The following is a 72,089-nucleotide window of genomic DNA, read 5'->3' as shown; positions in this document are numbered from 1 at the left end:
TTTGTTCCTGGTACAAACAAACGTCAAAGGCACAAATCAATAGGGTTAAATTAATAAGGGCCTGAGTAAATCCCAATCTCATTTTTAAAGACTTTGTTGAATCCTACAAGCCTCCAAGCGTACTTGGTAGGAATGATTGAAGGCAGTTACTCTGTGTGGAAACTACTGATAGGTGTTTCTCAGTTTTCAGGAATCATCAAGTAATCTTTGAATAGTTGCAGTTTTAATTTTATTTCTATATGGTACTATTTCGTGACATCATAGGGACTTTTTGTTACTTTTCCTGCTCTTACATCTGCCTCTCCTCTATTCTCTTAGTGGAGGGTTTGTAGAGTAGTCATGAAGGCTCGGTGAAAAGTGGAGTCAGTAAAGGACATGCCATGCCTGAAATCATTTATATTAATTTTCAATTTATATTAATTTTCAAGCATTTTGGAGGACTTCCTAAACAAAAGAAAACAAACAAAAAATGAAAACAAACAAAAAACCTTGCCCTAGCTTCTTGAAGCTTTATGGACTATCTCTATAAGCTGAAAGTACATTTTCATAACACTGGGAACATAAAAGTCTCAGGAAGACAAGAAACTTGAATGAGGTTTTGAGTATACCCAGAGTCCTAATTCTTTCCATGCTTCAATTTATTGGATTCACCCAACAGTATAATATTTTTCTTTCCTTCCAAATGACTTGTCTACCTACTGTTAAGAATTGGACAAGATTTACTGATTTGGTTGCCTACTGGTGTGGTGTCTTTAAGTGGTGAATATAAATCTTTAATCACACTGCTCAGAGTGACTTCACTTCCTCCTAGTATCTCATCAGTGAATAGGAAGAAAAATCTACTGAGACTATATTATTGATGTTTGCAATACCACTTTTTTCCTATTTAAATTTATTTTCAACAATTTTGGAGAACCTTTTTTTTTTTCTTATTAGAGTGTAGCTAGTATTTTCTAGAAAAACAACCTTAGAAGGAAGAAATGATCTACTCTGCAAATAAAGGCAAATGTGCTGAAAGATGACAAGTTTGAGATGGGACATCTGGCCACCACATATTCTCTTTTAATATCTGATAATGGACATACTTGAAATAAGTGTTATCTGTTTGTTTACCGAACTTCACTCTTCAGTTCATGATAATGTCAATGAGTCATCATTTGCTGTTGCTAAGCATTCTGGGACATTACTGGAATAACTGGACATCCTAAACACCAGCTCCTGGAAATACACCTAACTTTCCCCATTCCACATGTACCACTGCTCCACATTTCTCTTTGTACTCTTTCTACAACCCCACCTACTCTTTTTCTATTACTGTCTTTCTTTCTTTTTAGATATGGATTATTATAACAATTTAATTTGTGGTTGAACACATACCACCTTTGGCATATTGTTCAGTTTTTGTGTTAAGTTTTCAGACTCCAAGATTTCAAATATACTAAGGAACAATGGAAAGTATATTTCAAATATACTAAGGAACTGCCAATGTCCCTTTTGAGAGTGGAGTAATACTAGGTCCTACCAGTGGAGTGGAGTGCCAGAGATATTAAGGCACATGCACTTTGGAAGAAGAGTTTGGAAATCAAATTCTCTTTGTCCCTTGGACTAGCCTTGTTGTTTATGGAGTCAGTAATCATTTCTCTCAGAGTGTCAGGTTACCACCCATCTATATAAACAAAACAAACAAACATGGAAACCCCCAAAATAGATTCTAAGAATGATAAGAAAGAATGTAGGTGAAAAAGCCTAAAAATTAAAAGGTACTTAAGTAAGATCAACTCTTCCCCTTCTTTCTTAAAGACAGGAAAACCAGATGCTATTATTTTTATGCAAATGGCCTTTTTGAGAAGAAATCTTGCTTTTCAAAAAATATTATGATTATTATATTTTTAGTTAAAAACAACTTGTGTCCAATGTTAGAATAACTATTATTCTTGGGACATTTGGAAACTTGCTTTCTAGAAGAATTGTATTAGTTTAAAATGTCATCAGTAAGTAGAATACCAAATCATTTTTACTAAAATGCTTGCTATTACTTATTGTTATTTTGCTATTTGAAATGTAAAAGTTATAACTCTAAGAGAGAAGGACATATGGTGTTATCAGAACAAGCACTATATTCAGTTATTCCAGTTTTTTCTGCATACATATTCAAAGGTTATTTTTCCCTAAGATCCTCACCTGAAATCTAATAGAAACTGCAGGGCTCTTTTGGCTATTTTCAGGTAACAAATGTCCTTGGTAACTTCTAGTCTTGTTGAATAACTTGAATAGTGCAGTAAAATAGTTGCCTCTTTTCTGTTTTGGATCTCTAATGAGTTCATCAACTATACTACAAATTAAGATGTAGTTTATCTGTCCATCTTTCCCGATCTAGTGTGCTTTATTCCATCTTAATAACTATGGTTTCTAATATCTCCAGGGTTAGAAGTAGATATGAGAAGTGATTTGAGGACACCTGGGTGATTCAGTGGTTGGCTCAGGGCGTGATCCCGGGATCCCGGGATCCCGGGATAGAGTCCCACGTCAGGCTCTCTGCATGGAGCCTGCTTCTCCCTCTGCCTGTCTCTGCCTCTTCCTCTCTCTGTGTCTTGCATGAATAGATAAATAAAATCTTTAAAAAAAAATGATTTGAGGCAGGAAAATCCCACTGCAACTACTCATTTGCTCTAACGTCAGAGCATTCTGGTTGCCACAAACTCCTGTTCTTTGGCTCTCGGAATCATGAAATAGGCACCACCGCTTATTGTCTTCCAAGTTTCAGTGGTGATATATTAAACTCTGAGTGGTCCATCAGAGCCACTTTTCCTAGACTGTGTCCGTTTTATAGGAGTTGAGAGTGGGACTCCCATCTCAATGATAGCTTTTTCCAAAATACCTCCCTAATCTTGAACTGGTTTTATGACCTCCTGTTATAAGAGGATGGAAGTGAATGATCAAGGAGATGTTAACCAACTTTTTAAAATATATACTTTAATTTTTAGGGAAGTTTTATATTCATGGTAAAATTGAATGAAAAGGACATAGAATCTCCATATACCCCCTGCCGCTACACATGCACAGCCTGCCCCACTATCCATATTTGAACCAGAGTGGCACATCTCTTACAGTAGATAAAACATACCATGTTCATGAATTGGGAGACTCAAAATGGTAGATAGGTGGCCAAATTAAGTTTAACACAGTTCCTATAAAAATATTAACAAGGATCTTTGTAGATATTTTATAGATATAGACATGCATATTCTAAAATACTCTAAAATATGAGTGGAAAGAAATTATGACATCTGCAAGACCTCAAAAAGCTAAAAGGATATTGAAAAATATTAATTTTTTTCAATGTTAAGGAATACTAACTGTCACCTGTAATAACACAGTGAATACCAGATGAAGAGTAGAGATGGATAAATGGAACAGAGACAGACCCACACAAATATGTCCAATTGACTTTTATGATAGTGCAAAAATAATTAAATGGAAGAAAGGTGGCCTTTTAGTTGGACATCCAATGGCCAGAAAATGATCATAGTCTTAAACCTCAAAACTTACACAAAATTTAGCCCCCAAAATTTCACAAACTTAAATACAAACCATAAAGTATAAAACCTTTAGGAATAAATAAAAGCATTGGAGGAAATCTTTGGGACCTAGGACTAGGCCACTGAGACTTCACACCAAGAACACAATCCATAAAGAAAAAGAATTGATAAATACCATATCGGAATTAAACATATTTGTTCTGTGAACAACTCTATTAGGAAGATAAAAAGATGAGTTACAGACTGGGAGGAAATATTCATAAACTATATACCTAAAAACTTATATCTAGAATGTATAAGAAACTCTCAAAATTCAACAGTCTCAAACCCCTAAACGATCCAGTTAATAAATGGGTAAAAAACAGGAGCAGTCAAGTTACTGTAGAGGGTATCCAGATGGCAAATAAGCATGGAAAATAATTTTACTATCATTAATCATTAAAGAAGTACAAATTGACATTTTCACAATATTAATTCTTCCAATCCATGAGCATGGAATATTTTTCCATCTCTTTGTGTCATCCTCAATTTCTTTCAGAAGTGTTCTGTAGTTTTTAGGGTATAGATCCTTTACCTCTTTGGTTAGGTTTATTCCCAGGTATCTTGAGCTTTTGGGTGCAATTGTAAATGGGATTAACTCCTTAATTTCTCTCTCTTCAGTCTCATTGTTAGTGTATAGAAATGCCACTGACTTCTGGGCATTTATTTTGTATCCTGCCACACTGCCAAATTGCTGTATGAGTTCTAGAAATCTTGGGGTGGGGTCTTTTGGGTTTTCTATGCACAGTATCATGTCATCTGTGAAGAGGGAGAGTTTGACTTCTTCTTTGCCAATTTGAATGCCTTTTATTTATTTTTGTTGTCTAATTACTGAGGCTAGGACTTCTAGTACTATGTTGAATAGCAGTGGTAAGAGTGGAAATCCCTGTCTTGTTCCTGATCTTAGGGGAAAGGCTCCCAGTGTTTCCCCATTGAGAATGATATTTGCTGTGGGCTTTTCATAGATGGCTTTTAAGATGCTGAGGAATGTTCCCTCTATCCCTACACCCTGAAGAGTTTTGATCAGGAATGGATGCTGTATTTTGTCAAATGCTTTCTTTGCATCTATTGAGAAGATCATATGGTTCTTGTTTATTCTCTTATTGATATGGTCTATCACATTGATTGCTTTACGAGTGTGGAACCAGCCTTGCAATGCTACCCAGGGAAATTTACACATTCAATGCAATCCTTATCAAAATACCAAGGACTTTCTTCAGAAAGTTGGAACAAATTATCTTAAGATTTGTGTGGAATCAGAAAAGACCCTGAATAGCCAGGGGAATATTAAAAAAGAAAACCATAGCTGGGGGCATCACAATGCCAGATTTCAGGTTGTACTACAAAGCTGTGGTCATCAAGACATTGTGGTACTGGCACAAAAACAGACACAGAGATCAATGGAACAGAATAGAGAACCCAGAAGTGGACCCTCAACTTTATGGTCAACTAATATTCAACAAAGGAAGAAAGACTATCCACCGGAAGAAAGACAGTCTCTTCAATAAATGGTGCTGGGAAAATTGGACAGCCACATGCAGAAGAATGAAACTAGACCATTCTCCTACACCATACACAAAGATACACTCAAAATGGATGAAAGATCTAAATGTGAGACAAGATTCCACCAAAATCCTAGAGGAGAACATAGGCAACACCTTTTTTGAACTTGGCCACAGTAACTTCTTACAAGATACATCCATGAAGGCAAGAGAAGCAAAAGCAAAAATGAACTATTGGGACTTCATCAAGATAAGAAGCTTTTGCACAGCAAAAGAAACTGTCAACAAAACTAAAAGACAACCTACAGAATGGGAGAAGATATTTGCAAATGACCTATCAGATAAAGGGCTAGTTTCCAAGATCTATAAAGAACTTATTAAACTCAACAGCAGAGAAACAAACAATCCAACCATGAAATGGGCAAAGGATATGAACAGACATTTCACAGAGGAAGACATAGATAGACATGGCCAACAAGCACATGAGAAAATGTTCTGCATCACTGGCCAACAGGGAAATACAAATCAAAACCACAATGGGACACCACCTCACACCAGTGAGAATGGGGAAAATTAACAAGGCAGGAAACAACAAATGTTGGAGAGGATGTGGAAAAAGGGGAACCCTCTTGCACTGTTGGTGGGAATGTGACCTGGTGCAGCCACTCTGGAAAACTGTGTGGAGGTTCCTCAAAGAGTTAAAAATAGAGCTTCCCTATGACCTAGCAATTGCACTGCTGGGGATTTACCCCAAAGTTGTAGATGCAGGGAAACACCAGGACACCTGCACCCCGATGTTTAGAGCAGCAATGTCCACAATAGCCAAACTGTGGAAGGAGCCTCGGTGTCCATTGAAAGATGAATGGATAAAGAAGATGTGGTCTATGTATACAGTGGAATATTACTCAGCCATTAGAAACGACAAATACCCACCATTTGCTTCGATGTGGTTGGAACTGGAGGGTATTATACTGAGTGAAATAAGTCAATCAGAGAAGGACAAACATTATATGGTCTCATTCATTTGGGGAATATAAAAAATAGTGAAAGGGAATAAAGGGGAAAGGAGAAAAAATGAATGGGAAATATCAGAAAGGGAGACAGAACATGAGAGACACCTAACTCTGGGAAAAGTACAAGGGGTGGTGGAAAGGGAGGTGGGCGGGGAATGGGGGTGACTGGGTGATGGACACTGAGGGGGGCACTTGATCGGATGAGCACTGGGTGTTATGCTATATGTTGGCAAATTGAAATCCAATAAAAAAAATAAAACAAACTGGGGGAAAAAAAAGAAGTACAAATTAAGACTGCAGTGAGGTATGACTTCACATGTATCAGCCTGGCTAAAATAAAAATAATAACACCAAATGCTGGCAAAGATGTGGAGAAACTGTATCACTCACACATACTTTGTTGGTGGTAATTTAAAATGGTAGAAACAATCTGGAAAATAGTCATTTCCCTTTAAAACTAAACATATATTTACCATATGATCCAATAGGCATACTTTTGGCCATTTACCCCAGAGAAATACAAGTTTATGGTCACTCAAAAATCTATAAACAAATGTTTATACAGCCCTATTAGTAATAGACAAAAACTGGAAACATTAAAATGTCTTTCAACAGGTATATGATTAAGAAAATTTGGCACACTTACATCATGGAATATAGCTCAGTAATTTAAAAAAAGGATCAAACTATTGGTACACATAAAAACTTCAATGAGTATCAAGGGAATTATGTTGAGTGAAAGAAGCTAATCTCAACAGAGTACATACTTTTTTATTCTATTCATATAGCATTCTTGGCATAGCAAACTAAGAGTGTATTAGTAGTTGCTAATGGTTAGAAATTTAGGAATTGGTCGGGGATACGGATGTGGCTATAGATAGGTAGCAATGGAGAACCTTGTGGATTGATTGTCCTCACAATTACATGAAGCTACACATATGATAGAATTCTATAGAATTATACAATCACATAAGTATGTGTGGAGATGGCAAAATTCAAATAAATTCTAGGAGTTGTACTTATGTCAATAGCTTGCTTTTAATGTTATATACTTGATATAAAAGATGTTATTATTGAGAAACTGCTACCTGGTGGCTCAGTGGTTTAGCGCCGCCTTCAGTTCAGCGTGTGATCCTGGAGACCTGGGATCAAGTCCCACATTGGGGTCTCTGCATGGAGCCTGCTTCTCCCTCTGCCTGTTTCTCTGCCTCTCATGAATAAATGAATAAAATCTTTAAAAAAGAAAAACGAGAAGACTGCTTGAAGGGCACATAGGATCTCCCTGAACATTTTTTTTTTTGCAATTTTCTTCCAATCTCTTATTTCAAAATAATAAGTTTAAGAATGTGATTAATACTATCTTATGCATACAGTAACAAAGTAATTTGTTATCACATATGAAAATAATCCTTAGCTGCTTTCCTAATGTATTCTTCCTACTTATCTACCTTATTTTATTTTTAAGTATTACATGGCATTATAAGATTAGCTATGATCCCCAAAGTCCCAAAGGTCTAGTAGCTTCTTCTTAGTAGTAGACTCTGATAATACAGTTTTTACAGGTGGAAGTGTTGTGGTGCACCTCGATATAGCAAAATTACTAAAGTATTATTTAACATAGGTTTTCTGACTTCTGTTCTGGCGTTCTATTAGGCCTCAATGGTGGCCTTGATCTTAAGTCTCATAGAAAGACAAGCATGGTTTCTCTCCTAATTTAACTTACATACTTAATCTTGAGAAACTTTCACCCAAGGAATTTTCTTTTATCCACCTGAGGTCTTTACTATTGCTTAGCATAGCTTCACTGAAGTATTTCTCCCTTCAGTTTGCTCTTTTAAATGTTCTCAAACTTTTCCTTTAGTATCATCTTATTTTTTTTCTATAAGCTTAGAAATTTCTCTTTACTCAGTCTCAGAAAAAATGTGCCTTCGACCTTATTTTTAAATAAACTCTCATCTCTTGACTTAAATCATTCTAACATACGTGAAAAAAGATGTTTCTATCTTGCAAGAATAATGTAGTTGTTGAAAGTACCATGTTATAATATAATGCATTCATTCTGCTTTACTGAACTTGAAAATATTGTATTGTTAAATGACAAAAATGATGAAGGAACATGTAGGGAATCCATGCAGAAAATCATCTTTCCTGATCAAATAAACCTAAAACAAATCTAACATTCTAAGTAAATATCTAGCCCAGCGCCAGAAGTGGACATGACACCTCAGGTTAATTTCAGTGACTACGTGGACCAATGTGGACCAATGCTGGAATACAAGTCATTCTGTGGAAACCTGGGATTTTATCTGAGGCTGAATCTCCAGAGGAATTTTTAATTTTCTCTTTCTACTCCAGGAAAATGCTTTTCAAAATCCAGTCTCATAAAGTATTTGATTGATAGACAAGAATGAGTTTAATATAAAAAAATGAGAGAAAGTTGATAATTTTACAGTTAAGATATGGAAGTCAAGTATTCAGTCTTAGAAGCAATTTGAACTTGTGTGTCTTAAATATATGTAAATAGGATGAATGATAGTGTGATCATCAAAAAAAATGTAGATCTTTATTATCTCAGTGAAATTGCCCCATGATTTATATAGAGGGGTGTATTTAAAATTTTACCTTTTCTGTCTAATTTTTACTTCTTAAGATTCCGGGTTTTTTTTTTAATTGGATTGTATCCAAATAAATAATTTTACTCTATTTTTCAATTTACATAAAGCAGATTTTATCTATTTTGTCAATAGACAGATTTTGTCTATTTTGCCTTAATCTGATGTAGATGGTACATGAATTTATTGATCTCATCACCATTTCAGAGATGGTAAAAGCAAGACCCAGCAAAAGACACATGTCCTACATCACTTAGCTAATATAAGGCAGAGCTGAAATTCTAATTCCTGTCTATCTAAAATCATAGCTTTTTTTTTTCTGATCTGTTCCACTGTATTAATGAATTTTGTACTCACTGCACTTGAAATACTTTTGAGCACCCAGGGGAGAATGCATTCCCTATGTGGAGTCCTAAAGATCTGTTGAACAATCTTCTCCTTCTCTGATTAATCTAAGCGGTCTAGGAAGAAAGTGAAGTATAAAAAGAAGAATTGGAATTTCATTAAATATTTCAACATCAAAGCATGAAGTTTGTTTTCCTCCTCTGCCATGGGCCCCTATCTTACTAGTGTTGCTATGCCATTCTAAGTAGAAGTCTGGGGATTTCTGTCATGGGTTTTACATGGCATAAAATATCATAGCATTTGGAGGAGGATGGAAGCTTAAGACTCCTCTGGTTTGACTTCCTTCATAGTAAAGAATTTACTTGATGATATTGACTTCCTAAGAAGTTCATAGTATAGAGCTTTTACTTTATTCTCAATTTTTTTTTCTTGGAAGTATTATTATTTTAAGGTATTCTTACTTTAAGATAAGGACTCTAAAACTCACAGAGGTTGGCACATAACTTAACCAGTGGCATTGCTAGCATTGCTAGCAGTTGGCAGTGCTAAGACTTGTGTTCAGATCTGTAGGATCCAAACAAACAAACAAACAAACAAACAGAGGCTAAAATGCCAGTTTCCCTCTTGGAAGAGCAGTCAACTTTAAGTAGTTAAGATACAGAGGGCCCAGACTCTATGGGAGGAGCCAGGTTCCAGAAAGTGACACACAGCCCAAGGAGTGAGGGTGCACCAGGTTGAGGGACCAAGGCTATTACCCTGGTTTGCCAAAGGTAGGCCTACTACTCTGGTGAACACAGTTGTAAAGCATCTGGCCATAGTGGCTTATTCTCAAACTTTAAAATGTAATAGAATTTGCCCTGATAGGTTTTGGACTTGTTTGGAAACAGTGACCTCAGAATGTTATAATATTTGAAGGTAGAGTCTTTAAAGATATAATTAAATTAAAATGAGATCATATAGGTAGGCCTTAATCCAATAATACTGGTAATGCTTATAAGAAGAGGGAATTTGACGCAGATACCGAGAGAAAAATGTGAAGACACAGAGGTATGGCCATCTATAAACCAAGGAGAGAGCCCTGGAAGTTTTCCTTCATAGCCCTCAGAACAACCAGCCATGCTAACACATTGATCTGGACTTCTAGACTCCAAAATTATGAGAAAATACATTTCTGCTATTTAAGCCACCCAGTCTGTGAAATTTTGTTATGGTAGCCATAGCACACAATACGCCATGCAAAATGATGTCTTTTTTCTACACCTGCTTTCAGACAAGGCTTATGAAGTTAAAAGTAGTCCTGGCACACAAGACTGTCCATTTATGAGAGCATGAATTTATGTAAATGTTCTTTATTTGAAGCCAATTTAATGTCCAAGTGACCTTAGTTGTGTATTTTTTTTTCTTACAGTTTCTATGCAATTTTAGCAAAGTGATTATAAATTTGTGCATGATATGGATTGAGAAGAGTCGTGTCTGCCATTCAATCTGGTGAATCAGAGTAATAGTATTTTAGAGCTGGTAAAATATTTGAGAATTTTATTCCGACCTGATGTTACATAATGTTCTTGGCCCAAGCCTTTATTTAGGTAGTAAGTGTGTGTTAATTTTTCCTATTACTAAAGTAAAATATTATTTATAAGTTTGCATCACTTTTTCATTTTAACTAAATTTTTTCTTGGCAGGGAATACTTGTTTATCAATCAGACAGAAATAAATCTCTTTAAAAAAAAAAAAAGAAAAGACAAATTTTCACCCAAACATGACTGAGTCATGAAGTAGCATTTTTAGTAGAGGCATAGCCACAAAGGAGGTCTTAATTTCAGACTTTATGAACTCTTTTTTTCAACTTTAAGAATCCACTGAAACATTTTTAAGGACAGAACTACTTTATAGGAAAAAGAACTCTTTCAATATTATATTATTTAGTTAGCTTAAACATTATTTATGATAAGCTCAACTGACATATAAGGGACTTAGGCAAAAAATACAACTTTTCTCCACTAAGAAACTGATAAACATCTTGAAGATAGATAAGATAAGAGAATAATTTCTGAACGAAACAGACTGTGTTTGAAAACTGTACCTTTGTGCAGCATGTCCTCCAAGCTTAATCCTTGAGAGTGGAGTTTTTAAGCATTCCAGAAAATATTCACTCCACAGCCAGAGTCTTTGGTGATGTAAACAACCTTCCAGCTGCGGATAGTGGTCCTGTTTCTGTATTATTTCCAGATTCCTCTGCATTTTGAGATTTTCAAGATCTGTTTCCCTCCAAATCATACATCTTGTATTGGTCTTTTTCCATGCTAATTTTACATTTACATTAGTTATCACAGACCTGCCCTTTTTATGATTCTACCCTTGGTTACCATACATATATAATCTGTAACCCACTGGATATTTCTATTTGAGTGTTTAGTATATAGGTACTCCCATTGCCCTACAGGAAAAAAAAAATCTGCTTCTCCTTCAAGAATCTCTACACTGGAAACTATCACTGTATTCTATGCTAAAAAAAAAAAAAAATGCACATCATACCCTTCTCTTCATTTCAACATTCATTCAAATCATTCTTTATTCCCAAGGTGTTAGAAGAAATATACTTGTTTCGGCTTGTTTGTTTTTTAAATTTAAATTTTCGCCTCCAAAATAAGATAAAATAAAATAAAATAAAATAAAATAAAATAAAATAAAATAGAATAAAAATTCTCCTCAGTTTTTCTAACCATTATCCTTGATTTCTGGATTACCATTGTGTCTTTGAAAGTATGTTCCCAGCTTTCCGTCTGGCTTCCTTCAATCTGTTTTCTGTATTGAGTCCAGATTGATCTTTCCAAATAGAAAATCTGCTTTTTAAAAATTTCTTTGCTTCAAATCCTTGCACCTGTTGTCTTCAGGATGCCTTCCAGTATTTTCGGTGAACCCAACCCAGTCCCTCATGATTTGTCCCCAGCCTTTCTTTCGTTTATACTGCTTTCCTATCTAGTAGAATAAACTCAAAAATTAGACTCATGATCCACTCATAGATTCCCAAAGTCATGTTTCTTCCCTCTTCCCTCAACATCTCATCTGAACAGCCTCTTCACATCCTTTAGGGCTCAGATTTGAAGTGTTATTTATTACAAAGGAAATTTTCCAGGGCTGATTTTGCTATTCTTGCAAGATGCTTCACTAAGTATTTTGTCATTGCTTAAACCACAACATTTGTGGGATGTGTGCCCTTTTCTGTTTGCTTCACTAAGCACCTTGTTGGAAAGGAACATTATTTTGCTACACTTATAGAACCTAACATAGTTCTTAGTGCGTAGCAGACATGCAAAAACTATTTGTTAAAAGTTTGGCTAATAAATGCCTTCACTTTAGCTGAATCCCTTCTAGTTCACTTGGCCTTAATCTAGTCCTCAGGCTTTAGTTAATTTCCCATGTTGCTGGTCCTTACATGTACAGGACTTAGGTTGGGAGTGAACATACATGGTAACAGATAAATTAAGCTCTATTCTTGGGTATATATAGTCATCTCCATCTAGATTGCTAATGTTGATGGCTTCACAAATAAATATTTTTAAGTGTTTAGGATATTTGACTGACTTATATAAAATTGCTGGTATTTCATAGTTTTTTTGGCCTAAAACATAGCAATTTCAATTGCTACAACTTGAAGTTTGCCTATAAATTTGGGACATGTTATGAGATTTGCTTGATTTTATTATGTTCTATAAATAAATTTCAGCATATATATTCCTAGCATAAGACAAGTCAGAAGTCACCATTTCCCTTGGGTTATAATCACGTAATCACATGAATTCAAATAAATAACAGTTACCACCCCAAAATATACTTGTAACATGGATAAAATACATAACTATTGCCTGTAGACTCTAGTACTTATATCTATTTCGAGTTATAGTGGAAAATTTACAAACCCAAACAATGTACTCAGATTCATAATTTGTTTCATTCATTAACTATATTATTAACTATATTAACTAGATTATTTTGGATGGTAACCTTGAAAGCTTATTTCAGTTACTCAACACAGACATCCTTGGTATTTGTCATTATATACTTTTTGAATTACATATTCATCCCACTCTTTGCCCCAACGTAAGCCAAACTTTGTACCTAGGGGATTGAATATGTTCCTTAATCTATTTTTAAAAAATATTTTACTTATTTATTCATGAGAGACACAGAGAGAGAGGCAGAGACAGAGGCAGAGGGAGAAGCAGACTCTGTGCATGGAGCCCAATGCAGCACTCGATCCCGGGATCCTGGGATCACGAACTGAGCCACACAGGGGTCTCAGTATGTTCCTTAATCTAAATAAATATTAAGAAGATACCAAAGAAATGATTTTAAAAGTGAATTACTCCCCTAAAAATTACATTCTTTCATAAACTCAATTCTCATTTCTCAGATGCTCATTTGGTGGCAGCACATCTCAGGTGCTTCCTGCTGTCTGACTTTGAGGTAGTATCTGATTCCATCCTCCCCGTCTTTCTTGCTAGTAACTGGAAGAACAATTTTTACATAGGTTTAGATAAGCGAGTAATCAAAAGGCAGTCTTTCTATCCCAAAGGAACAATGAAGTTGATTCAAACAAAGAAGCCATTGGAGTTGTCATGACTATGGCTCTGGGTTTTGTCTCACTATCAGAACATATAGAAATAACAGACAGGGGCCTCTGATACCTCTGCCTCAATCCAAGTGGAAGAGTTTGGTGTGACCCAACAACCATGGCTTGGAGACGTCAATAACCTATCATCTGGTGCATGTGATTTATGAACTTCCTATTTTCACAATTGTCATTTAATTAAAAGTACTACAATTTATTTTTTAAGAAAATTAACTTAAAATTTTTTAAGTAGGTTTCATGCCCATTGTGGGGCTTGAACTCACAGCCCTGTGATTGAGAGTTGCATGCTCTACTGACTGAGGCAGCTAGATGCCCCAAAAGTACTAAAGTTTCTTTTGTAGAAATGAAAGATGGTTCAAATTTTCACTATCACCTGTACCAAGCTGTTAATGTATAATGTATAGGTAGTCTGAGGACAAAGAAGGACAATGGTATGTACCAAGTAGTGAGAAGTAGATGTAATATTGAAAAAGTGTTGAGCACAATGTCCCGATAATGGTAGATTGGTTTCCTATGACTGTTGGCTTCTTATGACTATTGGAGACAATTTCTTATAAATTAAAAAGGAGTGAATGAATAAAGATTCTCATCTATCTTTCTTTTTTAAGATTTTATTTATTAAAATAAATAGTGAGAGTGAGGCAGAGACATAGGCAGAGGGAGAAGCAGACTCCCTGCAGGGAGCCTGATGCAGGACTAGATTTTAGGATCCCAGGATTATGCCGCTAAGCCACCCAGGCACACCCCCTCTCCTCTGTCTAGCAAAGCCTATTTTAAGTAGCATTTTTCTCTCAGAAATCTCTATAATCCCTGAGAATTCTGACTCCCATCCCAGACTTCTCTTAGTGTTTTTTTTTTCATATGTATGAGAGTGAGACAGTATTTGCATTAATATTTACATTTAAAGAATTCCAAAGAAACTGCATGGACAATGCATATGGTTTGTGAAGATGTGGTATGTTTTGAAAAGGGCCTATAGTTGAGCACATATTGCATAAAACTAGGGGAAAGAGGTAGAGTTTGCAGTGGAAATTTAGGGAGAATGGGAGATTAGGTCACATAATTGAAGGTAGAGGTGTTTGGTGACTTTGGTCCTAGTCAGCAAGTTTAAATTATCTACAGTTTTCCATTGAACATCTATGCTCTCATTTCTATAAAGAAATGTCTAACCAGGACTAGGGTATACTCCAAAGCTGGAAAAAGAAAAGTGAAGGTAAGAGCTTAAAATTGTCACTGTGGTCTGACAGGATAAATGGACAGAAGTACGGCTCAGTGAAATATGAAGTGCATAAAATGAATCATGTAAAGGACACACTGAAGACTTTTCAGAGCTCAGAGAGGGAACAAGAAGAAAGGATGATTGGATTCTAGTCATTAATCTGCCAGATTATTTGTCATAGTGTCAGGAACATTATGGTTTCTAGGATAACACCTGATTTCATCAACCAAATGAGCCTATTTGCAGGATCCACCCCTCTCCCTGGGTTGAGTAAAAATTAAGATATTTTGAAAGCATCAGATGGAAAGAGAATTGTATCAATCCACTATTAACATACATCAGTGATTTGAGGCACATTTTCCCCTTAAATGTAAACTTCTTTTAAATTTTCTCAGTTGATAAATACGCTCTAAACCCAAGAGTTAACAATAGTAGTAAGAGAATCCATTTAAAAAGTGTCAGGACATGGTAGCTTCAAAGCACATGCAAATGCTGCAATATTATTGTCTATTATGTACCGAAAGATTGAAAGCTTTTAAAATCATTCAAGTACTCTGCTAATAGCTGGAGAGAAACATTAGAGTTTTCCCACATCAGGGAATAACGGGACCTATATAAGGGCTTTAAAATTTGAATTGCAGTAATGACCCTCTACTTTCACCCTGCAATTTACAATTCAGTTTTGGTTCTGAATCACTCTTCAGTAACACTTCTAATTTTTTTATTTATTTAATATTCATTGGTGATTTTCATTTTTAAATAAAAGAAACTGCTGAAATTTAGATAATTGATGTAGGGTTTTGTTTGTTTGTTTGTTTTGTTTTGTTTTGTTTTTTACCTAAGTCAAAGTGAGTGGCTTTGAGTGGCTTCTTCCAACAGGAAGAACTAAGGAAGTTTGCAAATCCTCTCTCCCCAAAAGAAAACTAGACAACACTATCAAAAACAGCCATTTCAGTGCTCTGAAAATTGATCAAGACGTGTAGCAAAATGAGAATTGTTTGTTCATGAGAAACGACCTTTTAGTAGGAAGAGTGGGAAACTGGTGTTTTTGCGTGGGACCAACACCATTCCTTCATTGTGCTGATCATTGCTCTTTATATACATTGAACTGTAATAAGAATTTCAAAAAAAAAAAAAGAATTTCCGTAAAAGAGACCACGTCCTTCAGTAGGTGAGACTCTGCTGTGGCACCTTTAAGTGGCATACAGCCTTTTCCCATCCAACACATTTTTACAAACCTTTGGCTCCAGTAATAATACCACCACAATTCTTGAAACTCAAACTTTGCTGTCATCACTCAGTTAAATTAGAGCTTTTGTTTCCATATAACCATGTATAATGTTATTTTAGCCATTAACATCCTCATTGAACTTCAAGGCTCAGCTTAAAAGGAACTCTTAAAGAGTTTAATGGATGTTAATCATTCAGGCTGAGGAAGTAATTTTCCCCTAAGTTTTCCTAGAAATGCATACATAAAGTATTATAATACGTCTTTCAATTTTTACCTATAGTTTCTCATCACATTTTTGTGTGCATCTGTGTTATTGTGTGTGTGTGTGATAATTTTAAGACTGACTCTCACATTAGTCTATACATTTCTTGAAGTAAAGAGACTTTCATACATCTGTACTTACTTTAGAGGTGAATTATTAGCTCGACATTTTTTTTCCTTAATTTAAGATTATAAGACTATAATGAAGTTTCTCAGCTATTTGTTCAAAAATTGAAGATGAAATTGTTTTAATAAGAATACAGAGATGAATATGAATACATGTAAGAATCGTTTTGTATCATAAATTAGACCACATTCCAGCATTTGCTCTAGTTCCACAATGGTATGGAAGCACACACAGATTGAGGTAAGCCGTGGGAGTGTCTTTTCCACATGAAATACAGCTCCCTCTGTAAAGGATGTTGAAAAACACCATTTTATGCCTCAGTATTACTGACTTCATGAAGTAGTTATTTGAGATCTGATTTTTAAAGTAGAGGTGCAATTCATATAACATAAATTAAGTATTTTAAATTATACACTCAAATGACATTTAATGTATTCACCATGTTGTACAGCCATACTTTTCTCTAGTTTCAAAATACTATCATCACCCCAGAACAACAACTCATATCTAATAAGTAATTATTCTCCATTTCCCCATCCCTGATGCCCTGCTAACCAATAATTTGTCTCCTATGTATTTGTTGAAGCTGGATAGAGCTTATAAAAAGAAACATAAAATATGTGACCTTTTGTGTTTGGCTTCTTTGACTCAGCATAAGTTTTTTATGGTTCATCATTTTTCTGCTGTGTATCAGTATTTAATATATATCACGGAATAGTATTCAATTGCATGTAAATACCACAAATTGTAATTTCCTTATCAGTCATTTATGAGACTTTCTATACATTATTGAAAGTGAAATATTGAAGCCTCCAAATATCATTTTAGTACTATTACTCTCTTTCATTTTGTCAATATTTTATTCATACATTTGGGACTCAGTTGTTTGATATTTAGTTATATCTTTTCTATGAATCAGCCCTTTTATCAATATGAAATGCCTTATCTTTCTCTTATAGTAACTTCTGCCTTAAAAACCTATTTTTGAGGGGATCCCTGGGTGGCTCAGTGGTTTACTGCCTGCCTTCAGCCCAGGATGTGATCCTGGAGTCCCTGGATTGAGTCCCATGTTGGGGTCCCTGCGTGGAGCCTGCTTCTCCCTCTGCCTGTGTCTCTGCCTCCCTCTGTCTCTCATGAATAAATAAAAATCTTTAAAAAAAAGAAAAAAATCTATTCTTGTTAGTGTAAACTCTTCAACTCTTTTATCGTTATTATTTGTATGAAATATATTTTTCCATCCTTTCACTTTTAATCCTATTAGAGGCTTAGGATGATACATAACTGGGTTTTGTTGTTTTCTTCAATCTGTCAATCTCCATAATTTATTTGGTGATCTTAATCCATTTACATGTAAAATGAACTGATGTTCAAGGACTTCTGACATTGTGGATTACTTTTCTTTTTGTTAAAGATTTATTTATTTTGGAGAGAGCAGTGCATACAAGTCGGAGGAGAGGCAGATGGTGAGGGAGAGAGAAAATCCTCAAGCTGACTCCCAGCTGAGCGTGGAGCCTGACACCAGGCTCAATCCCAGAACCCTGAGATCATGGCCTGAGCTGAAATCAAGAGTCAGCTGCTTAACTGAGCCACCCAGGTGCTTCAGTGGATTACTTTTCTTTATTCTCAGATACTGTCTTCCTCACTTCCTTTAGTACTATTTTATTTTGTGTTTTCTTAATTTTTTTCTTGTACTGCACCATTTTGATTCCCTCATCATTCCCTTTTCTGTATATTTTTTCAGTTATTTTTTTCGTGGTTACCCTGAGGATTATAGCTAATAAATTTATAGCAATGGGGTATAAATTGTTAACAACTCAGTTTCCATAGAATAATTGAACTCTGCTTTTACAAAGTCTTCCACACCTTTTATGTTCTTATTATAACAAATAGCATGTTTATTCATTCTATGCTTATCAACATAGGTTTATAATGATTATTTTATGTATTTATCTTTTAAATCATATATAGAAAACTAAATGAAGAAACTTAAGAACTAAATGTAATTTTGTAAACCAAAACTACAATAATAGTATTTATAGTTATCTAGATCGTTTCCCTTACAGTGATCTTTCTTTGTATGGTTGTATGGTTTTAAGTCATTCTACACTGTCTTTTTTTCAGCTCAAAAGACTCCCTTCAATATTTCTTATACTAGCAACATACACCCTTAGCATTTATCTGGGAATGTCTTACTATCTCCTTTATTCTTAAAAGATAAGCTTTCCAGATAGAGAATTCTTGGCTAACAGTTTTATTTTTTTTCTTAGCACTTAAAAATATCACTACCTGCTAATATACATGGTTTTAGATGAGAAATTGGCTGTTAATCCTATTGAGGATCACTTAATGTGACAAATCATTTTTCTCTTGATGCTTTTAAGATTTTCTCTTTATTTTTGGCTTTTGACAATTTGATTATAACATATCTCAGTGTGGATATTTTAAATATATCCTGCTTGGTATACATTGAGCTTCTAGCATGTATAGATTCATGTTTTGTGTCAAGCGATATTTTCATCATTTTTTATTCCAATTATTTTTTCTGCCCTTTTCTCTCTCTTCTTAGATTCCACTAATATTACTCTGCTTGATAATGTTTCACAGATTCTTTATACTCTCTTATTCAATCTTTCTTTTCTTTCTTTTTCTTTTTTTCTCTCTCTCTCTTTCTTCACTGAATGGGAAACTTTTATTGCCCTAATTTCAAGTGTGCTGATTCTTTATTTATTTATTTATTTTGCTTCCTCAAGTATTCTGTTGAATATCTCTATTGATTTTTTTTTTCAGTTCCTCTACTCTCAACTTCTGAATTTCTACTTGGTTCATTTTTATAATTTCTGTATGTTTTTTGATATTTCCTACTTGCTCAATACTGTTCTCCTGATTTGCTTTAGTTTTTTATTCATGACTTCCTTTATGTATTTGAGCATTTAAAATTAAAATTTTTTAATTAAAAAATTAATTCCAGTACAAATAACATGCAGTGTTTTATTAGTTTCAAGTGTACAGTATAGGGATTCAACAGTTTTCTGTGTCACCCAGTGCTCATCATTTACTTCACCCATGCTCCCACCTACCTGCCCTCTGTAATCATCAGCTAGTTTGTTCTCTATAGTTAAGAGTCTGTTTCCTGGCTTCTGTCTCTTTCTTTGAGAATATTTATGACAGATAATTTAAAGTCTTTGCCTAGTAGGTCCAATGACTATGCTTTCTTGGAAATGGTTTCTGTTGAATTTTGTTTGTTTTCCTCTTAATTAACTGTTACTTCCTATTTCAGTTTGCTTTGTCATTTTTTTGTTGAGAACTATACAGTTCAAATATTACAATGTGGTAAGTGGAAATCAGATTCTCTTCTTTCCCTAGGGATTGCTGTTGTTTCTTGAGGAGAACTGTAATCTATTTAATGACTTAACTATATATTTTTGCAAGGACTATATTTCTTATCACATATGGTTAATGAAGTTTTGTTTTCTTTTCTCTATAATCAGCAAGTGACCTGAAAAAGATTTATTGAAATGTCTGATCTAAATGAGGAAAAATAAAAGGCACTCTGTCTCTTTAAATCCTCTTCATCAACACTGTTAAGGAAGCCACTCTCAAAGGTGAGAATGGAAACAATGGTCAGCTTCTGGGTCATGCCCTCAGTGAAGCATCACCTACATCAAAACCCACAGCCCCATTTTTTTTTTTTATAGGATAATGTCTCTATTGTGTAATTTGGTGTAAATCTCACTGAGAATCTGGGCCACCATCTCTACAGCTACCAATGCAGGGTTAGGGGTTGGGAAATTGTACCTACTACTCAAAGTGCCAAAGTTGGCCAACATTTACAAGCTTTTTCCTGCATGAGGCACTTTTTTGGATGCTGTGCATGTTCAACTAGACTTCAGTTTCAATAGTTTAAATAGTTGATTAGCTCAATTCTTTAGCTACTCTAAACTCAATTCTTGAGCTAAATACTGTGCCTGCTAGAGTCATGGATTCCTGGAGCTCCGTCCTCTGCATCTTCTGTGAGATCAAGGGTGTGAATGTTCTTTTTTTTATTTATGATAGACAGAGAGAGAGAGAGGCAGAGACACAGGCAGAGGGAGAAGCAGGCTCCATGCCAGGAGCCCTACACGGGACTCGATCCCGGGACTCTAGGATTGCGCCCTGGGCCAAAGGCAGGCGCGAAACCGCTGAGCCACCAAGGGATCCCCTGTGAATGTTCTTCTAAAGATTTTATTTATTTATTTTACAGAGAGAGTATGAGTCGGAGGACAACGGCTGAGGGAGAAGCAGACTCCCTGCTGAGCATGAAACCTGATGTGGGGTGAGGCTGGATCCCAGGACCCCGAGATCATGACCTGAGTTGAAGGCAGACACTTAACTGACTGTGCCACTCATGGGGTCCCCAAAGATGTTAATGTTTTATGCTGCCTATTTTCATTAGTGCTCTGCTTGCTTGTTTCCTTCCTTCCTTCCTTCCTTCCTTCCTTCCTTCCTTCCTTCCTTCCTTCCTTTCTTTTTTCTTTCTTGCTTTCTTGCTTTCTTGCTTTTCTTGCTTTTCCTTCCTTCCTTCTTTCTTCCGTCTTTCTTTCTTTCTTTCTTTCTTTCTTTCTTTCTTTCTTTCTTTCTTTCTTTCTTCTTTCTTTCTTTCTTTCTTTCTTCCTTTCTTTTTCTTTTCTTGCTTTTCCTTCCTTCTTTCCTGCCTTCCTTCCTTTTCTTTCTTTAACCTTTAGTAGACCTTTTTGTATTTATTTATTTATTTATTTATTTATTTATTTATTCATTCATGAGAGACACAGAGAGAGAGGCAGAGACACAGGAGGAGGGAGAAGCAGGCTCCATGAAGGGAGCCCAACATGGGACTCAATCCCGGGTCTCCAGGATCAGGCCCTGGACCGAAGGCAGGCACTAAACCTCTGAGCCACACAGGGATCTCTGACCTTTTTGTTTAGAGTAGTTTTAACATCACAGCAAAAGTCAATGGAAAGCAGCAAAAGTTCCCATATACGCTTTCCCCTATACAAAGGATGATCTCCTGCACTATTGATATTCCACTCCACAGTGGTATATGTGTTACAACCATGATGCTTACGTTAGCACGTAGTTATCACCCATAGTTCACAATATACTTAGGGTTCTCTCAGTGTTGGACATCCTGTAGTTTTGGACAATGTATAATAATGTGTTTTTACCATTATATTGTCATACAGAATAAGTTCACTAACCTAAAAATCCTCTAGGCTCTGCTTGTTCATTCCTTCATTGCCCCTAAACCCTGGCAACTACTGATCTTTTGAGCCTCTCCATAGTTTTGCCCTTTCCAGAATGTTACTAGGTTGGAATCCTATACTCTGAAGCCTTTCAGATTGGCTTATTTCCCTTAGAAAAATGCATTGAACTGTCCCTCATGTCTTTTCATGGCTTGATAGCTTATTTCTTTTTGGCACTGAGTAATATTCCATTCTCTGGTATACCATGGTTTATTTATCCATTCGCCTACTGAAGAATATCTTGGTTGCTTCCGTGTTTGGGAATAACAAAAGAAAAATAAAGCTGTATAAACATAGGAACATCTTTTATGAAAAAAGGAATATAAAGAAACCTGTGGTAAACATTGGGGTGTATATTTTAATGGGCACATAGGTTTTTTAATTCATTTGATTAAATACCAAAGAGTGTGATGGCTGGATTGTATGGTGAGAGTCTATTTAGTTTTGTAATAAGCTACTAAACTGTTTTCCAGAGTGGGTGTACAATTTGGCTTTCCTGCCAGCAGTATTCACTGAGAAATAATTCTCTTTATTCAAAGAAACCCTGTTGCTTTACATCCTCCCAACATTTGATCTTGTACATATTTTGGATTTTGGTCATTCTAATGGCTTAATAGCGGTGTCTCATTATTTTAATTTACCTCTCTCCCTAATGACATATGATGTTGAAAATGTTGAATATCTTTTGATATTTGTCATCTGGATATCTTCTTTGCTCTAGTGTCTACTAGGTCTTTTGTTTACCTTTTAATTGGATTTTTAATTTTCCTGACATTTGGTTTTAATAGTTCATTGTATATTTTAGATAATAGTCCTTTATCATATAGTCTTTTGTAAATATCTTCTCCTAGTCAGTGGCTTGTCTTATTCTCTTGACAGTGTCTTTCACAGAGCAAAAGTTTTACATTTTAATGAAGTCCAGCTTATTAATTACATCTTTTATGGGCCATGCCTTTGGTGTATCTAAAAAGTTATCACCATTCATAATGTCAACTAGATATTCTCCTAAGTTACCATTCAGGAGCTTTATAGTTTCACATTTTACATTAAGGTCTATGCTCCATTTCGAGTTATTTTATTTTTTTTAGGGATATATGGTCTGTATCTATATTCAATTTTTTTTGTCCATGGATGTCCAGTTTCAGCAACGTTTGTTGAAGCAGTGGTCTTTACTTATTAATATTTACTTATTTACTTTTAATACTTACTGTATTGCCCTCCTTGTATCATCAGTGATTACTTACCTGTATTAATGTGGATCCATTTCTGGGCTCTGTTCAGTAATATATTTGTTCTTTCACCCATATTACAGTCTCTTGTTTATGATAGCTTTACAGTCAGTCTTGAAGTCAGGTGTTACCAGTCTACCCACATTGTCTTTTTCCTTCAGTATTATATTGACAACTCTGGGTCTTTTGCCTCTCCATATGAAGTTTGCAGTTAGTTTGTTGATAACCATGAAATAATTTGCTGGAACTTTGATTGATAATATATTGAATTTGTAGGTCAAATTGGGAAGAATTGACATCTTGATGAAACCAACAGTGTTATTCATTCCATTGCTGAATATGGAATATCCCTTTGTATTTAGTTCTTCTTTGGCTACTTTCTTGAAATGCCATACTCCTCTTTTTGCACTTATAAAAATTATTCTTCTGTGTCCATGGGTTTGCCATCTGAATCTCCCTCTGAATACCTTTCTGCAACTGTCCCATCAATAGTATTTAAGGACTGCATTTGATTTGTTTAAAATATGTATCATATGTTTAATGTTACTTTTATGTATGAAACCTTGGATCATAGAGATTATCACAGTATTTTGCACTGTCTTATATTTCATCATTCTTTATCCCTTTCTTGTATGAAGTGAGAGATATTTACTTTTCCTAACTTGTAATGATAAATAAATTATTAAAATGATATACATTTATAACATAATCTGGGAGAATTTCAAAAGTAAACAAAGGAGATTTTTAAAATATATTGTCTCCATAAATATATATGTAGATTTTATTTTTGTATTAATGAATTTACTGAAGTGTTTTTCTTTCTCTTGTGTGCTCTCTTATCATACATATGTAAACATTTATGAATTTATCCCAATAGAATCTAAATATTTGCTTATTGAATTTTATCTCATTATATCATGACCATTTAATTGTGTCTTTACACATTGTTTCAAAATATATTCTTTTCCTAAATGATCTCATTCACAGTCATGACTTTTTTGATTTGCTTTTATTTATTTGTTTATTTGTTTTTACAATTATAGTTTTGAGAATAACCTATGCAGATCATCCAGAAATGCATACCTCCATCTCATTCGGTCTCCACATCTATATATCAAACTGCCTATTCAAAATATTTTTTGATTCTCCAAGGTTTATCAAACTCAATAAGTAAAAATTCTAATCTTCTAAAACTCTATTTTATAATCTTCTATTCCAAATTTAGTTATATTCAAGCTTTCTATGTTTTCTATAGTTGATATGATCATTCACTCAGTTATAGGAGCCACAAATTTTGAAATAATCTTTACAAACTTTTCTTCCTACTATACTTTATAACATTTTAATTACACTATTTGAACTTAACAATAACAAAACACACATGTAGTTGTAATAGGCAAATTCAACGCTTCACTATTTATATTAGCATAGAGCTTTATTTGAAAGTTGATAGAATACCAGCATTTATCCAAACATCCTGACAGGGATCCCTGGGTGGTACAGCGGTTTGGAGCCTGCCTTTGGCCCAGGGCGTGATCCTGGAGACCTGGGATGGAATCCCACATCGGCCTCCCGGTGCATGGAGCCTGCTTCTCCCTGTGCCTGTGTCTCTGCCTCTCTCTGTCTCTCTCTCTCTCTTTCTGTGACTATCATTAAAAAAAAAAAAAAAAAAAATCCTGACAATAATCACATCATCCCAGGTTAATTCAAACCTGTAGTCATACTTTTAAATCTTTGATTTATCTTTGGAGCTTGTACATTATTCATCTTCTAACTGATGTCACTTTGCTTTATGATCCAAAACAAATTGATAAATAACCATCATTTTTGGAACTGTATTTTGTTCTTTAAAAAGACAGATTAAGGGGCCCCTGGGTGTCTCAGTTAGGTAAGTATCTGACTTTTGCTCAGGTCATGATCCTAGAGTTCTGGAATCGAGCCTCGCATCAGGTTCCCTGCTCAGCCTCTCCCTTTGCTCCTCCTCCCGCTAGCGCTCTCTCTTTCGTTCACTCTGTGTCTCAAATAAATTAATGAAATCTTCAAAAAAATGAAGGGATGCTGGGGTGGCTCAGCAGTTGAGCATCTGCCTTTGGTTCAGGGTGTGATCCGGGGGTCCAGGATCGAGTCTCACATCAAGCTTCCTGTAAGGAGCCTGCTTCTCTCTCTGCCTATCTCTCTGCCTCTCTCCGTGTGTCTCTCGTGAATAAATAAATAAAATCTTAAAAAAAAAGAAAAAAAGAAAAGACCAATTAAGTTAATACCAAACTATTACATAATTACATAAATCCTAATGGGCATTTTATAAAAGCTTTTATTTATTTATTTGAAGGAGAGAGACAGAGACAGAGATAGTGACAAGAGCAGGGAGGAGAGAGAGAAGCAGACTTCCAGGATCATCCTGACACGGGTTCAATCCCAGATCCTGGGATCATGACCCAAGCCAAAGACAGATGCTTAACCGACTGAGCCACCCAGGCACCCCCCCAATGGGCTTTGGCAAGGAACCAATATGAAATGCAGATATATGTGTACAAATATTATTCATAATGGTGAAAAAATTGTTAACTACATAGATACCCAGTAATAGGAAAATATTTAAGTAGAATAAAATTATAGGTTAGAAAAAAAATAATAAAAAAATAAAATAAAATAAAAATAAAAATAAATTATAGGTTAGATGATTTATTGCAACCTTTGCAAGGGCAAGAGATAACGAGGTACTGAATTCAAATGTTATAAATTAGAATGGAAAATAATGGTGTAAAGATGATCACAATGACAATCTATAAACTTTTCAGTAATAAGTTGAATATGTGCAATTTGAATGGGATAAAGTGGTATTTGAAGATGTGATGACCCCCCGCCCAATTTTTAAATTGATTATCTCTAATCAAGGATAGTATCAGTATGTAAGTATGCATAAACATTCACATGGGCATACAAATTAATAAATATTTAAGACAAAGTTGTTAAAGTAAGCTTTGGAAATCCTGAATCATACAGATTTGTCAGATATCCAGGAAGAAGTATACACTAGGTCATTGTCACTACACTTTAGTTCACAAATGAGAGATCATAGTATCTATAATATTATCTTTATAAAGATGTTTATAAGCATAATTGCTTATAAAAATAAGGTTAATACCTCAAAGACAAAAATCTAAAAGAAATCAATGAAGACTAATGAGACAGTGGCAATTTTAATGGGAAGATAACATTATGCCTAAAGTCTTTTGTTTCCCTGATTGTTTTCCAGACTTTTCTTAGTATTCAGAGCCTGGGAAGTAGGAACACATTTCTAAATGTAGAAAAGTCTCAGAAATGTGCTTCTCTTGGTTAATGTTAGAACTAAAAGTGATCTGATACCTTAGTTTTCTAAATTGTGCTCTTTACCATCCCAAGACCCATCACAGGGGCAAGAGCCAATTTGTCTGATTGAAGTCCCTTTTCTTCACTCCAGTGGCAATTTTTCTCTATCTATTCCGCCTATTGGGATCTTGCATGCATTTTCTTTTTCTGTATGAATAAAGAATTGAACTACTCATCATTTCCTGTTCTACTATTAAAACAGGATGGATTTTGACCAACCTATATCCCAAAATGAATATGAGTATAAGAAGTGCTTATTCAAGGAAAATATAAGGAATATCAACAAATCATTCTGTTGGGAAATTATATTGCTTAATTAATTGAGAATTTACTGTGTGCACTTACTAGGCGAACTTACTTCCCAATTCAATGCATTATGCAATTTATGCAATAACAACAACAACAAAGAGCCATAGCATAAACAAGAGAGTATACATTCAGTAAACTCATAATTTGGTGGTGGACCTAGGATTACTAAAGGAACTCCCACAGACAAAATATGAGTAATAGTAATCACTGTTTTAAAGGGTGTGGTTTATCCTAGGGACATTGGGCAATGTTAAAATATTAAGAGATACCTGCAGTATTTTAACCTTATACCCTCCCAGACAGATAAGCACCTACACACTTCTGTTTGCCAGCCCAGATTGGCCCCATTAGCAATATCTTCAGTAAAAGATTTAGAACCGGGTTTAAATGATGAATTGAAATAGTCCAGGGAATGAAAATAGATTGTGCAGCCAAACATAAAGATAAATTTTCTCATTATATGCTGCCCAATGTACATGTGCATGGATTCTTTTAAGTGTCTGAATGGCTTATAATTTAACATCTATGAACATTTATAAATGCTGTTAGACTATAATGACACATTTCACTCTGAATTATAGCCAATTTATGTATCTGAAATTAAAGAAGCTCAGTTTAAAAAGAAATAATCTCTTGAGCGTTGCAGACTATATAATAGCTTTTCCAAAGAAATGAAATAAAACAAAGCAGGCACATTCACTACAGAAAAATAAATCAAGACTCTTACATGGCATCCAGAATAAACATTCTATTGCAGTTGATAATTGGAAGGCCTAAGATGTAACCTTTTACAGGACAACCTAAATTAACCAATTTGTTTTCCAGAAAAATCACTGGCTATAATCCTCATCTTAAACACTTAATGGTATTGTTTGTTTATTTGTTTTGGTTTTGGCTCAGAAAAGATAGCCCTCAGGCCACCAGATGGTATTCCATTAAAATAATTTCTTAGCACTTATCTGCATTAATTTCAGTAAATATCATTGAGCACATTTCTAAATGCTCACCACACCCAGGAGATTCAAAGATGAATTTGAGTGTACTTTTCCCTTGATGATACCCAAGTCTAATGAGGGAGACAAAAATGTAATTAGAAAATTTCAATATAATATGTCAAGTGTCATGATAAATATATGCCCAATGAGTAAACTATAAGGAGGGGTTGCTTCACCAAATTAGGCACTTAGGGAAAAATTTGGGAAGAAGATACTTGGTTAAATTTTGAGGAATGACTAGGCTTTCTCCAAAAAGAGACTGGGAAAGTAGAGCATTTCAGACAAAGGGAACCAAACAAATGAAGGAACCGAAGCATGAAATCCCATAGCACTGAGAGGAACTGCTGAACGTTTTGATTTACTGGAGTATAAAGTTTAAGATGCAGAATCTTGATGAATGAAACTGTATAGAAAGGAGGAAGCCAGGCAATGGGAGCACTGCATGCCTTATAATAGTTTGGACTTTAACTCAAAGGTAAAGAGAGAGCATGGAAGAAATCAAATACAGAGTATGTTAGGAAGATCATCACCCTCACAAAAGGTAGTTCCGAGAGGAAGCAGCTGGGGACAAAGATTAAAAGTTAAGAGAATCCTACTTTCTGTCGGGGATCCCTGGTTGGCCAGCGGTTGAGTGCCTACCTTCGGCCCAAGGCGTGATCCTGGAGACCAGGGATCGAGTCCCACATTGGGCTGCCTGCATGGAGCCTGCTTATCCCTCTGCCTGTGTCTCTGCCTCTCTCTCTCTCTCTCTCTCTCATGAATAAATAAAATCTTAAAAAAAAAGAAAAAATAAAAGTTAAGAAAATCTGTCTCATTCAAGCACTATGGTTATAAAATATGTTAATTCTATAAATTGACCTATGCCCAAATGAAAAATTATTAAGAACTACAGTGGCCATATGGTCTCCTTTGATTTGTTACATAATGATGAATGTCCCCTTTGTGTCTCCCATTCATGGAGAATGGCACTGTGACTCTACTGGTCCAATTTGTTCATCAATAACAACTAACATTGAGCATAGAGAGACCCTACACGAAAAGGTATGTCATTATAATCTATATATTCTGCAGGCCAGATTGAGAAGCCTTTAAGAAAAAAATTATGGGTGGCTCATATATTTTAAGGAGTTAGTGTGTCTTGCTCAGCTTCATGACAGTCGGCTGTGGCTGAAACTCACATATCCTGGGCAGAAATACAGTTTTCTGAAAAGTTCAGGTTATTCGTGGGCTAGCTGTCTTCTTGCATGGAAGGAAATTATCAGGAAGGTTTCCCTTAATGGCAAGGTGTCACAGGTGTTTGAGTATTTTTGTAGTTCTTGTTGAAATCTAGAGGTTTTAAATGATCATATTAATTGAGTCATTGTTTCCTCAATTATCATTTATTCATTCATCCATTTATTCATTTGGCTAACAAATTCAGAAATTCCTCTGAGACACTTTTATAGGCCCTTATAATGCAGAGTAGAAAACTCTCAACTGCTTGCAAATATTCAATGGCCTAATAATAAGATACTGCTATTTCTTTGCCATTGTGGAAATTAAAGGCAGAAAACATTCTTGAAAAATTTCCAAATATACACAAGGCTTGCTCTGATTAAGCAAATCATTAAATCTATAATATCTCATTTATTTTGAGTGATCCCTTTTATTTATTTATTTTTTCTTCTATTTTCTTGACTCTGTCTTCCAGTCTTCCCAGCCCCTATACAGATGAGTCACCGTCCTAGGTTTTACCTCCTGGTTAGTATAAAATATACATTTTATTATATGGGATCTTGTCTTTCATTCATACTGCTGGGATAAGGAGATTGAAAATAATCTCAAGCAAAAGATATACTCAATATGTTACTGCTATATACTCAATATATTACAAGTTATTTTCAACTACAACATCATACTCACAGCAGTCTTGTGAATTAGAAATTACCACCCAATTTGATAGATGAAGAAAATGGAAATTATTTTAAGATTTGTCTAAGGCCACTTATGAAAAATGTCAGAGCTGGGAGTTAAATATGGATCTCTGTGTTCTGAAAATCTGCCTCTGATATCACTGACTACAGTTGTTCAGTCAAGTTCTTCTATTTTACAACTTTGCCTTATACACAAATTCCTGATGCCTGCTTTCTCATTTTGTTAATATTAACCTGTAAGTATTGGTAATGGACAATGACCTGAAGATTATGTTCAATGGTTTAACTGGAACCATGCAAACATAAGTGACCTGGACTTAATAGAACCTCTTCTCTGAACAACCATGACATAAAATATGAATTTTTAAGCAGCGGGTGGCAGAGTTAAAATGCAAACTCGCTCTTTCATTACATGCCCACATATAATGGATTAGTCTACAACAAAATCTATACATCTAAGAATATAAACGTCGAATCGTATTCTGTGGAGGGTCCTGAACAAATATAGTGGTGATTATGTATTTGTTTAATATTACCATCCCTCACTAACTGGATTCTCTTTTTAGGATGCTACTGCAACATACATATAGTTGTCCATATTTTATGTTTGCAAAAACTAAGAAAGAATTTAAAAGAATTTGCCACATATCACTTACACAAAGTATGTAATTCAGGAAATCAGGTTAGTTCGAGACTAAGTTTCCATACATTCCAAGGACATATAGAGTAGAAAGAAGGGCTACTATTGATGATGATGGATTTGATATGAGAAAGAAGCATAATCAGTACAGAAGAATATTGTTTTAAAATAGACTGAAGGACAGATGATTACCCTGACATATTTATAAATCTAAGTAAGGCATAAAGGCTTGAATATGAGTCTTTCTCCAAAAGTAGGTTTTGAATGTGTATCAAATGCTAAATGCAGGGGATCCCTGGGTGGCTCAGCAGTTTAGTGCTTGCCTTTGGCCCAGGGCATAATCCTGGAGTCCCGGGATCGAATCCCTCATCAGTGTCCCGGCATGGAGCCTGCTTCTCCCTCTGCCTCTCTCTCTCTCATGAATGAATAAATAAAATCTTAAAAAAAAAAAAAGTTGCAAGAGAGTCTTTAACAGATGCCCTTCCCCAGCATCTGTTTGTGCGCCCATCAATCTGAGTGCAACCCTGCAAAAAAGAGCTCTGAATTCATTCCTTCTCTTAAAAAAAAAAAATCTAAATGCTACAAAAATCGAGTCTACTGTTTTTAATTTTTTTCTTCATTATTGTTTAATTGGCTGTGTCATTTTTTTACACTCTGTAAGTTTTGAGATAATTGTACATTTAAATATAGTAGAAACAAATAATACAATAATCCCTTTTACCCTTTACCCAGTTTCCCAAAGATAACAACTTGCAAAACTAGAGTATAATATCACAAATAGAATATTGGAATTGGAATAGTTAAGGTCCTTAATATTTCCATCACCAAAAGGAACCCTTATGTTACCCTTTTATATCCACACACATTTCTCATCAAACCTTCATCCATCCTTCACCCCTGGCAACTTAATCTTTCCACTTTTATAATTTTGGCATTTCAACAATGTAACGTAAGTACAATTATAATGTGCTTAACTATTTTATTTTTTCCATAAATTATACTTATCTCAAGATTCATCCAAAAAAAAAAAAAGATTCATCTATCTGTTTTATCAATAGTTCTTCCCATTTTAGTTAGACTAGCATTTCGTGGTATGTACGTACCACAGTTCGTTTAACTCTTCACCCACTGGAGGCTATCCAAAGGGTTTCCAGATTGGTGTTATTATAAATAAAGCTGCTGTGAATATTAGTGTATAGATTCTTGAGTTTTCCTTTTTATGGGATAATTGCATATGTAGTTATATAGGAAACTCCCAAAGTGGTTTCTGTTGCATTTTCATTTTCATTCAGTTCAATGCATTTTTTATTTCCCTTGAGACTTCCTCCTTGACCCATGGATCATTTACATGTGATGTTTACTTTTTAAGTGTTTGGAGATTTTTTTTTCTGGTATTAACTTATAGTTAACTTCTTTTTTCTTTCCCCAGAGAAAACACTGTATATAATTTCAATGATCTTAATTTGATGATTTGTTTTTTTATGTTCCAGCAAATGGTCTATCTTGGTACATATCAGAGGGCACTCGAAATTAATGCATACTCAGCTGCTATTAGGTAGAGTGTGCTACAGATGCCTGTCTATTAGATCTTATTGGTGTTGAATTCTTCTATACCTGCTCTGATTTTCATTCTAGTTGCTCTATCAGTTATTTGTAAAATTGTTTATTTCTTTTTCAGTTCTGTCAGTTTCTGCCTCAGATATTTTGAGTTATATTGTATTCAGGCATACAGATTCATCATTGTTGTGTCTCCTTGCTGGATTGACCTTTTCTCATATAATGTCCCTTCCTAAAAAAAAAAAGTCCCTCTGTACTCTTCTTTGAACTAATGTGTACTTTAACTGATATTGATAAAGCCACTACTGCTTTCCTTTGAGTAAAGTTTGCATGATATATCTTTTGCATTCTTTTACATTTCTATTACCTTTGTCACTATATTTAAGGTGAATTCATTGTAGAATCTATAGTTTGGTCACACTTTTTAATCCACTTTGCCAATCTCTGTCTTCTCATTGATGTCTTTTGACAAGTTACATTTTGTGTCATTACTGATATGTTAGTGCTTCAGTCTGCCATTTTATTTTACTAGGGTTTCCTTTATTTTCTTATATTTTATTTTTCGTGCCTTCCTGTGGTTTACTTGAACAGTTTTTACAATTCTGTTTTGATTTATGAACAGTGTTTCTGGGTATATCTCCTTTTTATAGCTTTGTCAGGGGTCTTTCTGGGTATGACATTATATACACATAACATGTCATAGTCTACTTATGCCATTATTTTACCAGTGTTAGTGGTATAGAAACCTTGCCTCCCTGCACATACTATTATTATTTTCCATTTATAATTGCCCTCAATAATTTTTATGTTATTAATATTAATAATTAAAAGTTTTTCTACATACATTTAGAACCGTATCTGATAGTATTATAATTTTGCTTCACTTACAAATCATAATTTGAAAAGCTCAAGAGAAGATTCGGAAAGTCTATTATATATACCCTTATATTTCCTTCCTGTGCTCTTTTTTCCTAATCTTCTAAGGTTCTTTATTCTGTTGTCTTCTTTCTTTGGTAAAATTGATTTAGTCATTCTTTTAGGGTAGGTCTGCTGGTGGCAAATTCTCTTGGTTTTCCTTTATCAGAGTATTTTTTTATTTCCTTTTCATTTCTGAAGGATGTATCCTGTGAATCTAAGATTCCAGTTGACAGTTCTTTTCTCTCATCCTTTGAAAAATGTTGTGCCAGCATCATTTGGCTTCCATGGTTTTTGATGACAAATCCACTGTCATTCAAAGCATTTTCCCCTAAAGGTAAGGATAGTTATTCTTTCACTACATTCAAGATATTTTTCTTGCCTTTAATATTCAGAGATTTGACTACTGTGTCTTGGTCTGGATCTCTTGGGGATTCTAGTAGAGGTTTTCTCAGCTTCTTGAAGCTACAAGATTTTGTAATTTTTTTCCACATTTACAGAGTATTCAAAATTATTTTTCTAGTACTTATTTAGTTCTGCTGTCTTTTCATCTTTTTCTAGGACTCCAATATCACAAAATTTAGAAATTTTTAATAGTCCCACAGGTCACTGAGGATTATTCATAATTTACCCCCCAATTTTCATGCTATTTTTTAGGTTGGGTATTTCTACTAGTGTATCTTGCATTTGACTCACTGTAGTGAGTTCTCTGGATTTTCTTCTTACTTCATATATCCCAAACTTAAAGCTAAAGAAGCTAGACACCCCAAAACACCAACAGTATACATTGACAGATGATTAGATCAACAAAATTTGGTGGATGTATGCAACAGAATATTATTCAGACTTAAAAAGGAGAAAAAAACATATATGTTTGCAAAGTTAAATCTTTCTATCTTACACCAATCCTCTGCTTTAAGAACAATACTCATATTTCACGCTGGGGGAAATACCCTATTGTGGTCTTTTGGGACTATTAAACATGGTGTCCCAATTTGTAACCGAGAGTTAGAGCCAGTGTTCCAGGGGTCTCCATAACCACTCTCAGGTTGGATGATTTTTTAGAAAGACACAGAACTCAGTAAAGCTGTTATATTCACTTAAAAAAGGTTTACTACAGAGAAAGGCTATAGATTAAAATTAGCAAACTTTAACAGACATGTGTCCTGAAGTCTAGGCAAATCAAAGCAGAAGATCTCAGCTGACCTCAGTTTAGTCCTATAGACAGCACTTAAGAACCCAAGAATGATGTATGGCAAAATGTATGAAATATTACCAATCAGGGAATCTCACCCAAGCCTTGACGTTTAGGGTTTTTATTAGAGGTCAGATCACATGGGCACAGAGCCCCTGTGTACCTGACCTTAGCTGTTCAGCCCAGCCATCTCCCAGAGGTTAAACTGATATAACATGGCCCAGAGAACCAGATGAATAAAAATAGATATTTGCCACTAATTCTATCATTAACACAAACTATACAGTGTGGCTAAAGTTCTCCTGTACATGAAAGCACTTTTATCAAGCAGGATAATGCAAGGGCTCAGAGTTTATCTCCCAGAAACTAGTCAAGGGCAGGTTCTTTCTTTGGAATGCATGGGGGTTTGAAACCACATTTACTGCATCAAAATTTGACTGCATAGCTGACTGTGTACTTTGCAGGACTCAGTGCAAAATGAAAATGTGGCTTTCTTTGATGAAAAAGAAGGTAAATAGAGTCATTAAAGGAGCTAAATAGAAAGAATTTTCCTGTCTTCTATTAGCTCTTTCAGAGAGCCATGGTATTTTATATTTGCTGTGTAATATTCTAGTTAAAGAAGAATTAAAATTCTCACCTATTAGGAATACTTTTACTATTTATCTTTATGCTGTGTAATACCAGTTTTAAATGCAAATAGGAGCCTTTAACTCATATATTGAATAACTGGAATTGCACAATCTGTATTTCTTCACTCATAAGAGCATATGTATGCAGCTCTGGCCACAATGGTGGAAACCACACACAAAATTAACTCAGCTGTTTATATTTCACTTCCCAATATGCACACCTACTACCAACATTCTCTACCTTTGGTTTATAGATGAGTACAAAGGGCTGAAAGAGAAAACTGTTTGTGTCTGTTTTTTTGTCCCACACTCTCCTTTTCCTTGATGTCCTTCTTTTCAGTGTAAGTTGTTGGCTAACACAGTCGTGCAGCACAAATAAAGAACAGGGAAGGCTTCCTTGGTCTTTCTCATAACACCAGAGTCTTCTTTTTTGGGAGGTGTTACATCTCCACGTTATCAGTGCCTCTCCTTACCTGATGCCCCAGTACTTGCTTTCATGTGTCACGGGCTTCCCAGGATTCTGCTCATGGGGCATTCGAAGCTGAGTGCAAACAAGCTAGCCAGGAACCATGCAGACTCACCCACTGTGCAGATTATCTCTGCTTGTTCACAGGCTCCATCGTCCCATTGACTTCACACATAAAATACAAGTTCAAAGATGAAATTATTAACAATTTCGAGAAAAGACCGCAGAGCCAGTAAACCAAGGGTGGAGTTCATTTCACCACAAGGCCCTGTTCTGTTGTGAGCCTCACGGAGTGGGAATGAGCTTTTTAGTAGTACATAATATAGTGTCTCAACTGGGAGTAGAACAGTAAAATATTACATCATACTGTTCTTAGTGAGCTTGAAGTTTATATGAGGGTCCAAGCAGTTAAGCTAGCATTAGAATAGAGCATGAAACACAGCAAACTGGAGAAGTTTCAGGGTGCTCTGAGAACTCCCTGAGACAACTAGTTTAACTCAAGTTTCAGGAAAGGCTTTTTGAAAGAAATAATATTTAATGATAGCCAACAGGGGATGCCTGCATGTCTCAGCAGTTGAGGGCATCTGCCTGCAGCTCGGGAAGTGATCTCGGGGTCCTGGGATCGAGTCCCGCATCAGGCTCCCCAAGAGGACCCTGCTTCTCCCTCTGCCTGTGTCTCTACTTCTCTCTGTGTCTCTCATGAATAAATAAATAAAAGCTTTAAAAAAATAAATAAAAACAGCCAACTGTAGAAGCTAGCTTTAAAAAACGTGGGTGTTGGGCAGCTCGGGTGGCTCAGTGGTTTAGAACCGCCTTCAACCCAGGGCATGATCCTGGAGACCTGGGATCAAGTCCCACGTCAGGCTCCCTGCATGGAGCTGGCTTCTCCCTCTGCCTGTGTCTCTGTCTCTGTCTCTGTCTCTGTCTGTCTCTCTCTCTCTCTGTGTCTTTCATGAATAAATAAATAAATAAAATCTTTTAAAAAATTCTTTAAAAAACGTGGGTGAGGGAAAGTACATTTTAGGGAGAAGAAATATCATAGACCATCTCTCTGTATGACTTTTCTCTCACAGTCACTGGATGCGTTTTGAAACCCCAAAACCCAAAAAAATGCCCCCCAAAAAAACAAAAAAAAAGGGAGACTTTTCCCACGATTTTTGAAGATTTTGTATGTTTATTCATTTAGTAAAATGCTCTCCTAAGCCTCAGGGGAAGGCAACCACCATTTGAATTTCAGGGTAAAGGATGAGAGACAGAGTAGCTGCAATTTCAAAAGAAAACACAATTTTGAATGGCCCTGTTTAAAACGTCACAGGTCCACCCAGAAATTTCCCTCCTAGTTTGTGAGGTACAAAATCAAAGCTGATTTGTTCTCTTCTAAAATTTTCTTTCTTTCTTTCTTTCTTTCTTTCTTTCTTTCTTTCTTTCTTTCTTTCTTTCTTTCTTTCTTTCTTTTTTTTTTTAAATTTATCCATGAGAGACACAGAAGGAGAGGCAGAGACACAGGTAGAGGGAGAAGCAGGCTCCCTGCAAGGAGCCGAATGCAAGACTTGATCCCAGGATCCCAGGATGAAGCTCTGAGCCAAAGGCAGTTGCTCAACCACTGAGCCATCCAGGCATCCCTCCATATAAAGTTTTCAAAAGAAAATGGACGATGGAATTACCCAAGTTATTTATTTTAAATCTAATACCCAGACACTGTGCTTTTGGGTCTTAGGATAATTGGCAATTTATGCATTACTTTTACTCTCTTCCTCCCTTTTCAAATTATTAATATTAATTCAGGAGAGAGCAAAGTTTTAAAAGAAATAGCACATAAATAGGAATTTCTATTTATCTTTACATAGATGTGCCTTAGACTCCGAGAAATAGGTAACAAGGTGGCACAGCTTTATTAAATAAACCCTTAATTCACAAGTAAAATATTACCCCTCCACTTGTTTTCTGCATAATTGTGGCTGAAAGTAGGAAGTAAAAAATTCCAGACATGGGGGTGGAACTAATTAAGTTGAAAGCCTGGTGCTTCCATCCTGTCATCTTGGTCCTTCCCACACCCTGAAAGATGTGCTTCATGCAAATCACAGCCCTGCTACAGTTTACCTGAGAGCCTGAGATAATAAGATGATCCATTCTGCAGCCTGAGTGAGTTCAAAGCTTGAGAAGGGAACCTAATAGGTGTTATAACAAGTATACCACGGTGTTTGAAATGCAAAATAGTATAAAGCAGTGGGGCAGGGAAGAAATGACAAGAGAAACAGAATTCAGGTGCTGGGGTCTGGGGTGATTAATTAAATGCCATCACTGGAGGAAAATCTATTGTAGCCATGTCTTTTGTCTACACAGAGAACTGTGCAAAGTTGAGGCATGGCAGAAAGAGAATTATGAGACAATGCATACTTTTAAGTAGTGGATATGTAGGCACATAAACACACAGCATAATGGTGGGGAGGTCCCAAATTAGAATTGTTACTGGTTAGATTCAAAGGAGATACAGGGAATGTTACCAGAGAGAACATTAAATAGTTTTACAATATATTTTCTCGCTGACTTGCAAATAGAATCCAGGCTTCATCACTCTCTGTTGTCTATGGTTCCCTTCTGTTATTCTTTGTGTACTGTGTTCTCCTTCTGAGTTCCTTTCTCTGAAGGCTCAGGGACCATCATCTGGCAGCTCTAGAGCACACTAGAACATTTATCTGGCCTGTGTACCATCCTCTGGAGGTATCTGTAGAAACTTGAATAGACACAATCTAATCAACCAATCATCCATTTGTAAAATATTTGCCAAACACTTTCTATATGCAAGATCTATTTTCATATTTTATTTTATTATTTATATATTTATTTTAGAGAGAGAGAGAGAGAGAGAGTGAAGATGGGTGGGGAGAGGGCCAGAGCAAGAGGGAGAAAGAAAGCCTTAAGCAGGCTCCCCACTCATGCCTGATGGGGAGCCTGATTTCCTAACCCTGAGCTGAAACCAAGAATCGGATGTTTCTTTTTTAATTATGTTATTTATTTATTTATTTATTCATGAGAGACACAGAGAGAGAGGAAGGACCATAGGCAGAGGGAGAAGCAGGCTCCCTGTGGGGAGCCCAATGCGAGACTCGATCCCAGGACCCCAGGATCACGACCTGAGCTGAAGGCCGTCGCTCAACCACTGAGCCAAGAAAGGTCTATTTTTAAATAATAGAAGACTTGGAGAGATGGAACAGATTTGAATCCTCGTTTTAATGATTTGACACATCTATAAGCAAGTGTCTACAATCCAGAATAAAAGTAATAAATGCCATAAGCCTGGTATGAAAATGTTGTAAGAGGAACGTGGCAAGATTTTTCAGAAAAGATCCTATTTAAGTTAGTTCATGAGGATGTGTATACAGGTTTAATACACAGAGATAGGGGCTGTTCTATTCAGGTTACTGGAAAAATTGAACAAAGACAGAACATTAAGTAAGTGTGGATGTTTGGAAAAATTAAGAATAATTTACATGGGGACATGTGACATATTAGGAAGTTTTATGTAAACGCTTTTTCTTTTTGGAAAGATTTGGTTCTTAAAACACTGGGATATTAGAATGTGGAACCAGAATGTCTTGCATTGGAAAGTGAATGGAAGAATTTAGGGAAATAATACAAATTTGGGAGGGAGTATGGAGACTCAATTTTTCATTTACATATTTTTTATTTTTTTATTTTTTTAAGTGATTAAAGGCAATTTTATTACAGCAGCATGTACTTATTTTATTCTAAGAGAATAAAATGCATAAAGAGAAACAGCTTTTATCTTTGTTGCAATCTGTAAAACTGAGTTATTTTGCTGATGTAAAATACCAGTAAGTCACTTGCGGACCATGCCACCCCTTGAAAATGCTCCACACCTGCTGCTCAGAGGCATCAGAGCTACCACAGGTCTCAGACTCGTCCAGAGCCAAGGCAGTGAGCCACTGGCTGCTGCTGGGCAACAGGTGCATTCCCCGCCCCAGGATCCGCCCTGGGGGTCCCACCTTCCCGGAGCAGCCAGGGAGCAAGGCAGCACAGCTGGAAGAAAGAGACCTTCCATTTAAAGGCAAAAATACCCAAATGGCTCTGTGGCACAGGTCATTTCTAGTTCCATGGTGTAAGCTAGGCCAGAGTGCACGATGTCCTTCTCGGAGGCACCCGATATCCTGTCTTGGAATTCTGCTGTGGGCACAACGGGAATAGTTCCACCATGCCTTCCAAATTTCCTTTCCAAGCTCTCTTGAACAGACATGAGCAAGTGGTAGTTAGAATCCCTTTCATATTTGAAGGTCAAACGGCCATAGCTGACATGATTCAGATTCTTCAGCCACTCAAAGTAAGATACTGTCACTCCTCCAGCATTCAAGTAGAAGTCTGGAATCACCATGATGTTCCTCTCCAGGAAGATCTTATCGGCCTCTGGGGTTGTTGGTCCATTGGCACCCTCAGCAATGATCTTGGCTTTGACTCTGGGTGTGTTGGACTTGGTCAGCTGCTTCTCGCTGGCAGCAGGGATCAGGATGTCACAATCAGCTTCCAAGATGCTCCCTTCATAAGGGCTTTGCCTTGGGGAAGCCCAGGATTGATCCATGTTGCAATTTGAAGTCTTCCAGTTCCTTTGGGTCAATACCATCTGGATTCCATATGCTCCCATCAGATTCACCAATACCAACACATTTAGCACCAAAACGATGTGAGTATCTCAAAGAGTGCAGGCCCACGTTACCAAATCCCTGAACAACAAACGTTTTATCTCCAAACCCTGGTGTCATTCCTAAAATACTCATGTAAGAAGCTTCATTGATGAAATTTTCAATCCCATGGAAGACTCCCGGCCAGTTGCAGAGATCCGCCCATGGATCCCACCCTGACTGATGGGCTTACCAGTAACACAGGTAAGGACATTAATATCATAGTCCACTATGGTGCTGGCATAGGTGTCAGCAATCCAGGACATCTCCCGCTCACCTGTGCTCATGTCTGGGGCAGGCACATCAATGCCAGGACCAATAAAGCCCTTCTTTGCCAGCTCCATGGTAAACCTACCTCCTTGTGATCTTTTCCAATTCATTATCAGTGTAGTTTTGGGGATTGATCTTAACACCAGCCTTGGCACCCCCAAATAGCACATCAACCACTGCACACTTGTAGGTCATCAGAGAAGCCAGAGTTTGGTCCACACTCACATCAGTGCCGTAACGGATACCGGGGTACTGGTGGGGGCCGCGGGCGCAGGCTTACATATTTTTTAAATGAAGGCATTATTTACATATAATAGAATTTAGTCATTTTGAGTCTGTAGTTTGATGAATTTATTAACTCCATGCAATTTAGAAACTACAGCAATGTCGAACGCTCCCTTGGGTGTTTTGGAACCAGATTCATGTCTCTTAAAGTGTTCAACCTTCATTTCTATAGTGCACCCATTTCTCATGGTATCTACTATGAAATTAAGCCACACAGCTTAGTAGGGTTGAAAATAAAGCTTGCCTACAAAGAAAAGTAAATGACTTTAGTTTACAGTCATTTGCATGCATATGACTTTACTATTCTAGAGAATTCTTTCTCAGGAAGATGAGACTGGAGGTAACTTTATTGTTTCTTTCAGAAGCTTCCTTCCCAGAAAAATCAGTTACCAAATGGAATTTATCAAATAACTGTTTACTTCACAAAATTCATTTTAAACAATGCCTCATATGTACTAATTCCAAACTATGATATTAAAAACATGGCCCAGCCCAGTCTAGCCTCCATATTGAAAGTCTTGTCTTAAAAATAAACAAACAAATAAATAAAATAAAATAAAATAAAATAAAATAAAATAAAATATAAAATAAAATAATAAAATAAAATAAAATAAAATAAAATAAAATAAAATAAAATAAAATAAAATAAAATAAAATAAAAAAAATAAAAAGAAGTCTTGTCTTACCCCGGACACCCAGAACTTTGTAAATACTCGACCTCAGACCTCCCTCTTACAAGATAATACTTAGCACTCTGTCAACGTGGCTGTCTCTGTCCCTGTAGCCAGCACAAACCCTGATGTACTTGGTCAACAGCTTATTTGATTTCCTTTCATGGGATCAGCAATAAACAGCTCACTTTGCTCCTAGCTGCCACCCCATGAGGAAGACAGGACAAACATGTTTTACAGGATGAGAAAACTAAGACTAGGAAGATGACACGACTTTTGTTTTTTTTTTACTTTAATCCAGAGATGTTGCCAATATGAGGATCTACTTCCTAAACAATAACATCTTAAGTTATGTATGAAGAATTCTAGCCACTGGAAGACCTGAAGTTAACTAGTATCCATCCTAAAGCACTAAGCACATGCCTCACAAGCCAATACTCTTTAACCTTTTTTAATCTTTCTATCACTTGCATGATGTTACATTCATGCTCATAGCTCTATGGTCCTGAGTTTCCTGCAGAGTAAATTACACATAATTAACTTAACATTAAAGACTCTTCCTAATCTGATCCCAAACGTCTCCCTTTGGCTTATTTTCCATTTCCGTCTCCCATGAACCAACTTTCCTTCCTTCCTTCCTTCCTTCCTTCCTTCCTTCCTTCCTTCCTTCCTTCCAATTTAAGATTTATTTATTTATTTATTTGAGAGAGAGAGTGCTTGAGCATGGGGAGGGGATAAAAGGGAGGGGAGAGAGCCAGAGAATCTCCAGCAGACTCCCCACTGAGCACAGAGCCTGAGATGACAAGGAGATGACATGAGGCTAGATCTCAGAACCCTGAGATCATGACCTGAGTTGAAATCAAGAGTTGAATGCTTAACAGACTGGGTCAGGCAGGTGCCCCTCCCGGGAACCTTTTTTCATCATAATAATGTTTGTTTGTTCCCACCCCTTGGTGTCAGCTACTTTTGGTTTCTATACTTTTGTTCTCTCTAATTAAAAATGACTGTGAAGATTATTTTTGTTTATGCCTCTTCTCCACCTGTCTATTTTATCTCTGAGAAACTAAAGAAAATCTGAGAATTCATAATTTTTCACCTAATGGATTATCAACTGTGTGTTGCTTCAGGAGAACAAATTGCCCACCCTAATCCCAGAAAAGGGTAGGGAGAGAGAAAGAAATGTAAAGCTGTAACTATCTGCCTTAGTATGTTATTTCAGGGAGTTCACACAGGTTAACTCTCACATTCTTCTTGTGATGAGCACAGTGGTCAAGTCAGGCTTCTGAAACAATGCAGCAGTAAATTCTGAGGCAGAGAATCACTCTGTGGGCAAATCTAAACAATGTGTTAGAAGACCAAATGGTTTGTACAGAAGGGAAACCAACTCTACTATTACTTTAATTATTCACCCTATTAACTGTGACAGTGTGGTTTTAAAATCTCTTCATTACTCACTGTAATTAAGTAGTGCAGCAAACAACAGGATGTCAGAAATCACATTCAGGAAGACAGGCTGTGAATGATGGCATGCATACCATATATAGACAAAACATTTTAAACAGAATAATTGCCTTCACATCACTTCCCCGGGATGCCTCACCTGCCTTGTTTTATGTTGTTTTAATTTTTTCAAGTGGAATGTATGCAAATGTGCTGCATCAATTTAGCACTTTCTGGTTTGCAACTCTGTAAACATCGGCTTTGCCAGTTGAGCAGCTAAGAGTGAAGAGGAAGTTCAGAATTGTTTGTGTATAATTGTTGATGGATAACAACTGAAAGTAAAGTAAAACACAAGCCTTATAAGGAGAAGGGAAAGAGGAAAGGGGACCATATTCCACAGAAACAAGCTGAGCACTTTTCTGTTGGGCTGATCATGGCTTTGAGTAGGTTAAATGTGAAAAAGAAGAAACAGAATTGGGGAAACAAGAGATAAAGGTGAGCAGATGGAGAAGTGGTAGGTTTTTGTTTGTTTTGTTTTAGTTTTGTCATCTTGTGAGCGATATTATTTTCAGCTTAAGAGGAGACATTGCTGAGATAAAATAAAGGAGATCCTTCAATAAGCTAGATTGTTTTTCTTGTTTATTTGAATGTGATATGATGACATTAAACAGTAGCAGAATACACATTTTCTAAGCATCTCCAGATAGGTACCAGGAGGGCAGGTGATACCCTAAGTCATAAAATCTCAACAAATTAAAAAAATGAAATTATACAAAGGGTGTTCCTGACCTAAGCACAATGGAATCCATTTAGAAATCAATGAGGAGAAGGTAGCACAAAGTCTATGAACACTTGGAACTCAACAACCACTTCTTAAAAAAATCTATGTGTCTCAGAAGAAGACTTAAGAAAAATTTTTTAAAATGCATTAAGTTTAATGAAAATTAAAATACAACATATCAAAAACTGTGGGACACAGCCAAAGCAGTGCTGCTAGGGGTGTGTATGGAGGTATATCTAGCAGATGGGGTTCTTCGTGTGATAGAGTATTTCTGCATTTTGATTGATGTGGTGATATTATAAATCTACACACACGATTAAGATGGAAACACATATACATAGATTGCTCTAATGTTAAATTCTTGGTTTTGACAGTGTATCATAATTATGCAAGAGGCAACCATTGGAAGAAATTAGATAAAGATTATGTAAGAACTCATATTATTCTTTTTTTCAAGAATTATCTTGGCAAGTCTTTGTCATTGTTCTTCTATATAGTTTAGGTACATGAAATACTTTGCTTTTCTCCTTTGGATTTTTGTTACATATTTATTACATGTGTCATATGTAATTGACGTATTTATGAAAGGTTAACATTTAACTGAATAAGTCAAAATAAAATATTTGAAGATAATCTGTTTTATTTAAGTCTATTACATGCCTGCTTCCAAAATGCCTCCCTAAAATTTGCATATAAAAACTCAACTAATTTTAATATGCAAAATCTGTACATATCCCAGTTTTTCTCTCTCCTTCTTCAACCCTAAACTCTCCAAAAGCTTTTCATTGACACAGAATAGTATTTAAAATCTTTCTACTGGCCTTATTACTAAGATGTCACCTTCCAGGAGAAGCCTGCTCTCATAACTCAGCCAGGGGTATATGACTGTTCCCTCCCTACCACATGGCTGTGTTTTAGTTCTTAGCCTAGTATTTGTTACTATTGGGGATTTTCTATAGTATTCGTTTATTTACTCTTTCTTCTCCACAGCATGTATATTCCCTGAAAACAGGTGTCTTTCTTTTTTTGTTCACTACCGAGCCATCATTAATAATGACAGAAAACACTTTTAAGTTCTAATGTTTTTTAGTCACTGTTCTAAATGATCTGATAGGTATATATATATATTATATATATATATAATATATATAATATATACGTATTTATACATAGGTACACTAATATATTGTTACATATTTATATATAACTAATATCACTTCATATATTTGAATATATAAATATAGATTCATAAAAACAAACATATTTGGAGTGATATTAGTTATATATAAACACTAATATGAGCTGACTAATTGTCATAACAACAATATAAGTACATATCATTATTGCTATCATTACTATTTTATGGATGAGAAACTGCACAGAGAGATTAAATTCCTCAATATCATAAAAGCTAATAAATTGCTGAGAAAGAATTCAAACCCAGTCAGTCTGGCTCCAGCCTTTCCTCTTAATTATTAAGTTAGAGCATCTAGAATGGTGTTGAGACCGAGGTTTTTAATTAGTATTTCTTGATTCAGTGAAAGTGTTATATTGGCTCCCCGGAAGAGGTGCTTATATTTTGATTTAACATATTATAGAGTTGGCTATACAAGGTTAAACATTTTATATCTAGAAATAATTTTACTTGTGAACTTTTTTGGGGGGGCAATAGCCTACAAATTATATCTCTATTATTTACTAATGAATGCTAACATTAATTTAAGTGAGTCTTATGGAACTGTATGAAATTATATCCTGAGCATATGAAAAAGAATTTTTTTCTAATGAGAGCACAAATTAACTATTACATCAGTGAGATTTAACAATGAACATCAGTATGCTTTGATAAAATATTATAGAACCCAATATACATATGATTTGCAAATATATACCAGATATTATTATAACATAGCTAAAATGTCTATGGCAATCCACAGCTTTATTAGTTAGAATATACTTAATAATTTTTAGCATATTTCATGTTACATCCGGCTCTCAGGGAAATTCAAAGATCTGTCACAGCCTTGGCTCTCAGAAACCTAAAGTGTAGGCTTGCTTTAGAATCAGGAGCTCTTAAGGACATATTGCTTTCATTTTTCCCCCATATTTTGGATGCTATTGATTTAGATGGAATTCAAAAAACATAATTGCCTTTTAAGAATGGCAATTATTCTTAAATGAAAGAGATGTTAGCAATCGAAGAAAAATAGAGTTGCTCTTTTATTCAACTGAGTCCTCTGTGTATTTGTACTTGTAAAGTGGGTCTGGAGTTTCAACCAGAAATGAGAAAGATACATTATTCTTGGTTGGCAAGTAGAAAAAAATTGCTCTTCCTAGAGTAGAAATGCAAGGAATCAGGATGGAGAGGTGTGGGAAAGAATGGAAGACAAATGGAGTGAGCCCCAGAAGACGAGCACTCAGTGATGGGGTGCAGTGAGAAGTCAAAACAGCACTTGAAAACAGGTGCTTTACCACTCTATAAGTCCTCAGTAAATATTGTTAATATTGATGCATATCTTTCAAAATTAAAAAAATATATATATTTGTTTATTTTAGAAAGAGAGTACAAGTAAGCAGGGGAGAAGCAGAAAGAGAATCTCAAGCAGACTCTCCACTGAGGGCAAAGCCTGATGTGAGGTTTGATCCTAGCACCCTGAGATCATGACCCGAGTGAAATCAAGAGTTAGCTGCTTAACTGAATAAGCCACCCAGGAGCCCCAGTGTTGTAACATATTAGAAACTGTATTAAGGAGGATATTTTGTTAGCTATTTCATTAGTTTTGTTTGTATTGTTAACTGCAAATCATGAAAATAGCTGCTTTCATAACTGTATTGGTAGTGATGAAGAAGGCATCAGGTCTTGTGCATGAAACCTATGTAGATTATCTCTAAATCTGAAGAACAACTCTGTTACATTATCCTCATTTACTAGTACATAATTGGAGTGAGAATAAGTAATTTGTGCAAGTTTACACATCTAGTCATTGACAAAAATGGGAGCCAAAACACAAATTTTTGTACATGACAAATATGAATTGAAGTCACTGTTGCTTCCAATTCTTCTAATGCTGACTAGGCCCTGATGGATATGAGCCCTGTTTGTTTCACAAGTATAAGGTTATGCATATGCCATTCTTCCTGTTGTGAAGACACCTTCCCCATCTTCCCTGGCTTAGAAGTTTTAGTGTGTGATTACAAACAGATTTAAGATCATAAAAGTACAGCTTAAACATATTTTTTGGTAACCTTGGCTACAAAAAAACAATAGCCTCTGTCTTCTTTATTTCTTGTAAAGATTTGATTATTGTGGATACTTGTGTTATTGGACACTGATTGTCACCCTGACTTGTTTGTAAGACTGGATCATGAGAATGAGAAGGCCAAAGACGGAGTCATGTGGTATAGCACCGATTAAATAATTGTCAAATTAAAATGCAATTGGAATGAGAAGATGATCCTAAGATTCTCTTATTTGTTAATTATGACCAGAACACAGTCTATCAACACATGAAATAATGCCCTATGTCTAACCCCTTCCTACAAATTCAAGGAAGAGGAATGACTTTGTGACAGTGAAGAGCTTTGTGACCAGTGAAGAGCTTTGAAATAGGGTATAATTTCATTTTAATATTATTTTTTTTCCATTTTGGAGATGTTAAATACATACACACCTCTGTAAGATACCAGGTATTAGAATAATAGTTTATTGCTAAGGTAATTGTAAAACTCAAAATATGAGGCTAGGAGAAATATTTGTCAGTTTAATACTAATGCACAAAAGCAACTTTTATTGGGCAAAATCAAATTTTTGTGATATTAAACCATACAAAAACAAGTAAATAAAAATAAGCACATATTTTTTTCATGTGTTTTATATACATTGAAAGATGCCCCAAATTTAGGAGGTCAGGCATGTATCAGCTATCTAGCTCAATGATCAAGAGCAATTTTTCAAATTATTTAATCATAATTTCTTTTTTATTTCAATATCACCTTATAAAAATATAATTTTAAATAATGTATGACAGTAGAATTCTGACCCAGGACTTCTGCTGCAACCAGTCCAGGAATCCAAACCACAAGCACAGCAATCAGCCCAGAAACATTAAGACTGGTCAGTGACTGCCACATTCTTAAACTTTCCCGTTTTCAAGATAGGACTAATCAAAGAGAATCAAATATGTTTCCCAAACCAATCACCCAAGATGTCCTGCCACCCACCTCCAGCCTCTCCATGCCAAGAACGTCCAGTCAAAGCACAGCTAAAACCTTCTGCTTTTTTTCACTAGGAAGTTGTTCCACTCTCCTGCCTCCCTTTGAGCCTCTATCAAAAGCAAATGGTGGCTGACTTGCCATAGCAAGCTCTGAATAAATAGCTTCTGTTTCTTTTCATCTGGGTGGTCTTTGTTTATTTTCACAAAACCAACGAGTAGAGACTTTTAAATCAAATAAATTAGATCCAAAAAACAGAAGCTAAGTTTAAAATATAATTTAGCGATTTTTATTACAAGTTATGTGACTGGCCCTACTATATTTAAAAGAGAATTAGATTATTTCTTTGTTATAAAAGAAATAGTTCATATGCACCAAATGAAATTAGTAAAAGAAAAAGCTATGCATCTTTTAGGTTTTCTCAATATGTGGATATCATGAAACGGTGTTTATGGTTAAAAATACAAGTGTGATGAGGTGTTGGGTGGCTCAGTGGGTAAAGGCTCTGCCTTTGTCTCTGGTCATGGTCCTGGAGTCCAGGAATTGAGCCCCAGGTCAGACTTGCTTCTCTATCTTCTTCTGTCCCTCTCCACTCATGGTCTCTCTCTCTCTCTCTCTCTCTCTCTCTCAAATAAATAGAATCTTTAAAAAAAGATTAGGAGTCTGATTATGTTTGTATTCCACTCAAAATCTTCCCATGAGGGCACCTGGATGGCTCAGTGGTTGAGCATCTGCCTTCGGCTCAGGTATGATCCTGGGGTCCTGGGATAGAGTTCCACATCAGGCTCCCTGCGAGGAGCCTACTTCTCCCTCTGCCTATGTCTCTGCCTCTCTCTCTCTCTCTCTCTCTCTCTCTCTTTCTCTCTCTCTCTCTGTCTCTCATGAATAAATAAGTAAAATCTTTTTGAAAAATCTTCCCATTGCTTTTTAGAAAGTTTCTTAAAATTATTTATTTTGGACAGTCTTTAGTTGGGAATAGATATATGCACTTTCAGGGGAAAAAAGGGAATTCTGCTAGCACTGTCAGTTCAATTCAATTCAGTAAATAAGGCCTGAATGTTTAACAAGCTCAGAGGCAATATCTGTTCTGGAGTTTACATTCTTCTGGAATGGATTTCTTCTGACTGGGCTTCTCTTCCTAAGTGATGAACCTCTGTCTCTCCTACATGATCCAGTTCCTCTTCTTAGTAAAGCTTTTCCTGAAACATCCGTGCAAAACTAATTGTTTCTGGTTCCCAAGTTTCCAGAGCAGTATCTATACATCTTTTATGTCCATCACTTTTCTTTACATTGCCTTATGATTGTTTCTGATAATTTTTGCTAATACTTTAAATCCTTTCAGTGGACAGTACATCATGCTGCACTTTATACTCATGGTCTTTTCTCTGCCTAATATCTGGAGTAGGCATTTCTTAATATGACCATTCATACAAGAGTAAATTGAGAATGACAGAGATTTACTAATTTCTGCAAAATCATGTCATAAGTGGGGACAGATGTAGGATTCCAACTCATGGCTATTTGGACTGTTAAAGACCCCAGTGACTCTCCAACTCTGACCCTGTTAGACAATAAATCTTCCAAGGATCAATGTGCACATTCATTTTGTATTCTTTTTTCTTCCTTTGCAAAGTAAGAATAGAAAGCGAGCTATGTAGGGTGTCTGCACTCCTGACTGGCATGTTGTGTATATAGATACGGTGTGTGGACTGACCAAGAAGGCATGCTTCTGTCTGCAGATCCCTGACTTTCTTTTGCTTAGAGCATTTACTTTAGAAAATTTGTGATTGCAAATTATGTCTTTTTGTCTTTGATGTGTAAAATCCTGTTGGGATCCCTGGGTGGTGCAGCGGTTTAGCGCCTGCCTTTGGCCCAGGGCATGATCCTGGAGATCCGGGATTGAATCCCACGTCAGGCTCCCGGTCCATGGAGCCTGCTTCTCCCACTGCCTGTGTCTCTGCCTCTCTCTCTCTCACTGTGTGCCTATCATAAATAAATAAAAAATTAAAAAAAAAATAAATCCTTTCATCCATCACTTTAAAAAAATAAAATAAAATAAAATAAAATCCTGTTAAAAGCCTCTTGCCAGTTTTATAAACTGGGGCTTTCTTTCTCAAGGACCTGGAGGCCATTTCTTTGAAATGTCATAAAGGAAGATCTTGCCTTTATCTCCTACTTTCTGTTGGGAGTGGGGGTGAGAGCCTAACTTTGGTGGGTGCGTTGTTCCTTGCCTAAAATTACCTCCTGTCATGGAGATTTGAGAAAGTTTACTTTTTCTTTGGATGAGGCCAATTAGCAAAAACAGATGACCTAAGATTCTCTCATTCCTGCTGTTTTTGTTTTTGTTTTAAGATTTTATTTATTTATTCATGAGAGACACAGAAAGGCAGAGACATAAGCAGAAGAGAAAGAGGCTCCATGCAGGGAGGCTGATGTAGGACTCAATCCCAGGACCCCAGGCTCACTCTCTGAGCCAAATGCAGATGCTCAACCACTGAGCCACCCAAGCGTTCCTCATTCCAGCTCTTAAAAACTCATCAGCCACTAGTTTTAGTAGAATTCAGTTTAGACTGGGTTTTGACCACTCTCCCCTATTACGTGCCCTCAAAGTCTTTCCCCGCTTCTTGATCTTCTTCAGGTGCAGTTTTTGCTTTGACACTTCGAGCTTTGGTTTGTTACTCAGTCCCCTTTATCAGGAGTGAACTTCTTTTCTTTATTTCCATGAAATTGTCTTCCAATTTCCAACCCGTATCAATCTTCAGGCTTTGGGAATGACATCAGAATTTCCAGGAATTCTAATAGATTCTCTAAATCATATTTAATTCTGAGTTTTACTTAACACTTTATTTATGTATTTTAAATAATAGTGAATGACCATGAAAATAAACTGTAAATTGGTTATCTATGATAGGGTTACTTTTCAGTGGTTTCTCTTCTATCCTATCCTGTTCTATTATGTATATATTATACCTGTGCCTAGGTTATTAATATTATGAAAAGATATCTTGGGACAAGGTCACATATTCCAGTAATATATAAAAATAATTTCTACTTGTAATAGAAAACATTAAAGAAGGGATTAAAATAAATTCTAAGTGAAACCATTAAAAATTGAAAGATAATAACACAAATATTTAATTACCAAAAGATATTCCTAAAATGAAATTGTAAATTATAAGTTGCACTCTGAAAATTCTTACAAAGTTCTCAGAGATTGGATTCTGGGGAAGAAAATTGAGGTAAATTTCTTAAGACAAAGTTCTGCAACGGAATATCTCCCATATTAGTGGCAATTCAGTGAGTAAAGGATAGTCTTTTCAGCAAATGATTATGATAATTTGATATCTAAATTCAGGAAAAAACTGAACTTTGATCTAGAACAGATCATAGATACAAATGTAAAACCTAAAATTAAAACTTGTAGAATAGAATATAGGAGAAAACTTTTGTGACCTTGAGTTAGGACAATATTTCTTAAATACTATAGCAAAAACACAATTCATACAATTTTTAAAAAATGATAATTCAAACTAATTAAAATTAGAAATTTTCTGTTTCTCAAGAACATGAAAATGAAAAGAGGTCACAAGCTGGGATAAAATACTTTCAAGTCAAATATCTGATAAATAATAAGAAAACAAACAAATGACTTTAAATGATGGGCAAAAGATTTTGATAGCTGTATCATCAAGAAAAGATGTTAGTGACAAGCGCATAACAAAACTCTCAATATCAGTCATAGGGAAATCCAGATTGAGGCTCCAGTGACATATCACTATGTGCCTTTTAGAATGGCTAGAATAAAAATGATTGACAATATCTCATATTGACAAGGATATGGGGAAATTGAAAGTCTCATACATATAAAATTGTGCAACCACTTTGGAAAATAGTTTAGTAGTTTTCTAACAAGAAATATATATACCCGCCATATGCTGTGGTCCTTTTACTCCTAGGTATTTGTCCAAGTGAAATGGAAAACATATATCCATACAAGGCACTTGAACATGAATGCTTGTGGCAGTTTTATTTGTAATAGCCCCAAACTGAAAACAACTCACATGTCATCAAGAGGTGAATGGATAAGCAAATGTCATATATCTATACCGTGGAGCATGTCTTCCTGATGAAAGAACCATTGATACAGGATATAACATGGATGATTCTCAGAGTGACTCTACTGAATGAAAGTAACCAGACCTAAAAATACACATAGCTCTGGCATATTCAAAGCAATAAAAATACTCCCTTTGAAACAAAGATCTTGTCTAAGATTACCCTATTTTGGAGAACTAGGTATCTTGTTTCTGGTATCTCCTATTCTAAGAAATCAGTAGTATTATCCAGTCTCATTAAGACAGCAATAAAGAGATTTGGGGAAATTTCCTTTGTGGTTTTCTAAAAAGAAAAGTATGATGAGAAGTTGCTTGAAGAAAAAAGGATAGCCCTCCAGAGCTCTGCATTTACAGTGACATGTTTGTATCTATGTGTCAGCTTTTATACAAATATTACTATTTGCTTTAAAATAGCCAACAGGGATGACTGGGTGGCTCAGTGGTTGAGCATCTGTCTTTTGCTCAGGTTGTGATTCTGGGGTCCTGGGATCAAGTCCTGCATCTAGCTCCCTGTTGGGAACCTGCTTCTCCTTCTGCCTATGTCTTTGGCTCTCTCTGTTTCTCTCATGAATAAATAAGTTAAATCTTTAAAAAAAAAAAAAAAACAACCAACAGATTCTTGGCGCCTGGGTGGCTCATTTGGTTAAGAATCCAACTCTTGACTTTGGCTCAGATTGTGATCTTAGGGTTGTGAGATTGAGCCTTGCATCAGGCTCTGCATTAGGCTTAAGATTCTCTCTCTCTCCCCTCTACCCCCTTTCCCCAGCTTGCATGTACATGCACATTCTCACTTCCTCTCAAAAAAATAGCCAACAGATTCTACAAGAATATCATAAAATAGGCCAAATAATATGAACCTACCAAATCAGCTGGTAACATCTACTAGTCTCCAGATGTACATCTCATAATTTTAGAGTTATAAGGGTTAACCCAATACCAAATCTGGGGAAATCTGTATGCAAAACGACCCATTGTGTTTGCTCCCTTACTTTTTAAAATCTCTTGGGTGTTATTGAAAATGATATGTTGTGATGTCCATTTTTTTGTGTTCTCATTTTCACCTCCAGAACTGATTGTTGGCAATTCTGTATCCCATTCAGACTCCATTACCTGTATGATTTCTGAACAATTAATTTGTGCCTATACAAGATATCACTGGAAGGGATTCATGAATCCCACATGTAGCAGAGTCAGTTCAGCTGGGAACCAGGAAACTCTCAGATGCCTGTGAATAATAACTGGAATTACATGGTACTAGTTTCTTAGTGGAGGTCCTAAGAATGAAATTGGAAGTGCCCATATACCCCACGTTTTATACATTAAGTGCAATTGCAAATTCTAAGGCTAATTCCAAATATATACTTTGACTACAACAAAACTATCATAAATAAAAACAATGACCTCAAGGTATTTCAGCTAAACCAGCAAAGGAATACAGAAAAAAATAATTATGAAGAGAAAAGAATTAAGAAAATTCTTCCAGTATGCCTTGTTCCCTAGTATTGGACAGAAGCTGTCATTTCAGTAGTTATCTTTTTGGGAACACTATTTGAGTCTAGAGTCATAGGTTTCTAGAGGCTTTTAAATTAGTCTTAGTTTGAGGCCATTCATGTGTGGAACTCCGCTGGTATGGAGACTGGTGGCATGCCTCTACTATGTCTTTAATCTTGACTGTTGTAGCTGTGATCAGAAGAATTTGAAAACTTGCCTTCAGGCAAAGATAAAGCATTTGTACATTACTGTCTCTTCTGGTAGATCCAGTTACCATGTTGGAGATCATGCGAACCTGGGAAGGTATCTCCTTTGGAAAGGTCGCTTGTATTTGCTAGACCTAATTATGAGTCTACCAAGTGAGTCCTTGAAAATATTTAGCTAGATCTATGTGTAACATTGTAGAGTCAGTTATTGTTGGAATTCTTTAAATCTTACATATTCTATGATCTCATAGAGGGAAAGTGAGTTTGCACTCTGAGACTATTTCCTGGCCCTTAATGCTAGAGGCAGCATTTTAGGTCAAGGTAGAGCAAAGATTTCTTATGTTTTTGATGAAATTGAGCACTATGTTTACTGATTCTGAATTTCTTAATGACTCATGGTGATAGGAACACGAAAAAAATTTCTGGGTTAGGAGAATAAACTTAGTAAGCTATTTCTGTGTCGGGAACACAGACTATACTTTGCCAACTATACTCCTCTATCAGTGAAAATCTATCCAACCAGAAACTTTACAAGCAAACTAATGCATATTCATAGTTTAAAGATGTGTAGTTGTGTGAGATTAATTTGCTTCAGAAAACTTTGAGGAAGAAGCTCTGAATCATTTTTTTTTTACCTGTGTATATGCTAGGATTTTGTGGTTACATGTGAGACATGTAGAAACGATCTCTTTCATTATCTTAAGGACAATAAAAGAATAATTTGACCAGGATCCATTGGATTAATTGTGGCTCTCCTGAGAAGCCATGAAAAAATCATTAGAATTTATGATTGATCAAAATCTTTCTAAATTTATTAGCATTTAATATACCTGAGTGGTAAAAGCCACTTGTTTTCCAAGCAAGTTAGGTGAAGCATGTCCTTAGCCTCTGGAGTGGTCTCTTATATGGTATCATAGTTAAATTACAGATAATTCTTTGGGATATTGAAAAGTTTCTGAGAAACTTTTCATTGATTTTTTTCACCATTCTCAACTGTCTTCTCTATTGAGGTCATAATACCATCAAGTCATGCACAACTCCCAAAGCACATCTACTGTTTGTATTAATGTTTTTACTCTTTGAACTTTTTCCAGGGTTCCAGCTCAAATCATAGGTCCTCAGTTTAGTTATCTGAGCAGATTAAACATTAGGAAAGAAACTTCATCAGTGACTAGAAGTTCAGTGGTTACACTGTATCCCATGCAGAGAATGCCTTTGCCATTTTTAAGATAAGAGCCACATCAAACAATATTAATTTAGGACCCAACAAGAGAGGTCAGTAAAATCAGACCTGGGTATATTTAATTCCTGAATTATAGCCAAATAGTAATGTATTCTCCTTCATATAGAAGGAGTAAAATTGCAGGATTAAGATTTGAGTAAACTTTAATATCAGCAAACAAAGTTGACAATAAAAGGTTTTCACAAGAAAAAAAAATAAAAAAATGAAAGGTTTTCATAAACTTTAACATGATCAAATAAGAATTAACAAGAGTTCTTGGCATGTGGATCCCTCTGTGTTCTTTTATGGAGTTCGTGGAAAAAGCAAGTACCATATCGGCAGAAGCTTCGAGCAATTTGGCAGCTGCTGATAGTTCATACAAGCAGGAAATGTATGCTTTGCTCCTGAATGGAAGGTTACACAAATGGCAGCAGACTCTTGTACGAACCGTGTCATTGTGTTCTAATGCAGTCAGCCTTCTCTCTCGTAAATCACAAGACAGATGTCTTTTTGTATAGTTAGGGATACTCAAAGTTGCAGGTTGCAGACAGGCCTTTAATGAGGAGGTTTCTCAACATTTGGATCCATGGAAGATACCAGTTTTAGGAAGTTCATGTAAAGGCTGAGCTATATTAGCACAAATCATAATTATTGTCTACAAAAACCAGTCAATCCTAAAAGCAAGCAAGTGTACAAACAAACAAAACACCCCAAACCCACCAAACAAAAACCTTTAGTTTGGAGACAGATATAATTGGAGAACCTTTATTTCATTGAGTACAGAAAACATCCATCTTCTGAGATCCAAATATTGCACAGATTCTTCTGTGACCCAAATATTGCACAGATTCTTTATAGATTTAAAAGTTTTCTCTTGGGACGCCTGAGGGGGTCAGCGGTTGAGCATCTGACTTTGACTCAGGGCATGATACCGGATTCCTGGGTTCGAGTCCCACATTGGGCTCCTTGCATGGAGCCGGCTTCTCCCTCTGCCTGTGTCTCTGCCTCTCTCTCTCTCTCTCTCTGTCTCTCATGAATAAATAAGCAAAATCTTTTTAAAATAAATAAAAAAATAAAAGTTTTCTCTTGATGCTCTGTGCAGCTCTTCAGCTGATCTTAAAAAAATATAGGTAATCCTGTTCAGAACATGGCACTAAATCATCTACAGGTCATTTCAGAGTGGATCCTTAAGCAAAAATCAAATCTTTAAGATTATCGTTTAGACAGTGAGGGAAATAGGAAAGAGTTTTCATATATACCTGAGGCATAATTAACCAGGTATACTGCTGTTTGTCCCACCAATAAAGCAAACAAATACTATCTTTACCTACTGGTGTCTAAAGAAGATGGCAAATGAATCTGCCATTGTAATGTGTTTGTTTAGCAGGTAGAAACTCCCTGGAATCTAGGGAGCACTGTTCTATTGATTGCCCTCAGAGCTTGTACAGATAAGTAGCCTTTTCCATTAAGCTCCTTAACTGGCCATGTGGGAGTACTGCAGGGACTGGTACAGAGCACAGTGTGTCCCTGCTCTAATAGAGCCTCAATAAGAGATATTCCTCTGGCCAGAGCACACTGAAGGATCATTCAAGCAGGGGTTTATATGGAATAATTTGAATTTTTATAAAGTCCACTCCATATATTCTGCTTAGGTTAATTGAATCTTGGGCACAAAGAAGAGAGGGTAACTGATCTAATATTTGGTTTGTAGGGGCTCCTAGGTGCACACAGTTGCACACCTCCATTTTTTATATCACACTTTGAGAACCAACTGTTCACTTACATGTTCCACATAAATAAATTTCTGAAAAGTGGATCTCTAGCATATTCAAGTTAAGTCAAGGGGAGAATTGGTATTGGTGCTATTGCCATCTTTTTTAATCCACTTCTATGCAGATTAAGCTCTTGCAGAAGTCATTCTAGTTAAGTCATATAATTGCATATTGTGAGGTCAGCAAAACCATGCCCTTGAGCTAATCCAGTCTGCTACCTGTTTTTGTACAGCCTATAGGCTAAGATCATTTTATATTTTTAAATAGTTGGAAAAAATCAAAAGAAGAATAATATTTTATGACATGAAAATTCTATGACATTCAAATTTCAGTTCCCATAAGATTTTATTGAAACACAACTATGCTAATTTGTTTACATATTATCTATGGTTGTTTTCACACTATGACAGCAGAGTTGAGTAGTTGTAATAAGATCATATGTACCATAAGACCTGAGATATTTACTCTTTGGCCTGTTAGAGAAATGTTTGCTAAACTCTATTAAAGAGACTCAGGGGCAGCCCGGGTGGCTCAGCGGTTTAGCACCGCCTTCAGCCCTGGGCATGATCCGGGAGACCCAGGATGGAGTCCCATGTCCGGCTCCCTGCATGGAGCCTGCTTCTCCCTCTGCCTGTGTCTCTGCCTCTCTCTCTCTCTGTGTGTCTCTCATGAATAAATAAGTAAAATCTTTCAAAAAAAAAAAAAAGAGAGAGAGAGAGAGACTCAGGATGCTAATTTTTTATATATTACATTTTTTTCTTATGTTTACATAATTGATATTTGGGCTTTAATCTGTATACTAGACAAAGAATAATATGTATATTACAATAGAAGTGGGGAATCTAGGGTATAGATTTTCCAGAAATTTGATGCATTGAATAGGGTATGTTATTTGGGATCAGGTTAGTGTCTGTCACCATCCAACTGTGTGTCTTTGTGAAAATATATTAATAATTTTACACTGCAGTAATTAATAAATAAATGTTGGCTTGAACCAAATGAGTGTTCTTAAAGAATTATATTCAGCTAAATTAGGAAAAATACATTTTTATTCGATTTGGTATAACCCTCCTTTTTTTATCTGAGAGTCTGTTATTCCCAACTGTAGTGTTGAATATACTTTTTCTTTTTATGAAGATACTATAATAGTAGGTTTTGGGTTTTTATTTTTTTTATTTTTTATTTTTTTTGGTTTTGGGTTTTTAAAATTAATTTATAATTTTCCAAAAGGCAAATTAAAACAATGGCAACCCAATTACATGCATATACATACACAGACAGAACTGTATGCATATGTAAATAAATACACATATATACACATGTATATATAGTTGTCAAATATTTATTTATTTATTTATTTATTTATTTATTTATTTATTTATTTAAATTTTTAGGTGTCAAATAATTTAAGTTCTCTAAACCATTTGGCTCGATGAATTTACTGCTGCCTCCGTTCCGAAATACTTCTGTACTTTACACCTATGAGTCTTTAAGTAAAGATTATAGTATATATAGTTTTTGAGAAAATAGTCTAATCTTTATAGAATATTAAGCAACATTTAAGTGAATAGTACCGTATTGGCTATTTATTGCTATGATACTTAAACGGCATGTCTTTTAAGATATTTACTTATGTCCTATGAATAGAATCATTTCTCCTATTTTTCTAAGAAAAAAATTTCTACTAAGACTTTAGAATTCATTATGATTCATAGCTTCTGTTTCTACAGAAGTATTTTGAGTGCACTCTTCTCTAACACAAACACCTCATGAATTGATCTGCCATATTATATGTCAGAACAAATCGCCAGCTGCTCTCAGAAAATAAGGCAATTCCCATTACAGCCTCTACTCTAAACTTTCTTATCTTCATGGGCAATTTAAAGAATGTGACTTAGGAATTACATTTATTCTTTTCTGACAGTGTATGCCCAATTACTTAAATATCTAACTTGTAGCTATTGATCTCTATTGAAATCCCTTTGTCCTCAAAAACCTTTGAGGAATTCTCCAAAACTGTTCAGATGTGTTTTCTTTCTTTTTTTTTTTTTTTCCTGAAAGGTAAAAGATGGAAACCCCGAGGAGTTCATGTGTACAAGGATAACTCTGGACAATTCATCCATTTTCACCTCTAAAATCCCATAAGTTGGTTTATTTCATGTTCACAATTTTATGTCTTTTATAAGCCTCTCAGTGAAGCTGATTTTAGTTTTGGTGATGAATGATATATAAGATGGTGTATAAAATGAATTATAAACGTCACAAAGAAAATTCATCATTTCTCTATATATGCATTATATGTATATGTACATGTATATGTATAGTATTCAAGATTTATATATGTATAGTATTAATAAACATAACTGAAATGCCTCAGATGTTATTGATAGAGACAGTTGCAAAATATTTTTATCAAATCACAATTAAAGATCTTTAAAGAATAGTGAGTAATGGATAAAGTACTAAGACAATGAGAAAAGGAAATGTCCTCTTATTTTGAAAAATATATGAGCAAATTAAATTTTACAAACCTCTAGACTTTTTTTACAAAGCTACTAGACTTTGTAGCTTCAAATTGATGTAAGACAAATATTAAATTGTTGAGAGACAGTTTATTAAATTACTTAGGAAAAGAATAGCTGATTTCTAAGTAGTAACATTATTTCAATAGTTTACATTCCTATGAGACAATGTTCTTTCTCTCCTTTGATGAGGTCACTGGCTCAGTAAAGCATGGCTGGAGGAAACTTGATTACAGGTAATTCACATGGAGCAGACTTCAAATTGTGGGTTAATCAGTATGATTCACTGGTGTGATATGGCTGTCAACAAAAATTTAATGTTATCATAAGTTCATTACAAGAACTAAACTGTCTGGAACAACTGCAATAATATTCTGCTCTATTCAGAACTGGCAAAGTCATAACGGGTGGTGTATTCTCTTCTGAGTAAGATGTGTTGCAAGCAAAATTAAGAGAACAGAATGTGTTATTAGTGGAGTGACCAAGGGGTGAGAGGAACTGAAATTATATCAAAGAAAGGGGACAAGGGGTTTTGTAGCTTTCAAGAATGCCTGATACATCTGTTTGGATGAGGGATAATTGCACTTTGGATTTAGTTCTAACCACACAAAATTAAGTTTATTTTTGATATCTGCTTAACTTTTTGGATTTTTTCCTACAGACCTAGGAGTTTCCCCAGAGTTGTTTGAATGCCTAATTTCTCCTTGTGTATTTTAAATGCATTTTAGATTTTAAATTTCTGTATATGGAGACATCACTTACCACTACATCATAGCCTATTTCATTTGGGTATTTGTCCACTTCTAAAACATGTTACAAAACTACTTCATATAATGTAGCTTGATAGTATTTCTTGATCTGGAAGGATATGCTCATCCTCAATCATCTTGTTGAAAAAACAATTTTGACTATTGACTTCATTCAAAATTATCAATTTCCTCCACTTCTCCAGAAATTAGGTAGTTCTGGTATAAAGTGTGATTAGTTGAAGCAGAGGCCTGATGGCATTAAATTCTGTAATTTTACTTTGTGATCTACAGCTATTTCCTAATCTACCTGGAGCCTAGAAATGTTAATAATAATAATAATAACAATAATAATCTATTTCATACAGTCACTTTGAGAATTTTAGGATATGCTACATGTGAAGCAGTTTGTATAATGCATTCTACCAATAATATACTAAACAGATGATTACCATATTATTTTTCCTGACAAATATTAGAAATAAGTTTTAGAATTTTGGAGTTTTGAAGGCAGTTGTATTAGTTTTCTAGAGTTGCCATAACAAAGGACCAGAGACTGCTGGTTTAACTAACAGAAATTTATTTTCTCACAGTCCTGGGAGCTAGAAGTCTAGGATCAAGGTGTTGGCAGGGTTGGTTTCTTCTGAGGTCTTTCTACTTGGCTTATAGGTGGCCATCATCTCTCTCTATCTTCTTATGGTCTTCTCACTGTATGTGTCTGTGTCCTAATTTCCTCAGAAAACCAGTCATATTGGATGAGAGCCAGCCCCTATGGCCTCACTTTACCTTAATACCTCTTTAAATACCCTACCTCCAAATGAAATCACATTCCGAGGTCTGGGAGGGGCAGGGTAGTGAGAACTTCAACATAAATTTTGGAAGGAAACGATTGAACTTCTAACAGCAGTTGTGTCAAATTCATTTTGGAAAACTTAGAAAACTGCAATATTGAATTTTCCCATCAAGATATATGTGCTGTCATGTTGGTTGCTGCAATATTTATAACAGCCCATGCATGGAAGCAACCTAAATATCCATCAGTGATTAGGTGGATAAAGAAAATCTGGTATACATTTACAATGGAATATGATTCAGCCTTAAAAAAGAAGGAAATCCAGCCCCTTGTTACAACATAGATAAACCTGGAGAACAGTACATTAAGGGAAACGAGTCGCACATAGGAGGAAAAATACGACATGATATCATTAATAGGAGTTATCTATAATAGTTAAATCTATAGAGGCAGAGAGTACGAATCGTGGTTTCCAGGGGCTTGAGGGAGAAGGAAGTGAAGAGGTATCAATCAAAGTTTATAAAAGTGCCAGTTATGTAAGATGTGTAAGCCCTAGAGGTCTGCTGGGCAGCATAGAGCCTGTAGGCAATGCTACTGCATTGTATACTTGAAAATTTGTTCAGAGACAGATCTCAAGTGTTCTTATCACAAAAAAGTAATAAAGCATACAGCAGGAGGAAACTTTTGGAGGTGGTGGATATGTTTATGGCATAGACTGTGGTGTGGGTTTTACGGTTGTATACTTATGTGCAAACTCATCAAGTTGTATACATTAAATGTGTACAACTGTTTATGTCAATCATACATCAATAAAGTGGTTAAAAAAAAAAAAAGACTAGTGGCAACCCGTTACATATTTCCAAGTTTGAAAGTACCGAGTGTGTACATCACTTCATTTCCTGGATGAAGGTGGTACGACAGGGCAAGTGTTGCAGTCTTGTTTGTGGTCTTCCTTCACAATATCACTTGGTATCATAACCTCTAATACTACAAAATCAATCTTAGGTTCCCTGCATAGTCAGATGTGCTAGCAGAACAAGGCATATCCTGAAGGCAGCTTGAAGGTGTTCAAAGATAAGTTAGATAGATAAAACATTTTTAAGAAATCAAAAGAAGCTGTAACAGAGTTGCCTGAGTGACTTGGTTAAGCATCTGCCTTTGGCTCAGGTTATGATCCCAGAGACCTGTGATTGAGTTCCACATTGGGCTCCCTGCTCAGCGGAGAGTCTGCTTCACCCTCTCCCTCTGTTTGCTCTCTCTCTCAAATAAATAATTGAATAAATAAATCCTTAAAACAAACAAGTTATAACAAAGCTTAAGTTAAGATTTCTAGAAATGAATAAAACCCTGTCACAGGAAGTGGCTGATATAAGACTTCAGATCTGAACAGAAACAGATGGCTCTGAGACTCAGTGAAGGATTTGTGTCAAGTAAGTCCTGGACTGGTCCTTAAAAGGCAGCTTGAATTTCGGGTTATGAAGGCAGAGAGTGATAGCCTGAGGAATGACATCACCGATAGTCTTGCTTGACTGAAATGGGAGAGTGACAGATTTAAAATTCCCATGAGAAGGAAGTCAGAAGGATCGGTGTAAACAGTTGACTCCAGAGATCACTTTCCTTAAATCTGTTAATGAAGTAAATATTTTTCTACTTTCTACTCTTAGGCAGGTTTTGTAACCTCTTTTTATACATAATCTTCCCAAGATTATTTAAGTGTCAATACGTCATAAATGGCCATTGAAGTGCTTTTAGTTTTTCTGGAATCAAGAAATCATGTGTATAGTTTATTTTGTTTTGTTTTGTTTTGTTTTTGGAGCTATAATCCTTCTTATTTTCTCTGTTTAAAATCAAGCAGAAAACAAACATCAGTTGTTATACACTAACATTTTGAAAGTACATCATTTGTCCAAGAGAAGGACTAAGAACAAAAATGTGTATTCAGAGATCCAAACAAAGGAAGTGTCAGGGCGTCACCTCACACAGCCTCCCGATGGTACACAAGAAGAGCCACTTCATAATCTCTGGCACTAAACTGGGTTGCAGAATTCTGTGCCAGGTATTTTAGGAAATCATGAGGGTAATTCAGTAATAACACAATGCTTTTCTCATCCAGAGTTGTGTAGGCCAACATTGCTCCAATTCGTAAAAATAATCTCAGTAGATGTGGTGCTCCATACACCTGGGTCAGGGGTACATCTGGATGATCTGCAAGGATCTCCGTGTCCTGTGGTCTCTCAAGGTTGTAGAGTATTTGAGTGCCCAAGAGTTCTCTGAAATATTTCTTTATATGTGCCACAACCTCATTAACGGCATTACTCCTTATTATCTGTGTTTCTTGAGATTTCTGGTAATTTGCAGGGCATGGGATCCATATTCTTCTTGGCAGGAAGATAAAAGATCTGTTGCTGCCTGGTAGTTAAGTCCCAATCATCAACAAGCCATGGTTTTAGTTCTTAGGAATTTTTATTTTAATTTTGTTCATGAATTAAAGGGCAGTGGGATCCATTGAGGCCTTTTACTTGTGAGGGGGCTGAGGTGTTTCCCTGGTCTGCCACTATCTTATCCAGCTTTTTCAGTTCCCTCATTTTGGCTTTTACTTGAGCGTTTGTCTATTGGCAGACCAGAAGTCTTCTTTCTTGGGGCAGCCTGCCTCGTTGTAATCTTTGCATATTGCTCCTGACTGGCTGTTTGTTTTTTGTTTTGCTAAAAAAAAAAAAAAAAAAAAAAAAAAAAAAAAAGATTTTATTTATTTATTTGAGAGACAGAGAGTGTGAGAGAGCGCAAGCAGGGGGAGTGCAGAGGGAGAGGGAGAAGCAGGTCTCCCACTGAGCAGGGAACCCCATGTGGGGTTTGATCGCAGGACCCCAGGGTCATGACCTGAGCTGAAGGCAGATGCTTAGCCCACTGAGCCACCCGGGCACTTCCTGACTGGCTGTTTGAAGTTCATACTGTTTCCATAGATTGGTGTCCATATATTTGAATACCCTGCTTTCTAGAACCCACTCAATCCCAATTTTTATTCCAACCACTGTAATGTAAAAAGTATTTCACTCGTTTGTCCTTTATGGCAACCTTTACATAAAGGTTATATAGTTTATTTTGTAAACTGTTTTGCTTGTAACTCTATGATCTATTTTCTTCACCGGCCACAGTTCTTACTTCATTTCCCTTATACCATGTACTTAAGTCTTAGAGAAATGCACTGAAAATCTGAATGGATTCTGCTTCCTCCCATTTGTTTCCAAATGCATGTGATCTTCACTGTAGGAATGCCTTTTACCCATGCACTGGCTGACTAATTTCTCATCCTGCAAGATTTGGTTCAGTCACAGTATTCGAAAGCATGCTTCCCCCGAACACACACTAATCAGAGTTTGGTCCTTTCCCCCATGCAACCTCTTCCCATGTTACCTGCTTTCATAGTACATATCATAATGTTTACCCAACGCTCTAAAATTCTGGTTTATTTGTCTATTATCATAATAGACTGAGCTGTTTCAGAATAAGAACCACAGTTTCTAAATGTTTCCATCTTTTGCAATGATCTAACACCTGGAAGGTTATAGCTAATTAATGAACGCTTGTAGGAATGAAAGAACAAGTTCAAATCGAACTTCAATTAAAAAAAAAAAAAGAACGGTAAACGTAACATGAACATAACACTAATACCCAACTGTATGCCTCAAGAGGAAATTGTCCAAATCAATGTTCAGAGGAGTATGACCCTAAAACTGCATGGCCTTGCTACCTTTCGTTTACTGTCAATGTCATTGGAAATAAATCTGATTCTCAGTGGTGAGTATGAAATGATAAATGATAAAGCACATCTCTGAACTCTTGCAGTCAGAGGAGATGCTCAGTGATGCCATACATGAAGATAAAAGCATTTCTGCTTCGGCACGGCAAAGGAAAGCTTTTTCAGCTTAAACATCAACAAGAAAGTTAGTTTTATCAAAAGGAGCAAATTATAGTAACACTTTCCCAACACAAGCCTGCCGCAGAATACAAAACAGAGAGGCAAACACAGAATTACCAAGTTAGAGAGCAGAGTACTTCATTTGTAAAGAAGCAAGACAGAAAAGCTACAGGGCCAGACAGAGGCCAAACATGTGACACTTACTAACTCATGAACTAATGGGTGGCCTTTTAAAAAACACACTTAAAGGACAAAGGCCAATTACTTCAAGTGAACCTGAAAAGTATAAGAAAAAATTCAGAATTATCTTCACTTAAATTGAGCCAGAGATGGAAATTATTAGGCATCCCCTCAAAGAAAAATAGATATGGCAACAATTCGGTCACTCTGCATCCATGTCCCAGCAGGCAGGGCTGTTTTGTGGAGTAGTGAAAAGAATCCTAAAATTCATCTTCGGGTACAGTATGAGCATAATCAGAGACTTTTTGCAAAAAAAAAAAATAAGATTAAGACAAACTAAAAAAAAAAAAAAAGAACTAAATTAAAATTAAAATTAAAAAAATAAAAAAAGAATAAGACAAACTGCAAAAGTGAAACAATGCATCATAGGTTTCAAAATGGTGATACTGATACACAAAGAAAGACTGATGGAATAGAGTAAGATCAATATTTGTATAATGTTAATATATTAGGGGAATGGAATCTTCAGTCCGTAATTTCTAATCAAGTGATGGCAGAGTAAAGCCATTTAATCCTGCTCTAGTCCCTGAATCACACTGGAATCAGGACAACAATAACAAAGAACATTTCAAATTCAGTAAGAATTTTAGCTGTGAAGCAGTTGCAACGTCAAATCACTAGTTAAGGTTTCTCAAAGTATTAGTATTTTACTAAAATCCTTACCTCATTTCCTTTTTACTTTGGGTTGTGGCATAATCATTAATTCAGCTGATGCTCCAGGGTATCAGTGCTTTCAGGATCTTCCATGTGATTTGTCAGCACATCTCCCCTGTCTCTGTCTCACGTTCACTGTCTCTTTCTCTGCCCTATTTTTCTCTGTGTGTCTGTCTTTCACACCCATGCCCCCCTTCACACTCCAACACATCGCCACACCCCCCACAGCCACACACCCACACCCACACACAACCAGGCACATGCCCCACAGTCACACACACACACACACAACCCCCCATACACAGTCATACACCCCCCACACACACAACCCCCTTGCACACAGAGCCATTCATTCAGCCAATCCTCATTAAGTCATTTACGTAGCAGCACTTCTCTTTAGGAACCGTCATGTCTCTTTACAACATCACCTGGGTTCTAAGTGTACAGTTATACCAGACAGTTGTGTTGTCATCATTGTTACAGTTGTTGTATGGTTATTATTTGTTTTATGATCTTGCCTGCTCTCCTGTTTTCTTCAAGTTAAGTTCAGGGAGTCAATTTTTGTTGGGTCCTTTCCGCCTTTAAGATGCTGATTTACCTTTAACTTTTGATGTTTTCTAAATGAGTAGAAAGTAGGCTGATAAGCTGAGCTTCTCTGAATTCTTAGTTTTTCAGGGTAAGGTGAATAGGACAGTCCCTTACATAAACAGTCGTATTAGAGGTAGCGTTTGAGCTGTCAGGGTGGTCACTCTGTAGGCATGCAGGGGGAGAGACGGGAGTGGACAAGGAGATGTGGAGCCAGGGAGGAGGGAGAGATTTATATTAAGAAATTGGTTTTTATGATTTTGGGGATTGGCAAGTCCAAACTTACGGGTCAGACAGGCCAGAAACTCAGGGAAGAGTTGATGCCACAGCTGGAGGTCAGAAGTCCTGTGGAGACATGACCGGCTCTTCCTTGGGGTCCCTCAGTCTTTTTCTCTATAGACTTCAAATGGTTGGACGAGGTCCAGGCACATATGGAGGATAATCAGATTACATGTGAATCTCATGTAAAAATACCTTCACAGCAACATCTAGACTGGTATTTGATCAAATATGTGGGTACCGTGGACTGGCCAAGTGAACACATAAAATTAACCATCACAGCAATTCATCAGTCCCCATTTCTCTGTCCCTTTTCTTTCCCCAAACAAGGAGCCAGTAGTGGCACACAGAAACACTCGCCCCCCCCCCCGCCCCAGCCTTTTTCTATTTGAAAGAATTTGAAATTTTCCTTGTTCAAATTTGTATGCCTTTGCTGTATTTCTAGGAACCTATTAAAATATCTGAAGTGCTATTTTTATTATACCATAATTTAATGATTTTGAGGCTTATTCTTGTATTAATTTTTAAAGATTTATTTATTTGAGAGAGAGAGAGAGTGAGCATGAGCTCCTGAGCCAGGGGGAGGGGCAGAGGGAGGAGAGAAGCTGACCGCCCCCCCCCCCCTCCGGCTGCTGAGTAGGGAGTCCTATGTGGGGCTCCATGTCAGGACTCTGAGATCATGACCTGCACCAAAATCAAGAGTTGAGCCCTGAACCCACTGAGCCACCAAGGTGCCCCCCGCATTAACTTTTGTAATTACTAATGATAGCATCACTTTGTGTATTTTCTATTTTAATGTGAAATGTGCATTTTTGTGGGCATTTATATATGGAAATTACTTGAATTATTTGACCTCAGGTAAAAACTCCTCCTAAAAAAAGTTTCTTTTTGCTTCTTCAAGAGGTTTCCACAATCACAATAGAACCATGACTTAGAATTTTAAACTAGTGTCTTGCAGCTCTTTGGGTTGAAGTAGTTTCTGTTGAGCTATAAACTTCCTTCAGGGCTGGGGCGTGGTTGCAAAAATCCCAGAAGAAAATCAACTTCTGTTTTTCTTCACTGCTCAGGGCCAAAGTGTCTGAAAGGATTTCTCGCATCAAGGCGATGATACAGTTATTGCTAGTTTTCTTTCCAGAGTAATTGTTTCTTTCCCTACTATGTCATGCACGGATGAAAGAAATATGTGTATTAGTTGGTTTTATTTTTTGGTTATTACCAGGGAAGGTGTCAGTGTAGTCAACTGGATATGTTAAGTATATAAGTTATTTAAGTGTGAGTTTCAATTGATCACATTTTTCTTTATTTTTAAAATCACTACACTTGGAAATCTCTTGTTTCTATTGAAGTATTATTAAGTTATGAATTCTCTCATTTTGAATTCATAGTCTGATTTTTCTATTTGATTAAGCATTTCAAAAAACACATCTTTGGGTATTTTGAGTACAGTTGACCTTCAAACAATGCAAGGGTGAGGGGTGCCCTGCGCAGTTGAAAGTCCACAGATAATTTTTGACTCCTTCAAAACTTAGCCACTAGTGGTATACTGTTGAAGGAAAGCTTTACCAAGAATTTGAAATGAGCTCTTTATAAACAGACACTGAATGTAATTAAATTAATTTGAGATTTGTCCTGAAAGTATTAAAATACATAGGTGCCTATTTTATTCTGAGAACTCTGGGTATCACCCATCAAGTGACTCCAATGTCATGACTTTTTATTGGGATTTTTGACTCCATGAAGTTGTAATTTAGGCAAGTGTTTGGAAGCATAGAAAATTACAGGCTGTTGGCTTGACCCCATTCATAAGCCCTCTCCTCGGGGAATCTAGGACACAGAGTTCAACACTTGAAAGTCACTTGAAAACAAATTTGTAGTTTTGGGTAGAGCTCATGAATGCACATATTTCAGAATAATAAATATCTTGACAAGGAAAATCTGAAGTTGTATTCGATGACACGAGTTCCTACTGGGCAGCATAAGTGGCCTTTCAAGGCTTAACCTAAATCCTTCTTGGTAAACCTCTAACGTTCTCAGTTGACAGAAAAGGCCACTGCTCATTTTTCCCTAAGCAATATTGCTTCTCCTTGAAGATGAGGTGTCCATTCTACCTTCTTTCTTTCAAGCTATAATGAATTCTGTTTTTCTCTCTTTCTCTCAATGGGGATAATTCCCTGACTTTTCAACACTTGGTTTTTCCTCTGTGGCCTCTGGCTCAGACCCCCATAACCACCTTGTTGTCAGGGTGTCTGAGTATCCAGAAGCTCCCCACGGTCGGCCCTATCCTTTTTGTTCATCTGTGGCACAGATAGCAATCAGCTGTGCAACAATCTGTATTCTTGTGCAGGTTTCTGTAAGGAAGTAAAAGGACTTCTTTCTCTGGCAAGTCAACACTATAGATTTTATAAATTTTATCGAATCCACAACATGTCTGCTGACAGTCCCTTAGATAAACAGTGTATCACTTCAGCTGGGCACCTCATGCTGGGAAAACAGTGGCCGCCAGTGACAGTTCTTTTCTTCTTCCTAAAACTGTCGACCTTCTCTAAATATTTCATTTCTTTTTAGGAAAAATGCAGGGATGTTGTTAAACATAACTCAATTCTTTTAAAAGTTTAGACTCTGTGGCTTGTCAGCAGAACAAATAGACACAGCTCCAGTGGGCCCTGCATATGAAATCACTAGCAGGATAATCCTACAGGATGCCAACTTCTATGCTTCAATGACAAAGCACTTCAATAATAGTTTGCTACAGAGGTATATTTTACAATCCAATGAGCTAACAAATTCTAACCCACCGAGCTTAAAACAAGATGAAATAAAATAAAACATAAAATGCTCTTGTTCTGGAGAACTGGGCATGGCAATTTCTTGTGGCTTTTTTGGAAAAATATTAAATTTCAAATGGCTCTTCTCATGGAGTTGGGGAAAGATAATTCATAAGAAAATATTAATTAATAGCTGTGTGTTATTAAAAAGCTGTCCAAGTTATTTTTTCCCCTCATGGTCTGAGAAGATTTTATTTAAAGCCTTAAGCAGGATAAATTAATGTTCTGTTCATCCCTTCTGCTGTCTTCACTTGTTTATTAATTAGCATAATCTTCTAACATTTAGCAAGATAAAGCCTGCTGAACACTGGGGAGATACATTTAGAAAAGGAATACAAAAGCTAGTGAGAATCCTACCTCATAGCCAGCCTTCTCTCTTTATTAATTTTAATCAAAGGAGGTTTGACTGTAAACACATCATCACTTTATATTTACATGTAATGCTTCCTCATTAGTAGAAAGAGAGAGACTGAGGATATGGGTGATAAATATGTCTGTCCTAAATTTATTGTGGTATCATCAAGTGAAATAGAGAGTGAGAACTTTGAAGATGTTTCAGTACAGAATTTAATACTTGGGTCACCATGGCCAGGATAGCAGGCTGTGTGACACAACACAAGCTGTCCACCTTCTCAGAGTTCATGCTAGACCTGCCTGTCATTCACAATATATTCACAAATATATCAGGCCATTGTGATACGTCAATCACTAGACATAAAAGTGACACATACTTTGCCTTCTGGAAGTATTATCTGGTAGGGGCATACAGACATTAGTTAAATAAACATGCAGTAAATATTTAATTAAACCTATGAGAATTACTTAAAACCAAAAAAGCAACAGCAACAGCAAATTTAATCTGGGAAGGTTTTCCTGAGATAATGCTTACTTTAAAAGTCTCATATTTGGGGTTTTGTTTGTTAGTTTGTTTTTTGGTTAGTTATTTGATGATTATTTGATAAACAGTTATTTTAACATAGTGGTCTATATTTCAAAATAAATTGAATTTTACAATATTTTTCCAAAGAAAATACTTAATATGGAAGATAACTTTTGAGGGCAATCATTTCTAAGAATTACATTGAGTTTATTAATAACTTCAAAGTAATGTTTTGACAATATGGGTTTATAGATTTCAAAACTCTTTACCATGACAATAGAAAGGTTTCCAATAAGAATATAAGCACAACAGTGCCTGAGTACCTCAGTTGGTTAAAGCTTCTGACTCTTTGTCTCCTCCTTTCTCTGCCTCTCCCTCAACTCTCTGTCTCTCATAAATAAATAAATCTTAAAAAAAAAAAAAGAATGTAAGTACAGACAGACAAAAACATACAACTCTCACATGTCAATGGGAAAATTTCTCTCTAAATAAATGTACATCTTGAGGAAAAAAAAAAATGAGGCCCAAATGATATCCTAGAGGGCTGGTCAGTAGTACTTAATCTGAAATAGGTCTAGATGCAAAAGCATAAATGTTATTCTGATCTGTACTCAAATGACTCAGCTCTGGCTTCTTAATGAGAGCTATTAAGTGTAATAATGCTCCTAGACAAGAAAATGTCTAACATTAATTCTTAATCTGTACTATATTATAGGTTTGAAGGCCTTAACTCAGTAGGAAGAGACAAAACTTATTCTCAACAAGATTTAACAAATCTCACATAGTACGCTAAGCCTGCTTTGGTCGATTTTGAAAACAGCAGGCCAGTTGGGTTCCCAGGGGTCACTCTGCTGCTCCTGCACCTCCCCCACCTTCTCAACCCTCTTAATTTGTCCCATTTCTCATTTTCATCACTACTTCTTTTACCTTCTCCCTCTTTTTTCAATTTCATTCATGTTATATGTCCTTCTTCTTATTAGAAGTGATGTAATTTATCTCCTAAAGATAAATTTCTCAAGGAGATGAAACTAACACAGCAATTCCTTGGTGCTAAAAAAAAATGTACTTCTATTATTTTATGCTTTCAAAAACATTTTTGATATGTTAATAGAATTTTCATTCATTTTTCTTTCGTACTTTATTTTGACCATCAAATGTATTGCTACCTTTCACAATTCTAAAGACTATTTTTTCCTATTAAAGCACTAGTTCCAGACATATATTTAATGAAATGTAGAGTTATAAATCCTCATAAAATCTTGGGTTATAGGCCTACTCAATTCTTTAAAAATTCAAACACCTAATACGTTTCAAAAGTGAACATAGAAATAAAAAGAAAGGTTTGCTAATACAGCTGAAGCAGTAGTAATTATTCAACAACAGATAGCTTTCATCTGCTTTGGAGGTTCAAATGTTGGTTGATACTTTGACATTAACCCAAAGCAAGAGAGGAATTTCTGGTTTAACAAAATTGTATTTTCAATGAAATGGATTATTAAATCGAATAAATATGTAAAAGTGATGAATGTTTCAAATGAGAATTAGGAGAATTTATCTAGAAATTAATTACCTTCTCTAAAATAATTACCTTTTCTAAAACAATGTAAATTTTTGGAATATATTTTATTGGATTTGGAATATCAGAGTCAATACAAGGAATGAAGGAAGGGTATAGAGTAGTGGAATTGAATGGAGGATCAAGTAAATAGGGACAGGTGAAATCAGAGAGATCGAATTAAGGAAAAAGTTGGGTAGAAAATAAATATAGACTCACATTCTTTTGGGGTGGGGTAGGACAGCTGCATCAAGTAGCTGGTCTGTGGCCAGGTTCTCTTCATTGACAGTTGCTAAATTACCCTACCTTCTTCTCCCCCTCTGAGGAGCTGAGCAGAGTTTGTTCACATTCTTATTATCAGGATCAAAGTTAGGTTCTGGGTAATGAGGGTATGTTGACAGCCTGCTGCCCTCACCCACAATCCCTGTACCAGAGCACTACTGACATTGTGAATCCAACAATTCTTTGTTGCAGGAGGCTGTCCTTTTTTTTTTTTTAAATTTTTTTACTTATTTATGATAGTCACACAGAGAGAGAGAAAGGCAGAGACACAGGCAGAGGGAGAAGCAGGCTCCATGCACCGGGAGCCCGACATGGGATTCGATCCCGGGTCTCCAGGATTGTGCCCTGGGCCAGGAGGCTGTCCTTTGTATTGTGGATCTTGTGGCGGATCACTGGCCTCTACCACCAGATGCCAGGACCACCCTCTGGCCCCAGTCACTCTATTAAAAACTGTCTCCAGGCTTTGCTTAGTTGAGAACAACTGGCCTAGAGTGTAAAAACTGGGCTCAGGGAGCCCTAAGCTATTAGTGAGTGGACAATGCAGTGCTTTATCCCATGTTCCTAGAGGAGAATCTGCTGAACTTTAGAAGTGACACTTTCAAATGAGAGACCCTCAAGCTTAGCCTTCAAGGGAAATCTGCTTTTCAATCCACACCT

At 36.0% G+C, this 72,089-nt stretch overlaps 2 pseudogenes; both read right to left on the bottom strand.

Moving 5' to 3' along the window:
- Positions 1 to 39,059: 39,059 nt before the first annotated feature.
- LOC610196 lies at positions 39,060 to 40,170 on the bottom strand (annotated as a pseudogene).
- Positions 40,171 to 62,191: 22,021 nt separating this feature from the next.
- On the bottom strand, positions 62,192 to 65,436 carry LOC100684124 (annotated as a pseudogene).
- Between the last annotated feature and the right edge of the window lie 6,653 nt (positions 65,437 to 72,089).

The sequence above is a fragment of the Canis lupus genome, chromosome 17 (genome assembly GCF_011100685.1).
Source record: "Canis lupus familiaris isolate Mischka breed German Shepherd chromosome 17, alternate assembly UU_Cfam_GSD_1.0, whole genome shotgun sequence".
NCBI lineage: Eukaryota > Metazoa > Chordata > Mammalia > Carnivora > Canidae > Canis > Canis lupus.
This window is presented reverse-complemented; position numbering and strand designations above follow the sequence as displayed.